The following is a 72,089-nucleotide window of genomic DNA, read 5'->3' as shown; positions in this document are numbered from 1 at the left end:
CACTCTGTCTGTAGAAAATGCAACTGGACATTCGTAGCGCTAAGTGGGTAATAGTGGAAAAAAGAATATGTTCAAATATAAACTACACAGAAGCATTGTATGAAACTTCTTTCTGTTCTGTGCATTCAACTAACAGAGTTGAACCTTACTTTTGATTGAGCCTTTCTGAAACACTCTTTCTGTAGAAACTGCAATTGGACATTCTGAGCGCTAAGAGGCTTATATTGTAAAAAATAATATCTTCAAATAAAAACTACACAGAAGCATTGTGTGAAACTTATTTCTGATATGTTCATTAAGCTAACAGAGTTAAACCATACTTTTGATTGCGCAGTTCTGAACACTCTTTCGGTAGAAAATGCAAGTGGACATTCGGAGCACTAAGAGGGTAATAGTGGAAAAAGGAATATATTCAAATATAAACTACACAGTAGCATTCTGAGAAAATTCTTTCTGTTCTGTGCATTCAACTAACAGAGTTGAACCTTACTTTTGATTGAGCCGTTCTGAAACACTCTTTCTGTAGAAACTGCAATTGGACATGCTAAGCGCTAAGAGGCCTAAATTGGGAAAAAGCATATCTTCAAATAAAAACTACACAGATGCATTCTGTGAAACTTATTTCTGATCTGTAAATTCAGTTAACAGAGATAAAACATATTTTTGATTGAGCAGTTATGAAACACTCTTTTTGTAGAAAATGCAAGTGGAGATTCAGAGCGCTAAGAGGGTAATAGTGGAAAAAGGAATGTCTCCAAATATAAACTACACAGAATCATTCGGTGAAACTTCTTTCTGATCTGTGCATTCAGCTAACAGAGTTAAACCATACTTTTGATTGAGCAGATCTGAACACTCTTTCTGTAGAAAATGCAACTGGACATTTGGAGCGCTAAGAGCGTAGTAGTGGAAAAAGTAATATATTCAAATATAAACCACACAGAAGCATTCTGTGAAACTTCTTTCTGATCTGAGCATTCAGCTAACAGAGTTAAACCATACTTTTGATTGAGCAGTTTTGAAACACTCTGTCTGTAGAAAATGCAACTCGTCATTCGTAGCGCTAAGTGGGTAATAGTGGAAAAAAGAATATGTTCAAATATAAACTACACAGAAGCATTGTATGAAACTACTTTCTGTTCTGTGCATTCAACTAACAGAGTTGAACCTTACTTTTGATTGAGCCGTTCTGAAACACTCTTTCTGTAGAAACGGCAATTGGACATTCTGAGCGCTAAGAGGCCTATATTGGGAAAAAGAATGTCTACAAATAAAAACTACACAGAAGAATTGTGTGAAAGTTCTTTCTGTTCTGTTTGTTCAACTAAAAGAGTTGAACCTTAGTTTTGATTGAGCCGTTCTTAAACACTCTTTCTGTAGAAATTGCAAGTGGAGATTCGGAGCACTAAGAGGGTAATAGTGGAAAAAGGAATGTCTCCAAATATAAACTACACAGAATCATTCTGTGAAACTTCTTTCTGATCTGTGCTTTCAGCTAACATAGTTAAACCATACTTTTGATTGAGCAGATCTGAACACTCTTTCTGTAGAAAATGCAACTGGACATTTGGAGCGCTAAGAGAGTAGTAGTGGAAAAAGGAATATATTCAAATATAAACTACACAGAAGCATTCTGTGAAACTTCTTTCTGATCTGAGTATTCAGCTAACAGAGTTAAACCATACTTTTGATTGAGCAGTTTTGAAACAGTCTGTCTGTAGAAAATGCAATTGGACATTCGTAGCGCTAAGTGGGTAATAGTGGAAAAAAGAATATGTTCAAATATAAACTACACAGAAACATTGTATGAAACTTCTTCCTGTTCTGTGCATTCAACTAACAGAGTTGTACCTTACTTTTGATTGAGCCTTTCTGAAACACTCTTTCTGTAGAAACTGCAATTGGACATTCTGAGCGCTAAGAGGCCTATATTGGGAAAAATAATAACTTCAAATAAAAACTACACAGAAGCATTGTGTGAAACTTATTCCTGATATGTTCATTAAGCTAACAGAGTTAAACCATACTTTTGATTGCGCAGTTCCGAACACTCTTTCTGTAGAAAATGCAAGTGGACATTCGGAGCGCTAAGAGGGTAATAGTGGAAAAAGGAATATATTCAAATATAAACTACACAGTAGCATTCTGAGAAAATTCTTTCTGTTCTGTGCATTCAACTAACAGAGTTGAACCTTACTTTTGATTGAGCCGTTCTGAAACACTCTTTCTGTAGAAACTGTAATTGGACATGCTAAGCGCTAAGAGGCCTACATTGGGAAAAAGAATATCTTCAAATAAAAACTACACAGATGCATTCTGTGAAACTTATTTCTGATCTGTAAATTCAGTTAACAGAGATAAAACATATTTTTGATTGAGCAGTTATGAAACACTCTTTTTGTAGAAAATGCAAGTGGAGATTCGGAGCGCTAAGAGGATAATAGTGGAAAAAGGAATGTCTTCAAATATAAACTACACAGAATCATTCGGTGAAACTTCTTTCTGATCTGTGCATTCAGCTAACAGAGTTAAACCATACTTTTGATTGAGCAGATCTGAACACTCTTTCTGTAGAAAATGCAACTGGACATTTGGAGCGCTAAGAGCGTAGTAGTGGAAAAAGGAATATATTCAAATATAAACTACACAGAAGCATTCTGTGAAACTACTTTCTGATCTGAGCACTCAGCTAACAGAGTTAAACCATACTTTTGATTGAGCAGTTTTGAAACACTCTGTCTGTAGAAAATGCAACTGGACATTCGTAGCGCTAAGTGGGTAATAGTGGAAAAAGAATATGTTCAAATATAAACTACACAGAAGCATTCTGTGAAACTTCTTTCTGTCCTGTGCATTCAACTAAAAGAGTTGAACCTTAGTTTTGATTGAGCCGTTCTGAAACACTCTTTCTGTAGAAAATGCAAGTGGAGATTCAGAGCGCTAAGAGGGTAATAGTGGAAAAAGGAATGTCTCCTAATATAAACTACACAGAATCATTCTGTGAAACTTCTTTCTGATCTGTGCATTCAGCTAACAGAGTTAAACCATACTTTTGATTGAGCAGATCTGAACACTCTTTCTGTAGAAAATGCAACTGGACATTTGGAGCGCTAATAGAGTAGTAGTGGAAAAAGGAATATATTCAAATATAAACTACACAGAAGCATTCTGTGAAACTTCTTTCTGATCTGAGCATTCAGCTAACAGATTTAAACCATACTTTTGATTGAGCAGTTTTGAAACACTCTGTCTGTAGAAAATGCAACTGGACATTCGTAGCGCTAAGTGGGTAATAGTGGAAAAAAGAATATGTTCAAATATAAACTACACAGAAGCATTGTATGAAACTTCTTTCTGTTCTGTGCATTCAACTAACAGAGTTGAACCTTACTTTTGATTGAGCCTTTCTGAAACACTCTTTCTGTAGAAACTGCAATTGGATATTCTGAGCGCTAAGAGGCCTCTATTGGGAAAAATAATATCTTCAAATAAAAACTACACAGAAGCATTGTGTGAAACTTATTTCTGATATGTTCATTAAGCTAACAGAGTTAAACCATACTTTTGATTGCGCAGTTCTGAACACTCTTTCTGTAGAAAATGCAAGTGGACATTCGCAGCGCTAAGAGGGTAATATTGGAAAAAGGAATATATTCAAATATAAACTACACAGTAGCATTCTGTGAAAATTCTCTCTGTTCTGTGCATTCAACTAACAGAGTTGAACCTTACTTTTGATTGAGCCGTTCTGAAACACTCTTTCTGTAGAAACTGCAATTGGACATGGTAAGCGCTAAGAGGCCTACATTGGGAAAAAGAATATCTTCAAATAAAAACTACACAGATGCATTCTGTGAAACTTATTTCTGATCTGTAAATTCAGTTAACAGAGATAAAACATATTTTTGATTGAGCAGTTATGAAACACTCTTTTTGTAGTAAATGCAAGTGGAGATTCGGAGCGCTAAGAGGGTAATAGTGGAAAAAAAGAATGTCTCCAAATATAAACTACACAGAATCATTCGGTGAAACTTCTTTCTGATCTGTGCATTCAGCTAACAGAGTTAAACCATACTTTTGATTGAGCAGATCTGAACACTCTTTCTGCAGTAAATGCAACTGGACATTTGGAGCGCTAAGAGCGTAGTAGTGGAAAAAGGAATATATTCAAATATAAACTACACAGAAGCATTCTGTGAAACTTCTTTCTGATCTGAGCATTCAGCTAACAGAGTTAAACCATACTTTTGATTGAGCAGTTTTGAAACACTCTGTCTGTAGAAAATGCAACTGGACATTCGTAGCGCTAAGTGGGTAATAGTGGAAAAAAGAATATGTTCAAATATAAACTACACAGAAGCATTGTATGAAACTACTTTCTGTTCTGTGCATTCAACTAACAGAGTTGAACCTTACTTTTGATTGAGCCTTTCTGAAACACTCTTTCTGTAGAAACTGCAATTGGACATTCTGAGCGCTAAGAGGCCTATATTGGGAAAAAGAATGTCTACAAATAAAAACTACACAGAAGAATTGTGTGAAACTTCTTTCTGTTCTGTTTGTTCAACTAAAAGAGTTGAACCTTAGTTTTGATTGAGCCGTTCTGAAACACTCTTTCTGTAGAAAATGCAAGTGGAGATTCGGAGCGCTAAGAGGGTAATAGTGGAAAAAGGAATGTCTCCAAATATAAACTACACAGAATCATTCTGTGAAACTTCTTTCTGATCTGTGCATTCAGCTAACAGAGTTAAACCATACTTTTGATTGAGCAGATCTGAACACTCTTTCTGTAGAAAATGCAACTGGACATTTGGAGCGCTAAGAGAGTAGTAGTGGAAAAAGGAATATATTCAAATATAAACTACACAGAAGCATTCTGTGAAACTTCTTTCTGATCTGAGCATTCAGCTAACAGAGTTAAACCATACTTTTGATTGAGCAGTTTTGAAACACTCTGTCTGTAGAAAATGCAACTGGACATTCGTAGCGCTAAGTGGGTAATAGTGGAAAAAAGAATATGTTCAAATATAAACTACACAGAAGCATTGTATGAAACTTCTTTCTGTTCTGTGCATTCAACTAACAGAGTTGAACCTTACTTTTGATTGAGCTTTTCTGAAACACTCTTTCTGTAGAAACTGCAATTGGACATTCTGAGCGCTAAGAGGCCTCTATTGGGAAAAATAATATCTTCAAATAAAAACTACACAGAAGCATTGTGTGAAACTTATTTCTGATATGTTCATTAAGCTAACAGAGTTAAACCATACTTTTGATTGCGCAGTTCTGAACACTCTTTCTGTAGAAAATGCAAGTGGACATTCGGAGCGCTAAGAGGGTAATAGTGGAAAAAGGAATATATTCAAATATAAACTACACAGTAGCATTCTGTGAAAATTCTTTCTGTTCTGTGCATTCAACTAACAGAGTTGAACCTTACTTTTGATTGAGCCGTTCTGAAACACTCTTTCTGTAGAAACTGCAATTGGACATGCTAAGCGCTAAGAGGCCTACATTGGGAAAAACAATATCTTCAAATAAAAACTACACAGATGCATTCTGTGAAACTTATTTCTGAACTGTAAATTCAGTTAACAGAGATAAAACATATTTTTGATTGAGCAGTTATGAAACACTCTTTTTTTAGAAAATGCAAGTGGAGATTCGGAGCGCTAAGAGGGTAATAGTGGAAAAAGGAATGTCTTCAAATATAAACTACCCAGAATCATTCGGTGAAACTTCTTTCTGATCTGTGAATTCAGCTAACAGAGTTAAACCATACTTTTGATTGAGCAGATCTGAACACTCTTTCTGTAGAAAATGCAACTGGACATTTGGAGCGCTAAGAGCGTAGTAGTGGAAAAAGGAATATATTCAAATATAAACTACACAGATGCATTCTGTGAAACTTCTTTCTGATCTGAGCATTCAGCTAACAGAGTTAAACCATACTTTTGATTGAGCAGTTTTGAAACACTCTGTCTGTAGAAAATGCAACTGGACATTCGTAGCGCTAAGTGGGTAATAGTGGAAAAAAGAATATGTTCAAATATAAACTACACAGAAGTATTGTATGAAACTTCTTTCTGTTCTGTGCATTCAACTAACAGAGTTGAACCTCACTTTTGATTGAGCCGTTCTGAAACACTCTTTCTGTAGAAACTGCAATTGGACATTCTGAGCGCTAAGAGGCCTATATTGGGAAAAAGAATGTCTACAAATAAAAACTACACAGAAGAATTGTGTGGAACTTCTTTCTGTTCTGTTTGTTCAACTAAAAGAGTTGAACCTTAGTTTTGATTGAGCCGTTCTGAAACACTCTTTCTGGAGAAAATGCAAGTGGAGATTCGGAGCGCTAAGAGGGTAATAGTGGAAAAAGGAATGTCTCCAAATATAAACTACACAGAATCATTCTGTGAAACTTCTTTCTGATCTGTGCATTCAGCTAACAGAGTTAAACCATACTTTTGATTGAGCAGATCTGAACACTCTTTCTGTAGAAAATGCAACTGGACATTTGGAGCGCTAAGAGAGTAGTAGTGGAAAAAGGAATATATTCAAATATAAACTACACAGAAGCATTCTGTGAAACTTCTTTCTGATCTGAGCATTCAGCTAACAGAGTTAAACCATACTTTTGATTGAGCAGTTTTGAAACACTCTGTCTGTAGAAAATGCAACTGGACATTCGTAGCGCTAAGTGGGTAATAGTGGAAAAAAGAATATGTTCAAATATAAACTACACAGAAGCATTGTATGAAACTTCTTTCTGTTCTGTGCTTTCAACTAACAGAGTTGAACCTTACTTTTGATTGAGCCTTTCTGAAACACTCTTTCTGTAGAAACTGCAATTGGACATTCTGAGCGCTAAGAGGGTAATAGTGGAAAAAGGAATGTCTCCAAATATAAACTACACAGAATCATTCTGTGAAACTTCTTTCTGATCTGTGCATTCAGCTAACAGAGTTAAACCATACTTTTGATTGCGCAGTTCTGAACACTCTTTCTGTAGAAAACGCAAGTGGACATTCGGAGCGCTAAGAGGGTAATAGTGGAAAAAGGAATATATTCAAATATAAACTACACAGTAGCATTCTGTGAAAATCCTTTCTGTTCTGTGCATTCAACTAAGAGAGTTGAACCTTACTTTTGATTGAGCCGCTCTGAAACACTCTTTCTTTAGAAACTGCAATTGGACATGCTAAGCGCTAAGAGGCCTACATTGGGAAAAAGAATATCTTCAAATAAAAACTACACAGATGCATTCCGTGAAACTTATTTCTCATCTGTAAATTCAGTTAACAGAGATAAAACATATTTTTGATTGAGCAGTTATGAAACTCTCTTTTTGTAGAAAATGCAAGTGGAGATTCGGAGCGCTAAGAGGGTAATAGTGGAAAAAGGAATGTCTTCAAATATAAACTACACAGAATCATTCGGTGAAACTTCTTTCTGATCTCTGCATTCAGCTAACAGAGTTAAACCATACATTTGATTGAGCAGATCTGAACACTCTTTCTGTAGAAAATGCAACTGGACATTTGGAGCGCTAAGAGCGTAGTAGTGGAAAAAGGAATATATTCAAATATAAACTACACAGAAGCATACTGTGAAACTTCTTTCTGATCTGAGCATTCGGCTAACAGAGTTAAACCATACTTTTGATTGAGCAGTTTTGAAACACTCTGTCTGTAGAAAATGCAACTGGACATTCGTAGCGCTAAGTGGGTAATAGTGGAAAAAAGAATATGTTCAAATATAAACTACACAGAAGCATTGTATGAAACTTCTTTCTGTTCTGTGCATTCAACTAACAGAGTTGAACCTTACTTTTGATTGAGCCTTTCTGAAACACTCTTTCGGTAGAAACTGCAATTGGACATTCTGAGCGCTAAGAGGCCTATTTTGGGAAAAATAATATCTTCAAATAAAAACTACACAGAACCGTTGTGTGAAACTTATTTCTGATATGTTCATTAAGCTAACAGAGTTAAACCATACTTTTGATTGCGCAGTTCTGAACACTCTTTCTGTAGAAAATGCAAGTGGACATTCGGAGCGCTAAGAGGGTAATAGTGGAAAAAGGAATATATTCAAATATAAACTACACAGTAGCATTCTGTGAAAATACTTTCTGTTCTGTGCATTGAACTAACAGAGTTGAAACTTACTTTTGATTGAGCCGTTCTGAAACACTCTTTCTGTAGAAACTGCAATTGGACATGCTAAGCGCTAAGAGGCCTACATTGGGAAAAAGAATATCTTCAAATAAAAACTACACAGATGCATTCTGTGAAACTTATTTCTGATCTGTAAATTCAGTTAACAGAGATAAAACATATTTTTGATTGAGCAGTTATGAAACACTCTTTTTGTAGAAAATGCAAGTGGAGATTCGGAGCGCTAAGAGGGTAATAGTGGAAAAAGGAATGTCTTCAAATATAAACTACCCAGAATCATTCGGTGAAACTTCTTTCTGATCTGTGAATTCAGCTAACAGAGTTAAACCATACTTTTGATTGAGCAGATCTGAACACTCTTTCTGTAGAAAATGCAACTGGACATTTGGAGCGCTAAGAGCGTAGTAGTGGAAAAAGGAATATATTCAAATATAAACTACACAGAAGCATTCTGTGAAACTTCTTTCTGATCTGAGCATTCAGCTAACAGAGTTAAACCATACTTTTGATTGAGCAGTTTTGAAACACTCTGTCTGTAGAAAATGCAACTGGACATTCGTAGCGCTAAGTGGGTAATAGTGGAAAAAAGAATATGTTCAAATATAAACTACACAGAAGTATTGTATGAAACTTCTTTCTGTTCTGTGCATTCAACTAACAGAGTTGAACCTCACTTTTGATTGAGCCGTTCTGAAACACTCTTTCTGTAGAAACTGCAATTGGACATTCTGAGCGCTAAGAGGCCTATATTGGGAAAAAGAATGTCTACAAATAAAAACTACACAGAAGAATTGTGTGAAACTTCTTTCTGTTCTGTTTGTTCAACTAAAAGAGTTGAACCTTAGTTTTGATTGAACCGTTCTGAAACACTCTTTCTGTAGAAAATGCAAGTGGAGATTCGGAGCGCTAAGAGGGTAATAGTGGAAAAAGGAATGTCTCCAAATATAAACTACACAGAATCATTCTGTGAAACTTCTTTCTGATCTGTGCATTCAGCTAACAGAGTTAAACCATACTTTTGATTGAGCAGATCTGAACACTCTTTCTGTAGAAAATGCAACTGGACATTTGGAGCGCTAAGAGAGTAGTAGTGGAAAAAGGAATATATTCAAATATAAACTACACAGAAGCATTCTGTGAAACTTCTTTCTGATCTGAGCATTCAGCTAACAGAGTTAAACCATACTTTTGATTGAGCAGTTTTGAAACACTCTGTCTGTAGAAAATGCAACTGGACATTCGTAGCGCTAAGTGGGTAATAGTGGAAAAAAGAATATGTTCAAATATAAACTACACAGAAGCATTGTATGAAACTTCTTTCTGTTCTGTGCATTCAACTAACAGAGTTGAACCTTACTTTTGATTGAGCTTTTCTGAAACACTCTTTCTGTAGAAACTGCAATTGGACATTCTGAGCGCTAAGAGGCCTCTATTGGGAAAAATAATATCTTCAAATAAAAACTACACAGAAGCATTGTGTGAAACTTATTTCTGATATGTTCATTAAGCTAACAGAGTTAAACCATACTTTTGATTGCGCAGTTCTGAACACTCTTTCTGTAGAAAATGCAAGTGGACATTCGGAGCGCTAAGAGGGTAATAGTGGAAAAAGGAATATATTCAAATATAAACTACACAGTAGCATTCTGTGAAAATTCTTTCTGTTCTGTGCATTCAACTAACAGAGTTGAACCTTACTTTTGATTGAGCCGTTCTGAAACACTCTTTCTGTAGAAACTGTAATTGGACATGCTAAGCGCTAAGAGGCCTACATTGGGAAAAAGAATATCTTCAAATAAAAACTACACAGATGCATTCTGTGAAACTTATTTCTGAACTGTAAATTCAGTTAACAGAGATAAAACATATTTTTGATTGAGCAGTTATGAAACACTCTTTTTTTAGAAAATGCAAGTGGAGATTCGGAGCGCTAAGAGGGTAATAGTGGAAAAAGGAATGTCTTCAAATATAAACTACCCAGAATCATTCGGTGAAACTTCTTTCTGATCTGTGAATTCAGCTAACAGAGTTAAACCATACTTTTGATTGAGCAGATCTGAACACTCTTTCTGTAGAAAATGCAACTGGACATTTGGAGCGCTAAGAGCGTAGTAGTGGAAAAAGGAATATATTCAAATATAAACTACACAGATGCATTCTGTGAAACTTCTTTCTGATCTGAGCATTCAGCTAACAGAGTTAAACCATACTTTTGATTGAGCAGTTTTGAAACACTCTGTCTGTAGAAAATGCAACTGGACATTCGTAGCGCTAAGTGGGTAATAGTGGAAAAAAGAATATGTTCAAATATAAACTACACAGAAGTATTGTATGAAACTTCTTTCTGTTCTGTGCATTCAACTAACAGAGTTGAACCTCACTTTTGATTGAGCCGTTCTGAAACACTCTTTCTGTAGAAACTGCAATTGGACATTCTGAGCGCTAAGAGGCCTATATTGGGAAAAAGAATGTCTACAAATAAAAACTACACAGAAGAATTGTGTGGAACTTCTTTCTGTTCTGTTTGTTCAACTAAAAGAGTTGAACCTTAGTTTTGATTGAGCCGTTCTGAAACACTCTTTCTGGAGAAAATGCAAGTGGAGATTCGGAGCGCTAAGAGGGTAATAGTGGAAAAAGGAATGTCTCCAAATATAAACTACACAGAATCATTCTGTGAAACTTCTTTCTGATCTGTGCATTCAGCTAACAGAGTTAAACCATACTTTTGATTGAGCAGATCTGAACACTCTTTCTGTAGAAAATGCAACTGGACATTTGGAGCGCTAAGAGAGTAGTAGTGGAAAAAGGAATATATTCAAATATAAACTACACAGAAGCATTCTGTGAAACTTCTTTCTGATCTGAGCATTCAGCTAACAGAGTTAAACCATACTTTTGATTGAGCAGTTTTGAAACACTCTGTCTGTAGAAAATGCAACTGGACATTCGTAGCGCTAAGTGGGTAATAGTGGAAAAAAGAATATGTTCAAATATAAACTACACAGAAGCATTGTATGAAACTTCTTTCTGTTCTGTGCTTTCAACTAACAGAGTTGAACCTTACTTTTGATTGAGCCTTTCTGAAACACTCTTTCTGTAGAAACTGCAATTGGACATTCTGAGCGCTAAGAGGGTAATAGTGGAAAAAGGAATGTCTCCAAATATAAACTACACAGAATCATTCTGTGAAACTTCTTTCTGATCTGTGCATTCAGCTAACAGAGTTAAACCATACTTTTGATTGCGCAGTTCTGAACACTCTTTCTGTAGAAAACGCAAGTGGACATTCGGAGCGCTAAGAGGGTAATAGTGGAAAAAGGAATATATTCAAATATAAACTACACAGTAGCATTCTGTGAAAATCCTTTCTGTTCTGTGCATTCAACTAAGAGAGTTGAACCTTACTTTTGATTGAGCCGCTCTGAAACACTCTTTCTTTAGAAACTGCAATTGGACATGCTAAGCGCTAAGAGGCCTACATTGGGAAAAAGAATATCTTCAAATAAAAACTACACAGATGCATTCCGTGAAACTTATTTCTCATCTGTAAATTCAGTTAACAGAGATAAAACATATTTTTGATTGAGCAGTTATGAAACTCTCTTTTTGTAGAAAATGCAAGTGGAGATTCGGAGCGCTAAGAGGGTAATAGTGGAAAAAGGAATGTCTTCAAATATAAACTACACAGAATCATTCGGTGAAACTTCTTTCTGATCTCTGCATTCAGCTAACAGAGTTAAACCATACATTTGATTGAGCAGATCTGAACACTCTTTCTGTAGAAAATGCAACTGGACATTTGGAGCGCTAAGAGCGTAGTAGTGGAAAAAGGAATATATTCAAATATAAACTACACAGAAGCATACTGTGAAACTTCTTTCTGATCTGAGCATTCGGCTAACAGAGTTAAACCATACTTTTGATTGAGCAGTTTTGAAACACTCTGTCTGTAGAAAATGCAACTGGACATTCGTAGCGCTAAGTGGGTAATAGTGGAAAAAAGAATATGTTCAAATATAAACTACACAGAAGCATTGTATGAAACTTCTTTCTGTTCTGTGCATTCAACTAACAGAGTTGAACCTTACTTTTGATTGAGCCTTTCTGAAACACTCTTTCGGTAGAAACTGCAATTGGACATTCTGAGCGCTAAGAGGCCTATTTTGGGAAAAATAATATCTTCAAATAAAAACTACACAGAACCGTTGTGTGAAACTTATTTCTGATATGTTCATTAAGCTAACAGAGTTAAACCATACTTTTGATTGCGCAGTTCTGAACACTCTTTCTGTAGAAAATGCAAGTGGACATTCGGAGCGCTAAGAGGGTAATAGTGGAAAAAGGAATATATTCAAATATAAACTACACAGTAGCATTCTGTGAAAATACTTTCTGTTCTGTGCATTGAACTAACAGAGTTGAAACTTACTTTTGATTGAGCCGTTCTGAAACACTCTTTCTGTAGAAACTGCAATTGGACATGCTAAGCGCTAAGAGGCCTACATTGGGAAAAAGAATATCTTCAAATAAAAACTACACAGATGCATTCTGTGAAACTTATTTCTGATCTGTAAATTCAGTTAACAGAGATAAAACATATTTTTGATTGAGCAGTTATGAAACACTCTTTTTGTAGAAAATGCAAGTGGAGATTCGGAGCGCTAAGAGGGTAATAGTGGAAAAAGGAATGTCTTCAAATATAAACTACCCAGAATCATTCGGTGAAACTTCTTTCTGATCTGTGAATTCAGCTAACAGAGTTAAACCATACTTTTGATTGAGCAGATCTGAACACTCTTTCTGTAGAAAATGCAACTGGACATTTGGAGCGCTAAGAGCGTAGTAGTGGAAAAAGGAATATATTCAAATATAAACTACACAGAAGCATTCTGTGAAACTTCTTTCTGATCTGAGCATTCAGCTAACAGAGTTAAACCATACTTTTGATTGAGCAGTTTTGAAACACTCTGTCTGTAGAAAATGCAACTGGACATTCGTAGCGCTAAGTGGGTAATAGTGGAAAAAAGAATATGTTCAAATATAAACTACACAGAAGTATTGTATGAAACGTCTTTCTGTTCTGTGCATTCAACTAACAGAGTTGAACCTCACTTTTGATTGAGCCGTTCTGAAACACTCTTTCTGTAGAAACTGCAATTGGACATTCTGAGCGCTAAGAGGCCTATATTGGGAAAAAGAATGTCTACAAATAAAAACTACACAGAAGAATTGTGTGAAACTTCTTTCTGTTCTGTTTGTTCAACTAAAAGAGTTGAACCTTAGTTTTGATTGAACCGTTCTGAAACACTCTTTCTGTAGAAAATGCAAGTGGAGATTCGGAGCGCTAAGAGGGTAATAGTGGAAAAAGGAATGTCTCCAAATATAAACTACACAGAATCATTCTGTGAAACTTCTTTCTGATCTCTGCATTCAGCTAACAGAGTTAAACCGTACTTTGATTGAGCAGATCTGAACACTCTTTCTGTAGAAAATGCAACTGGACATATGGAGTGCTCAGAGCGTAGTAGTGGAAAAAGGAATATATTCAAATATAAACTACACAGAAGCATTCTGTGAAACTTCTTTCTGATCTGAGCATTCAGTTAACCGAGTTAAACCATACTTTTGATTGAGCAGTTTTGAAACACTCTGTCTGTAGAAAATGCAACTGGACATTCGTAGCGCTAAGTGGGTAATAGTGGAAAAAAGAATATGTTCAAATATAAACTACACAGAAGCATTGTATGAAACTTCTTTCTGTTCTGTGCATTCAACTAACAGAGTTGAACCTTACTTTGGATTGAGCTGTTCTGAAACACTCTTTCTGTAGAAACTGCAATTGGACATTCTGAGCGCTAAGAGGCCTATATTGGGAAAAATAATATCTTCAAATAAAAACTATACAGAAGCATTGTGTGAAACTTATTTCTGATATGTTCATTAAGCTAACAGAGTTAAACCATACTTTGATTGCGCAGTTCTGAACACTCTTTCTGTAGAAAATGCAAGTGGACATTCGGAGCGCTAAGAGGGTAAGAGTGGAAAAAGGAATATATTCAAATATAAACTACACAGTAGCATTCTGTGAAAATTCTTTCTGTTCTGTGCATTCAACTAACAGAGTTGAACCTTACTTTTGATTGAGCCGTTCTGAAACACTCTTTCCGTAGAAACTGCAATTGGACATGCTAAGCGCTAAGAGGCCTACATTGGGAAACAGAATATCTTCAAATAAAAACTACACAGATGCATTCTGTGAAACTTATTTCTGATCTGTAAATTCAGTTAACAGAGATAAAACATATTTTTGATTGAGCAGTTATGAAACACTCTTTTTGTAGAAAATGCAAGTGGAGATTCGGAGCGCTAAGAGGGTAATAGTGGAAAAAGGAATGTCTTCAAATATAAACTACCCAGAATCATTCGGTGAAACTTCTTTCTGATCTGTGAATTCAGCTAACAGAGTTAAACCATACTTTTGATTGAGCAGATCTGAACACTCTTTCTGTAGAAAATGCAACTGGACATTTGGAGCGCTAAGAGCGTAGTAGTGGAAAAAGAATATATTCAAATATAAACTACACAGAAGCATTCTGTGAAACTTCTTTCTGATCTGAGCATTCAGCTAACAGAGTTAAACCATACATTTGATTGAGCAGTTTTGAAACACTCTGTCTGTAGAATATGCAACTGGACATTCGTAGCGCTAAGTGGGTAATAGTGGAAAAAAGAATATGTTCAAATATAAACTACACAGAATTATTGTATGAAACTACTTTCTGTTCTGTGCATTCAACTAACAGAGTTGAACCTCACTTTTGATTGAGCCGTTCTGAAACACTCTTTCTGTAGAAACTGCAATTGGACATTCTGAGCGCTAAGAGGCCTATATTGGGAAAAAGAATGTCTACAAATAAAAACTACACAGAAGAATTGTGTGAAACTTCTTTCTGTTCTGTTTGTTCAACTAAAAGAGTTGAACCTTAGTTTTGATTGAGCCGTTCTGAAACACTCTTTCTGTAGAAAATGCAAGTGGAGATTCGGAGCGCTAAGAGGGTAATAGTGGAAAAAGGAATGTCTCCAAATATAAACTACACAGAATCATTCTGTGAAACTTCTTTCTGATCTGTGCATTCAGCTAACAGAGTTAAACCGTACTTTTGATTGAGCAGATCTGAACACTCTTTCTGTAGAAAATGCAACTGGACATTTGGAGTGCTCAGAGCGTAGTAGTGGAAAAAGGAATATATTCAAATATAAACTACACAGAAGCATTCTGTGAAACATCTTTCTGATCTGAGCATTCAGTTAACAGAGTTAAACCATACTTTTGATTGAGCAGTTTTGAAACACTCTGTCTGTAGAAAATGCAACTGGACATTCGTAGCGCTAAGTGGGTAATAGTGGAAAAAAGAATATGTTCAAATATAAACTACACAGAAGCATTGTATGAAACTTCTTTCTGTTCTGTGCATTCAACTATAAGAGTTGAACCTTACTTTGGATTGAGCCGTTCTGAAACACTCTTTCTGTAGAAACTGCAATTGGACATTCTGAGCGCCAAGAGGCCTATATTGGGAAAAATAATATCTTCAAATAAAAACTACACAGAAGCATTGTGTGAAACTTATTTCTGATATGTTCATTAAGCTAACAGAGTTAAACCATACTTTGATTGCGCAGTTCTGAACACTCTTTCTGTAGAAAATGCAAGTGGACATTCGGAGCGCTAAGAGGGTAATAGTGGAAAAAGGAATATATTCAAATATAAACTACACAGTAGCATTCTGTGAAAATTCTTTCTGTTCTGTGCATTCAACTAACAGAGTTGAACCTTACTTTTGATTGAGCCGTTCTGAAGCACTCTTTCTGTAGAAACTGCAATTGGACATGCTAAGCGCTAAGAGGCCTACATTGGGAAAAAAATATCTTCAAATAAAAACTACACAGATGCATTCTGTGAAACTTATTTCTGATCTGTAAATTCAGTTAACAGAGATAAAACATATTTTTGATTGAGCAGTTATGAAACACTCTTTTTGTAGAAAATGCAAGTGGAGATTCGGAGCGCTAAGAGGGTAATAGTGGAAAAAGGAATGTCTTCAAATATAAACTACACAGAATCATTCGGTGAAACTTCTTTCTGATCTGTGCATTCAGCTAACGCAGTTAAACCATACTTTTGATTGAGCAGATCTGAACACTCTTTCTGTAGAAAATGCAACTGGACATTTGGAGCGCTAAGAGCGTAGTAGTGGAAAAAGGAATATATTCAAATATAAACTACACAGAAGCATTCTGTGAAACTTCTTTCTGATCTGAGCATTCAGCTAACAGAGTTAAACCATACTTTTGATTGAGCAGTTTTGAAACACTCTGTCTGTAGAAAATGCAACTGGACATTCGTAGCGCTAAGTGGGTAATAGTGGAAAAAAGAATATGTTCAAATATAAACTACACAGAAATATTGTATGAAACTACTTTCTGTTCTGTGCATTCAACTAACAGAGTTGAACCTTACTTTTGATTGAGCCGTTCTGAAACACTCTTTCTGTAGAAACTGCAATTGGACATTCTGAGCGCTAAGAGGGTAATAGTGGAAAAAGGAATGTCTCCAAATATAAACTACACAGAATCATTCTGTGAAACTTCTTTCTGATCTGTGCATTCAGCTAACAGAGTTAAACCATACTTTTGATTGCGCAGTTCTGAACACTCTTTCTGTACAAAACGCAAGTGGACATTCGTAGCGCTAAGAGGGTAATAGTGGAAAAAGGAATATATTCAAATATAAACTACACAGTAGCATTCTGTGAAAATCCTTTCTGTTCTGTGCATTCAACTAAGAGAGTTGAACCTTACTTTTGATTGAGCCGCTCTGAAACACTCTTTCTTTAGAAACTGCAATTGGACATGCTAAGCGCTAAGAGGCCTACATTGGGAAAAAGAATATCTTCAAATAAAAACTACACAGATGCATTCCGTGAAACTTATTTCTGATCTGTAAATTCAGTTAACAGAGATAAAACATCTTTTTGATTGAGCAGTTATGAAACACTCTTTTTGTAGAAAATGCAAGTGGAGATTCGGAGCGCTAAGAGGGTAATAGTGGAAAAAGGAATGTCTTCAAATATAAACTACACAGAATCATTCGGTGAAACTTCTTTCTGATCTGTGCATTCAGCTAACAGAGTTAAACCATACATTTGATTGAGCAGATCTGAACACTCTTTCTGTAGAAAATGCAACTGGACATTTGGAGCGCTAAGAGCGTAGTAGTGGAAAAAGGAATATATTCAAATATAAACTACACAGAAGCATACTGTGAAACTTCTTTCTGATCTGAGCATTCGGCTAACAGAGTTAAACCATACTTTTGATTGAGCAGTTTTGAAACACTCTGTCTGTAGAAAATGCAACTGGACATTCGTAGCGCTAAGTGGGTAATAGTGGAAAAAAGAATATGTTCAAATATAAACTACACAGAAGCATTGTATGAAACTTCTTTCTGTTCTGTGCATTCAACTAACAGAGTTGAACCTTACTTTTGATTGAGCCTTTCTGAAACACTCTTTCTGTAGAAACTGCAATTGGACATTCTGAGCGCTAAGAGGCCTATTTTGGGAAAAATAATATCTTCAAATAAAAACTACACAGAACCGTTGTGTGAAACTTATTTCTGATATGTTCATTAAGCTAACAGAGTTAAACCATACTTTTGATTGCGCAGTTCTGAACACTCTTTCTGTAGAAAATGCAAGTGGACATTCGGAGCGCTAAGAGGCTAATAGTGGAAAAAGGAATATATTCAAATATAAACTACACAGTAGCATTCTGTGAAAATACTTTCTGTTCTGTGCATTCAACTAACAGAGTTGAACCTTACTTTTGATTGAGCCGTTCTGAAACACTCTTTCTGTAGAAACTGCAATTGGACATGCTAAGCGCTAAGAGGCCTACATTGGGAAAAAGAATATCTTCAAATAAAAACTACACAGATGCATTCTGTGAAACTTATTTCTGATCTGTAAATTCAGTTAACAGAGATAAAACATATTTTTGATTGAGCAGTTATGAAACACTGTTTTTGTAGAAAATGCAAGTGGAGATTCGGAGCGCTAAGAGGGTAATAGTGGAAAAAGGAATGTCTTCAAATATAAACTACCCAGAATCATTCGGTGAAACTTCTTTCTGATCTGTGAATTCAGCTAACAGAGTTAAACCATACTTTTGATTGAGCAGATCTGAACACTCTTTCTGTAGAAAATGCAACTGGACATTTGGAGCGCTAAGAGCGTAGTAGTGGAAAAAGGAATATATTCAAATATAAACTACACAGAAGCATTCTGTGAAACTTCTTTCTGATCTGAGCATTCAGCTAACAGAGTTAAACCATACTTTTGATTGAGCAGTTTTGAAACACTCTGTCTGTAGAAAATGCAACTGGACATTCGTAGCGCTAAGTGGGTAATAGTGGAAAAAAGAATATGTTCAAATATAAACTACACAGAAGTATTGTATGAAACTTCTTTCTGTTCTGTGCATTCAACTAACAGAGTTGAACCTCACATTTGATTGAGCCGTTCTGAAACACTCTTTCTGTAGAAACTGCAATTGGACATTCTGAGCGCTAAGAGGCCTATATTGGGAAAAAGAATGTCTACAAATAAAAACTACACAGAAGAATTGTGTGAAACTTCTTTCTGTTCTGTTTGTTCAACTAAAAGAGTTGAACCTTAGTTTTGATTGAGCCGTTCTGAAACACTCTTTCTGTAGAAAATGCAAGTGGAGATTCGGAGCGCTAAGAGGGTAATAGTGGAAAAAGGAATGTCTCCAAATGTAAACTACACAGAATCATTCTGTGAAACTTCTTTCTGATCTGTGCATTCAGCTAACAGAGTTAAACCGTACTTTTGATTGAGCAGATCTGAACACTCTTTCTGTAGAAAATGCAACTGGACATTTGGAGTGCTCAGAGCGTAGTAGTGGAAAAAGGAATATATTCAAATATAAACTACACAGAAGCATTCTGTGAAACTTCTTTCTGATCTGAGCATTCAGTTAACCGAGTTAAACCATACTTTTGATTGAGCAGTTTTGAAACACTCTGTCTGTAGAAAATGCAACTGGACATTCGTAGCGCTAAGTGGGTAATAGTGGAAAAAAGAATATGTTCAAATATAAACTACACAGAAGCATTGTATGAAACTTCTTTCTGTTCTGTGCATTCAACAAACAGAGTTGAACCTTACTTTGGATTGAGCTGTTCTGAAACACTCTTTCTGTAGAAACTGCAATTGGACATTCTGAGCGCTAAGAGGCCTATATTGGGAAAAATAATATCTTCAAATAAAAACTATACAGAAGCATTGTGTGAAACTTATTTCTGATATGTTCATTAAGCTAACAGAGTTAAACCATACTTTGATTGCGCAGTTCTGAACACTCTTTCTGTAGAAAATGCAAGTGGACATTCGGAGCGCTAAGAGGGTAAGAGTGGAAAAAGGATTATATTCAAATATAAACTACACAGTAGCATTCTGTGAAAATTTTTTCTGTTCTGTGCATTCAACTAACAGAGTTGAACCTTACTTTTGATTGAGCCGTTCTGAAACACTCTTTCTGTAGAAACTGCAATTGGACATGCTAAGCGCTAAGAGGCCTACATTGGGAAAAAGAATATCTTCAAATAAAAACTACACAGATGCATTCTGTGAAACTTATTTCTGATCTGTAAATTCAGTTAACAGAGATAAAACATATTTTTGATTGAGCAGTTATGAAACACTCTTTTTGTAGAAAATGCAAGTGGAGATTCGGAGCGCTAAAAGGGTAATAGTGGAAAAAGGAATGTCTTCAAATATAAACTACCCAGAATCATTCGGTGAAACTTCTTTCTGATCTGTGAATTCAGCTAACAGAGTTAAACCATACTTTTGATTGAGCAGATCTGAACACTCTTTCTGTAGAAAATGCAACTGGACATTTGGAGCGCTAAGAGCGTAGTAGTGGAAAAAGAATATATTCAAATATAAACTACACAGAAGCATTCTGTGAAACTTCTTTCTGATCTGAGCATTCAGCTAACAGAGTTAAACCATACATTTGATTGAGCAGTTTTGAAACACTCTGTCTGTAGAAAATGCAACTGGACATTCGTAGCGCTAAGTGGGTAATAGTGGAAAAAAGAATATGTTCAAATATAAACTACACAGAATTATTGTATGAAACTTCTTTCTGTTCTGTGCATTCAACTAACAGAGTTGAACCTCACTTTTGATTGAGCCGTTCTGAAACCCTCTTTCTGTAGAAACTGCAATTGGACATTCTGAGCGCTAAGAGGCCTATATTGGGAAAAAGAATGTCTACAAATAAAAACTACACAGAAGAATTGTGTGAAACTTCTTTCTGTTCTGTTTGTTCAACTAAAAGAGTTGAACCTTAGTTTTGATTGAGCCGTTCTGAAACACTCTTTCTGTAGAAAATGCAAGTGGAGATTCGGAGCGCTAAGAGGGTAATAGTGGAAAAGGGAATGTCTCCAAATATAAACTACACAGAATCATTCTGTGAAACTTCTTTCTGATCTGTGCATTCAGCTAACAGAATTAAACCGTACTTTTGATTGAGCAGATCTGAACACTCTTTCTGTAGAAAATGCAACTGGACATTTGGAGTGCTCAGAGCGTAGTAGTGGAAAAAGGAATATATTCAAATATAAACTACACAGAAGCATTCTGTGAAACTTCTTTCTGATCTGAGCATTCAGTTAACAGAGTTCAACCATACTTTTGATTGAGCAGTTTTGAAACACTCTGTCTGTAGAAAATGCAACTGGACATTCGTAGCGCTAAGTGGGTAATAGTGGAAAAAAGAATATGTTCAAATATAAACTACACAGAAGCATTGTATGAAACTTCTTTCTGTTCTGTGCATTCAACTAAAAGAGTTGAACCTTACTTTGGATTGAGCCGTACTGAAACACTCTTTCTGTAGAAACTGCAATTGGACATTCTGAGCGCCAAGAGGCCTATATTGGGAAAAATAATATCTTCAAATAAAAACTACACAGAAGCATTGTGTGAAACTTATTTCTGATATGTTCATTAAGCTAACAGAGTTAAACCATACTTTGATTGCGCAGTTCTGAACACTCTTTCTGTAGAAAATGCAAGTGGACATTCGGAGCGCTAAGAGGGTAATAGTGGAAAAAGGAATATATTCAAATATAAACTACACAGTAGCATTCTGTGAAAATTCTTTCTGTTCTGTGCATTCAACTAACAGAGTTGAACCTTACTTTTGATTGAGCCGTTCTGAAACACTCTTTCTGTAGAAACTGCAATTGGACATGCTAAGCGCTAAGAGGCCTACATTGGGAAAAAAATATCTTCAAATAAAAACTACACAGATGCATTCTGTGAAACTTATTTCTGATCTGTAAATTCAGTTAACAGAGATAAAACATATTTTTGATTGAGCAGTTATGAAACACTCTTTTTGTAGAAAATGCAAGTGGAGATTCGGAGCGCTAAGAGGGTAATAGTGGAAAAAGGAATGTCTTCAAATATAAACTACACAGAATCATTCGGTGAAACTTCTTTCTGATCTGTGCATTCAGCTAACACAGTTAAACCATACTTTTGATTGAGCAGATCTGAACACTCTTTCTGTAGAAAATGCAACTGGACATTTGGAGCGCTAAGAGCGTAGTAGTGGAAAAAGGAATATATTCAAATATAAACTACACAGAAGCATTCTGTGAAACTTCTTTCTGATCTGAGCATTCAGCTAACAGAGTTAAACCATACTTTTGATTGAGCAGTTTTGAAACACTCTGTCTGTAGAAAATGCAACTGGACATTCGTAGCGCTAAGTGGGTAATAGTGGAAAAAAGAATATGTTCAAATATAAACTACACAGAAATATTGTATGAAACTACTTTCTGTTCTGTGCATTCAACTAACAGAGTTGAACCTTACTTTTGATTGAGCCGTTCTGAAACACTCTTTCTGTAGAAACTGCAATTGGACATTCTGAGCGCTAAGAGGCCTATATTGGGAAAAATAATATCTTCAAATAAAAACTACACAGAAGCATTGTGTGAAACTTATTTCTGATATGTTCATTAAGCTAACAGAGTTAAACCATACTTTTGATTGCGCAGTTCTGAACACTCTTTCTGTAGAAAATGCAAGTGGACATTCGTAGCGCTAAGAGGGTAATAGTGGAAAAAGGAATATATTCAAATATAAACTACACAGTAGCATTCTGTGAAAATTCTTTCTGTTCTGTGCATTCAACTAACAGAGTTGAACTTTACTTTTGATTGAGCCGTTCTGAAACACTCTTTCTGTAGAAACTGCAATTGGACATGCTAAGCGCTAAGAGGCCTACATTGGGAAAAAGAATATCTTCAAATATAAACTACACAGATGCATTCTGTGAAACTTATTTCTGAACTGTAAATTCAGTTAACAGAGATTAAACATATTTTTGATTGAGCAGTTATGAAATACTCTTTTTGTAGAAAATGCAAGTGGAGATTCGGAGCGCTAAGAGGGTAATAGTGGAAAAAGGAATGTCTTCAAATATAAACTACCCAGAACCATTCGGTGAAACATCTTTCTGATCTGTGAATTCAGCTAACAGAGTTAAACCATACTTTTGATTGAGCAGATCTGAACACTCTTTCTGTAGAAAATGCAACTGGACATTTGGAGCGCTAAGAGCGTAGTAGTGGAAAAAGGAATATATTCAAATATAAACTACACAGAAGCATTCTGTGAAACTTCTTTCTGATCTGAGCATTCAGCTAACAGAGTTAAACCATACTTTTGATTGAGCAGTTTTGAAACACTCTGTCTGTAGAAAATGCAACTGGACATTCGTAGCGCTAAGTGGGTAATAGTGGAAAAAAGAATATGTTCAAATATAAACTACACAGAAGTATTGTATGAAACTTCTTTCTGTTCTGTGCATTCAACTAACAGAGTTGAACCTCACTTTTGATTGAGCCGTTCTGAAACACTCTTTCTGTAGAAACTGCAATTGGACATTCTGAGCGCTAAGAGGACTATATTGGGAAAAAGAATGTCTACAAATAAAAACTACACAGAAGAATTGTGTGAAACTTCTTTCTGTTCTGTTTGTTCAACTAAAAGAGTTGAACCTTAGTTTTGATTGAGCCGTTCTGAAACACTCTTTCTGTAGAAAATGCAAGTGGAGATTCGGAGCGCTAAGAGGGTAATAGTGGAAAAGGGAATGTCTCCAAATATAAACTACACAGAATCATTCTGTGAAACTTCTTTCTGATCTGTGCATTCAGCTAACAGAGTTAAACCGTACTTTTGATTGAGCAGATCTGAACACTCTTTCTGTAGAAAATGCAACTGGACATTTGGAGTGCTCAGAGCGTAGTAGTGGAAAAAGGAATATATTCATATATAAACTACACAGAAGCATTCTGTGAAACTTCTTTCTGATCTGAGCATTCAGTTAACAGAGTTCAACCATACTTTTGATTGAGCAGTTTTGAAACACTCTGTCTGTAGAAAATGCAACTGGACATTCGTAGCGCTAAGTGGGTAATAGTGGAAAAAAGAATATGTTCAAATATAAACTACACAGAAGCATTGTATGAAACTTCTTTCTGTTCTGTGCATTCAAATAAAAGAGTTGAACCTTACTTTGGATTGAGCCGTACTGAAACACTCTTTCTGTAGAAACTGCAATTGGACATTCTGAGCGCCAAGAGGCCTATATTGGGAAAAATAATATCTTCAAATAAAAACTACACAGAAGCATTGTGTGAAACTTATTTCTGATATGTTCATTAAGCTAACAGAGTTAAACCATACTTTGATTGCGCAGTTCTGAACACTCTTTCTGTAGAAAATGCAAGTGGACATTCGGAGCGCTAAGAGGGTAATAGTGGAAAAAGGAATATATTCAAATATAAACTACACAGTAGCATTCTGTGAAAATTCTTTCTGTTCTGTGCATTCAACTAACAGAGTTGAACCTTACTTTTGATTGAGCCGTTCTGAAACACTCTTTCTGTAGAAACTGCAATTGGACATGCTAAGCGCTAAGAGGCCTACATTGGGAAAAAAATATCTTCAAATAAAAACTACACAGATGCATTCTGTGAAACTTATTTCTGATCTGTAAATTCAGTTAACAGAGATAAAACATATTTTTGATTGAGCAGTTATGAAACACTCTTTTTGTAGAAAATGCAAGTGGAGATTCGGAGCGCTAAGAGGGTAATAGTGGAAAAAGGAATGTCTTCAAATATAAACTACACAGAATCATTCGGTGAAACTTCTTTCTGATCTGTGCATTCAGCTAACACAGTTAAACCATACTTTTGATTGAGCAGATCTGAACACTCTTTCTGTAGAAAATGCAACTGGACATTTGGAGCGCTAAGAGCGTAGTAGTGGAAAAAGGAATATATTCAAATATAAACTACACAGAAGCATTCTGTGAAACTTCTTTCTGATCTGAGCATTCAGCTAACAGAGTTAAACCATACTTTTGATTGAGCAGTTTTGAAACACTCTGTCTGTAGAAAATGCAACTGGACATTCGTAGCGCTAAGTGGGTAATAGTGGAAAAAAGAATATGTTCAAATATAAACTACACAGAAATATTGTATGAAACTACTTTCTGTTCTGTGCATTCAACTAACAGAGTTGAACCTTACTTTTGATTGAGCCGTTCTGAAACACTCTTTCTGTAGAAACTGCAATTGGACATTCTGAGCGCTAAGAGGCCTATATTGGGAAAAATAATATCTTCAAATAAAAACTACACAGAAGCATTGTGTGAAACTTATTTCTGATATGTTCATTAAGCTAACAGAATTAAACCATACTTTTGATTGCGCAGTTCTGAACACTCTTTCTGTAGAAAATGCAAGTGGACATTCGTAGCGCTAAGAGGGTAATAGTGGAAAAAGTAATATATTCAAATATAAACTACACAGTAGCATTCTGTGAAAATTCTTTCTGTTCTGTGCATTCAACTAACAGAGTTGAACTTTACTTTTGATTGAGCCGTTCTGAAACACTCTTTCTGTAGAAACTGCAATTGGACATGCTAAGCGCTAAGAGGCCTACATTGGGAAAAAGAATATCTTCAAATATAAACTACACAGATGCATTCTGTGAAACTTATTTCTGAACTGTAAATTCAGTTAACAGAGATTAAACATATTTTTGATTGAGCAGTTATGAAACACTCTTTTTGTAGAAAATGCAAGTGGAGATTCGGAGCGCTAAGAGGGTAATAGTGGAAAAAGGAATGTCTTCAAATATAAACTACCCAGAACCATTCGGTGAAACATCTTTCTGATCTGTGAATTCAGCTAACAGAGTTAAACCATACTTTTGATTGAGCAGATCTGAACACTCTTTCTGTAGAAAATGCAACTGGACATTTGGAGCGCTAAGAGCGTAGTAGTGGAAAAAGGAATATATTCAAATATAAACTACACAGAAGCATTCTGTGAAACTTCTTTCTGATCTGAGCATTCAGCTAACAGAGTTAAACCATACTTTTGATTGAGCAGTTTTGAAACACTCTGTCTGTAGAAAATGCAACTGGACATTCGTAGCGCTAAGTGGGTAATAGTGGAAAAAAGAATATGTTCAAATATAAACTACACAGAAGTATTGTATGAAACTTCTTTCTGTTCTGTGCATTCAACTAACAGAGTTGAACCTCACTTTTGATTGAGCCGTTCTGAAACACTCTTTCTGTAGAAACTGCAATTGGACATTCTGAGCGCTAAGAGGACTATATTGGGAAAAAGAATGTCTACAAATAAAAACTACACAGAAGAATTGTGTGAAACTTCTTTCTGTTCTGCTTGTTCAACTAAAAGAGTTGAACCTTAGTTTTGATTGAGCCGTTCTGAAACACTCTTTCTGTAGAAAATGCAAGTGGAGATTCGGAGCGCTAAGAGGGTAATAGTGGAAAAAGGAATGTCTCCAAATATAAACTACACAGAATCATTCTGTGAAACTTCTTTCTGATCTGTGCATTCAGCTAACAGAGTTAAACCATACTTTTGATTGAGCAGATCTGAACACACTTTCTGTAGAAAATGCAACTGGACATTTGGAGCGCTAAGAGAGTAGTAGTGGAAAAAGGAATATATTCAAATATAAACTACACAGAAGCATTCTGTGAAACTTCTTTCTGATCTGAGCATTCAGCTAACAGAGTTAAACCATACTTTTGATTGAGCAGTTTTGAAACACTCTGTCTGTAGAAAATGCAACTGGACATTCGTAGCGCTAAGTGGGTAATAGTGGAAAAAAGAATATGTTCAAATATAAACTACACAGAAGCATTGTATGAAACTTCTTTCTGTTCTGTGCATTCAACTAAAAGAGTTGAACCTTACTTTGGATTGAGCCGTTCTGAAACACTCTTTCTGTAGAAACTGCAATTGGACATTCTGAGCGCCAAGAGGCCTATATTGGGAAAAATAATATCTTCAAATAAAAACTACACAGAAGCATTGTGTGAAACTTATATCTGATATGTTCATTAAGCTAACAGAGTTAAACCATACTTTGATTGCGCAGTTCTGAACACTCTTTCTGTAGAAAATGCAAGTGGACATTCGGAGCGCTAAGAGGGTAATAGTGGAAAAAGGAATATATTCAAATATAAACTACACAGTAGCATTCTGTGAAAATTCTTTCTGTTCTGTGCATTCAACTAACAGAGTTGAACCTTACTTTTGATTGAGCCGTTCTGAAACACTCTTTCTGTAGAAACTGCAATTGGACATGCTAAGCGCTAAGAGGCCTACATTGGGAAAAAAATATCTTCAAATAAAAACTACACAGATGCATTCTGTGAAACTTATTTCTGATCTGTAAATTCAGTTAACAGAGATAAAACATATTTTTGATTGAGCAGTTATGAAACACTCTTTTTGTAGAAAATGCAAGTGGAGATTCGGAGCGCGAAGAGGGTAATAGTGGAAAAAGGAATGTCTTCAAATATAAACTACACAGAATCATTCGGTGAAACTTCTTTCTGATCTGTGCATTCAGCTAACACAGTTAAACCATACTTTTGATTGAGCAGATCTGAACACTCTTTCTGTAGAAAATGCAACTGGACATTTGGAGCGCTAAGAGCGTAGTAGTGGAAAAAGGAATATATTCAAATATAAACTACACAGAAGCATTCTGTGAAACTTCTTTCTGATCTGAGCATTCAGCTAACAGAGTTAAACCATACTTTTGATTGAGCAGTTTTGAAACACTCTGTCTGTAGAAAATGCAACTGGACATTCGTAGCGCTAAGTGGGTAATAGTGGAAAAAAGAATATGTTCAAATATAAACTACACAGAAATATTGTATGAAACTACTTTCTGTTCTGTGCATTCAACTAACAGAGTTGAACCTTACTTTTGATTGAGCCGTTCTGAAACACTCTTTCTGTAGAAACTGCAATTGGACATTCTGAGCGCTAAGAGGCCTATATTGGGAAAAATAATATCTTCAAATAAAAACTACACAGAAGCATTGTGTGAAACTTATTTCTGATATGTTCATTAAGCTAACAGAGTTAAACCATACTTTTGATTGCGCAGTTCTGAACACTCTTTCTGTAGAAAATGCAAGTGGACATTCGTAGCGCTAAGAGGGTAATAGTGGAAAAAGGAATATATTCAAATATAAACTACACAGTAGCATTCTGTGAAAATTCTTTCTGTTCTGTGCATTCAACTAACAGAGTTGAACTTTACTTTTGATTGAGCCGCTCTGAAACACTCTTTCTGTAGAAACTGCAATTGGACATGCTAAGCGCTAAGAGGCCTACATTGGGAAAAAGAATATCTTCAAATATAAACTACACAGATGCATTCTGTGAAACTTATTTCTGATCTGTAAATTCAGTTAACAGAGATAAAACATATTTTTGATTGAGCAGTTATGAAACACTCTTTTTGTAGAAAATGCAAGTGGAGATTCGGAGCGCTAAGAGGGTAATAGTGGAAAAAGGAATGTCTTCAAATATAAACTACCCAGAACCATTCGGTGAAACTTCTTTCTGATCTGTGAATTCAGCTAACAGAGTTAAACCATACTTTTGATTGAGCAGATCTGAACACTCTTTCTGTAGAAAATGCAACTGGACATTTGGAGCGCTAAGAGCGTAGTAGTGGAAAAAGGAATATATTCAAATATAAACTACACAGAAGCATTCTGTGAAACTTCTTTCTGATCTGAGCATTCAGCTAACAGAGTTAAACCATACTTTTGATTGAGCAGTTTTGAAACACTCTGTCTGTAGAAAATGCAACTGGACATTCGTAGCGCTAAGTGGGTAATAGTGGAAAAAAGAATATGTTCAAATATAAACTACACAGAAGTATTGTATGAAACTTCTTTCTGTTCTGTGCATTCAACTAACAGAGTTGAACCTCACTTTTGATTGAGCCGTTCTGAAACACTCTTTCTGTAGAAACTGCAATTGGACATTCTGAGTGCTAAGAGGCCTATATTGGGAAAAAGAATGTCTACAAATAAAAACTACACAGAAGAATTGTGTGAAACTTCTTTCTGTTCTGTTTGTTCAACTAAAAGAGTTGAACCTTAGTTTTGATTGAGCCGTTCTGAAACACTCTTTCTGTAGAAAATGCAAGTGGAGATTCGGAGCGATAAGAGGGTAATAGTGGAAAAAGGAATGTCTCCAAATATAAACTACACAGAATCATTCTGTGAAACTTCTTTCTGATCTGTGCATTCAGCTAACAGAGTTAAACCATACTTTTGATTGAGCAGATCTGAACACACTTTCTGTAGAAAATGCAACTGGACATTTGGAGCGCTAAGAGAGTAGTAGTGGAAAAAGGAATATATTCAAATATAAACTACACAGAAGCATTCTGTGAAACTTCTTTCTGATCTGAGCATTCAGCTAACAGAGTTAAACCATACTTTTGATTGAGCAGTTTTGAAACACTCTGTCTATAGAAAATGCAACTGGACATTCGTAGCGCTAAGTGGGTAATAGTGGAAAAAAGAATATGTTCAAATATAAACTACACAGAAGCATTGTATGAAACTTCTTTCTGTTCTGTGCATTCAACTAACAGAGTTGAACCTTACTTTTGATTGAGCCTTTCTGAAACACTCTTTCTGTAGAAACTGCAATTGGACATTCTGAGCGCTAAGAGGCCTCTATTGGGAAAAATAATATCTTCAAATAAAAACTACACAGAAGCATTGTGTGAAACTTATTTCTGATATGTTCATTAAGCTAACAGAGTTAAACCATACTTTTGATTGCGCAGTTCTGAACACTCTTTCTGTAGAAAATGCAAGTGGACATTCGGAGCGCTAAGAGGGTAATAGTGGAAAAAGGAATATATTCAAATATAAACTACACAGTAGCATTCTGTGAAAATACTTTCTGTTCTGTGCATTCAACTAACAGAGTTGAACCTTACTTTTGATTGAGCCGTTCTGAAACACTCTTTCTGTAGAAACTGTAATTGGACATGCTAAGCGCTAAGAGGCCTACATTGGGAAAAAGAATATCTTCAAATAAAAACTACACAGATGCATTCTGTGAAACTTATTTCTGATCTGTAAATTCAGTTAACAGAGATAAAACATATTTTTGATTGAGCAGTTATGAAACACTCTTTTTGTAGAAAATGCAAGTGGAGATTCGGAGCGCTAAGAGGATAATAGTGGAAAAAGGAATGTCTTCAAATATAAACTACACAGAATCATTCGGTGAAACTTCTTTCTGATCTGTGCATTCAGCTAATAGAGTTAAACCATACTTTTGATTGAGCAGATCTGAACACTCTTTCTGTAGAAAATGCAACTGGACATTTTGAGCGCTAAGAGCGTAGTAGTGGAAAAAGGAATATATTCAAATATAAACTACACAGAAGCATTCTGTGAAACTACTTTCTGATCTGAGCATTCAGCTAACAGAGTTAAACCATACTTTTGATTGAGCAGTTTTGAAACACTGTGTCTGTAGAAAATGCAACTGGACATTCGTAGCGCTAAGTGGGTAATAGTGGAAAAAGAATATGTTCAAATATAAACTACACAGAAGCATTCTGTGAAACTACTTTCTGTCCTGTGCATTCAACAAAAAGAGTTGAACCTTAGTTTTGATTGAGCCGTTCTGAAACACTCTTTCTGTAGAAAATGCAAGTGGAGATTCAGAGCGCTAAGAGGGTAATAGTGGAAAAAGGAATGTCTCCTAATATAAACTACACAGAATCATTCTGTGAAACTTCTTTCTGATCTGTGCATTCAGCTAACAGAGTTAAACCATACTTTTGATTGAGCAGATCTGAACACTCTTTCTGTAGAAAATGCAACTGGACATTTGGAGCGCTAATAGAGTAGTAGTGGAAAAAGGAATATATTCAAATATAAACTACACAGAAGCATTCTGTGAAACTTCTTTCTGATCTGAGCATTCAGCTAACAGATTTAAACCATACTTTTGATTGAGCAGTTTTGAAACACTCTGTCTGTAGAAAATGCAACTGGACATTCGTAGCGCTAAGTGGGTAATAGTGGAAAAAAGAATATGTTCAAATATAAACTACACAGAAGCATTGTATGAAACTTCTTTCTGTTCTGTGCATTCAACTAACAGAGTTGAACCTTACTTTTGATTGAGCCTTTCTGAAACACTCTTTCTGTAGAAACTGCAATTGGATATTCTGAGCGCTAAGAGGCCTCTATTGGGAAAAATAATATCTTCAAATAAAAACTACACAGAAGCATTGTGTGAAACTTATTTCTGATATGTTCATTAAGCTAACAGAGTTAAACCATACTTTTGATTGCGCAGTTCTGAACACTCTTTCTGTAGAAAATGCAAGTGGACATTCGCAGCGCTAAGAGGGTAATATTGGAAAAAGGAATATATTCAAATATAAACTACACAGTAGCATTCTGTGAAAATTCTTTCTGATCTGAGCATTCAGCTAACAGAGTTAAACCATACTTTTGATTGAGCAGTTTTGAAACACTCTGTCTGTAGAAAATGCAACTGGACATTCGTAGCGCTAAGTGGGTAATAGTGGAAAAAAGTATATGTTCAAATATAAACTACACAGAAGCATTGTATGAAACTTCTTTCTGTTCTGTGCATTCAACTAACAGAGTTGAACCTTACTTTTGATTGAGCTTTTCTGAAACACTCTTTCTGTAGAAACTGCAATTGGACATTCTGAGCGCTAAGAGGCCTCTATTGGGAAAAATAATATCTTCAAATAAAAACTACACAGAAGCATTGTGTGAAACTTATTTCTGATATGTTCATTAAGCTAACAGAGTTAAACCATACTTTTGATTGCGCAGTTCTGAACACTCTTTCTGTAGAAAATGCAAGTGGACATTCGGAGCGCTAAGAGGGTAATAGTGGAAAAAGGAATATATTCAAATATAAACTACACAGTAGCATTCTGTGAAAATACTTTCTGTTCTGTGCATTCAACTAACAGAGTTGAACCTTACTTTTGATTGAGCCGTTCTGAAACACTCTTTCTGTAGAAACTGCAATTGGACATGCTAAGCGCTAAGAGGCCTACATTGGGAAAAAGAATATCTTCAAATAAAAACTACACAGATGCATTCTGTGAAACTTATTTCTGAACTGTAAATTCAGTTAACAGAGATTAAACATATTTTTGATTGAGCAGTTATGAAACACTCTTTTTGTAGAAAATGCAAGTGGAGATTCGGAGCGCTAAGAGGGTAATAGTGGAAAAAGGAATGTCTTCAAATATAAACTACCCAGAACCATTCGGTGAAACATCTTTCTGATCTGTGAATTCAGCTAACAGAGTTAAACCATACTTTTGATTGAGCAGATCTGAACACTCTTTCTGTAGAAAATGCAACTGGACATTTGGAGCGCTAAGAGCGTAGTAGTGGAAAAAGGAATATATTCAAATATAAACTACACAGAAGCATTCTGTGAAACTTCTTTCTGATCTGAGCATTCAGCTAACAGAGTTAAACCATACTTTTGATTGAGCAGTTTTGAAACACTCTGTCTGTAGAAAATGCAACTGGACATTCGTAGCGCTAAGTGGGTAATAGTGGAAAAAAGAATATGTTCAAATATAAACTACACAGAAGTATTGTATGAAACTTCTTTCTGTTCTGTGCATTCAACTAACAGAGTTGAACCTCACTTTTGATTGAGCCGTTCTGAAACACTCTTTCTGTAGAAACTGCAATTGGACATTCTGAGCGCTAAGAGGACTATATTGGGAAAAAGAATGTCTACAAATAAAAACTACACAGAAGAATTGTGTGAAACTTCTTTCTGTTCTGTTTGTTCAACTAAAAGAGTTGAACCTTAGTTTTGATTGAGCCGTTCTGAAACACTCTTTCTGTAGAAAATGCAAGTGGAGATTCGGAGCGCTAAGAGGGTAATAGTGGAAAAGGGAATGTCTCCAAATATAAACTACACAGAATCATTCTGTGAAACTTCTTTCTGATCTGTGCATTCAGCTAACAGAGTTAAACCGTACTTTTGATTGAGCAGATCTGAACACTCTTTCTGTAGAAAATGCAACTGGACATTTGGAGTGCTCAGAGCGTAGTAGTGGAAAAAGGAATATATTCATATATAAACTACACAGAAGCATTCTGTGAAACTTCTTTCTGATCTGAGCATTCAGTTAACAGAGTTCAACCATACTTTTGATTGAGCAGTTTTGAAACACTCTGTCTGTAGAAAATGCAACTGGACATTCGTAGCGCTAAGTGGGTAATAGTGGAAAAAAGAATATGTTCAAATATAAACTACACAGAAGCATTGTATGAAACTTCTTTCTGTTCTGTGCATTCAAATAAAAGAGTTGAACCTTACTTTGGATTGAGCCGTACTGAAACACTCTTTCTGTAGAAACTGCAATTGGACATTCTGAGCGCCAAGAGGCCTATATTGGGAAAAATAATATCTTCAAATAAAAACTACACAGAAGCATTGTGTGAAACTTATTTCTGATATGTTCATTAAGCTAACAGAGTTAAACCATACTTTGATTGCGCAGTTCTGAACACTCTTTCTGTAGAAAATGCAAGTGGACATTCGGAGCGCTAAGAGGGTAATAGTGGAAAAAGGAATATATTCAAATATAAACTACACAGTAGCATTCTGTGAAAATTCTTTCTGTTCTGTGCATTCAACTAACAGAGTTGAACCTTACTTTTGATTGAGCCGTTCTGAAACACTCTTTCTGTAGAAACTGCAATTGGACATGCTAAGCGCTAAGAGGCCTACATTGGGAAAAAAATATCTTCAAATAAAAACTACACAGATGCATTCTGTGAAACTTATTTCTGATCTGTAAATTCAGTTAACAGAGATAAAACATATTTTTGATTGAGCAGTTATGAAACACTCTTTTTGTAGAAAATGCAAGTGGAGATTCGGAGCGCTAAGAGGGTAATAGTGGAAAAAGGAATGTCTTCAAATATAAACTACACAGAATCATTCGGTGAAACTTCTTTCTGATCTGTGCATTCAGCTAACACAGTTAAACCATACTTTTGATTGAGCAGATCTGAACACTCTTTCTGTAGAAAATGCAACTGGACATTTGGAGCGCTAAGAGCGTAGTAGTGGAAAAAGGAATATATTCAAATATAAACTACACAGAAGCATTCTGTGAAACTTCTTTCTGATCTGAGCATTCAGCTAACAGAGTTAAACCATACTTTTGATTGAGCAGTTTTGAAACACTCTGTCTGTAGAAAATGCAACTGGACATTCGTAGCGCTAAGTGGGTAATAGTGGAAAAAAGAATATGTTCAAATATAAACTACACAGAAATATTGTATGAAACTACTTTCTGTTCTGTGCATTCAACTAACAGAGTTGAACCTTACTTTTGATTGAGCCGTTCTGAAACACTCTTTCTGTAGAAACTGCAATTGGACATTCTGAGCGCTAAGAGGCCTATATTGGGAAAAATAATATCTTCAAATAAAAACTACACAGAAGCATTGTGTGAAACTTATTTCTGATATGTTCATTAAGCTAACAGAGTTAAACCATACTTTTGATTGCGCAGTTCTGAACACTCTTTCTGTAGAAAATGCAAGTGGACATTCGTAGCGCTAAGAGGGTAATAGTGGAAAAAGTAATATATTCAAATATAAACTACACAGTAGCATTCTGTGAAAATTCTTTCTGTTCTGTGCATTCAACTAACAGAGTTGAACTTTACTTTTGATTGAGCCGTTCTGAAACACTCTTTCTGTAGAAACTGCAATTGGACATGCTAAGCGCTAAGAGGCCTACATTGGGAAAAAGAATATCTTCAAATATAAACTACACAGATGCATTCTGTGAAACTTATTTCTGAACTGTAAATTCAGTTAACAGAGATTAAACATATTTTTGATTGAGCAGTTATGAAACACTCTTTTTGTAGAAAATGCAAGTGGAGATTCGGAGCGCTAAGAGGGTAATAGTGGAAAAAGGAATGTCTTCAAATATAAACTACCCAGAACCATTCGGTGAAACATCTTTCTGATCTGTGAATTCAGCTAACAGAGTTAAACCATACTTTTGATTGAGCAGATCTGAACACTCTTTCTGTAGAAAATGCAACTGGACATTTGGAGCGCTAAGAGCGTAGTAGTGGAAAAAGGAATATATTCAAATATAAACTACACAGAAGCATTCTGTGAAACTTCTTTCTGATCTGAGCATTCAGCTAACAGAGTTAAACCATACTTTTGATTGAGCAGTTTTGAAACACTCTGTCTGTAGAAAATGCAACTGGACATTCGTAGCGCTAAGTGGGTAATAGTGGAAAAAAGAATATGTTCAAATATAAACTACACAGAAGTATTGTATGAAACTTCTTTCTGTTCTGTGCATTCAACTAACAGAGTTGAACCTCACTTTTGATTGAGCCGTTCTGAAACACTCTTTCTGTAGAAACTGCAATTGGACATTCTGAGCGCTAAGAGGACTATATTGGGAAAAAGAATGTCTACAAATAAAAACTACACAGAAGAATTGTGTGAAACTTCTTTCTGTTCTGTTTGTTCAACTAAAAGAGTTGAACCTTAGTTTTGATTGAGCCGTTCTGAAACACTCTTTCTGTAGAAAATGCAAGTGGAGATTCGGAGCGCTAAGAGGGTAATAGTGGAAAAAGGAATGTCTCCAAATATAAACTACACAGAATCATTCTGTGAAACTTCTTTCTGATCTGTGCATTCAGCTAACAGAGTTAAACCATACTTTTGATTGAGCAGATCTGAACACACTTTCTGTAGAAAATGCAACTGGACATTTGGAGCGCTAAGAGAGTAGTAGTGGAAAAAGGAATATATTCAAATATAAACTACACAGAAGCATTCTGTGAAACTTCTTTCTGATCTGAGCATTCAGCTAACAGAGTTAAACCATACTTTTGATTGAGCAGTTTTGAAACACTCTGTCTGTAGAAAATGCAACTGGACATTCGTAGCGCTAAGTGGGTAATAGTGGAAAAAAGAATATGTTCAAATATAAACTACACAGAAGCATTGTATGAAACTTCTTTCTGTTCTGTGCATTCAACTAAAAGAGTTGAACCTTACTTTGGATTGAGCCGTTCTGAAACACTCTTTCTGTAGAAACTGCAATTGGACATTCTGAGCGCCAAGAGGCCTATATTGGGAAAAATAATATCTTCAAATAAAAACTACACAGAAGCATTGTGTGAAACTTATATCTGATATGTTCATTAAGCTAACAGAGTTAAACCATACTTTGATTGCGCAGTTCTGAACACTCTTTCTGTAGAAAATGCAAGTGGACATTCGGAGCGCTAAGAGGGTAATAGTGGAAAAAGGAATATATTCAAATATAAACTACACAGTAGCATTCTGTGAAAATTCTTTCTGTTCTGTGCATTCAACTAACAGAGTTGAACCTTACTTTTGATTGAGCCGTTCTGAAACACTCTTTCTGTAGAAACTGCAATTGGACATGCTAAGCGCTAAGAGGCCTACATTGGGAAAAAAATATCTTCAAATAAAAACTACACAGATGCATTCTGTGAAACTTATTTCTGATCTGTAAATTCAGTTAACAGAGATAAAACATATTTTTGATTGAGCAGTTATGAAACACTCTTTTTGTAGAAAATGCAAGTGGAGATTCGGAGCGCGAAGAGGGTAATAGTGGAAAAAGGAATGTCTTCAAATATAAACTACACAGAATCATTCGGTGAAACTTCTTTCTGATCTGTGCATTCAGCTAACACAGTTAAACCATACTTTTGATTGAGCAGATCTGAACACTCTTTCTGTAGAAAATGCAACTGGACATTTGGAGCGCTGAGAGCGTAGTAGTGGAAAAAGGAATATATTCAAATATAAACTACACAGAAGCATTCTGTGAAACTTCTTTCTGATCTGAGCATTCAGCTAACAGAGTTAAACCATACTTTTGATTGAGCAGTTTTGAAACACTCTGTCTGTAGAAAATGCAACTGGACATTCGTAGCGCTAAGTGGGTAATAGTGGAAAAAAGAATATGTTCAAATATAAACTACACAGAAATATTGTATGAAACTACTTTCTGTTCTGTGCATTCAACTAACAGAGTTGAACCTTACTTTTGATTGAGCCGTTCTGAAACACTCTTTCTGTAGAAACTGCAATTGGACATTCTGAGCGCTAAGAGGCCTATATTGGGAAAAATAATATCTTCAAATAAAAACTACACAGAAGCATTGTGTGAAACTTATTTCTGATATGTTCATTAAGCTAACAGAGTTAAACCATACTTTTGATTGCGCAGTTCTGAACACTCTTTCTGTAGAAAATGCAAGTGGACATTCGTAGCGCTAAGAGGGTAATAGTGGAAAAAGGAATATATTCAAATATAAACTACACAGTAGCATTCTGTGAAAATTCTTTCTGTTCTGTGCATTCAACTAACAGAGTTGAACTTTACTTTTGATTGAGCCGCTCTGAAACACTCTTTCTGTAGAAACTGCAATTGGACATGCTAAGCGCTAAGAGGCCTACATTGGGAAAAAGAATATCTTCAAATATAAACTACACAGATGCATTCTGTGAAACTTATTTCTGATCTGTAAATTCAGTTAACAGAGATAAAACATATTTTTGATTGAGCAGTTATGAAACACTCTTTTTGTAGAAAATGCAAGTGGAGATTCGGAGCGCTAAGAGGGTAATAGTGGAAAAAGGAATGTCTTCAAATATAAACTACCCAGAACCATTCGGTGAAACTTCTTTCTGATCTGTGAATTCAGCTAACAGAGTTAAACCATACTTTTGATTGAGCAGATCTGAACACTCTTTCTGTAGAAAATGCAACTGGACATTTGGAGCGCTAAGAGCGTAGTAGTGGAAAAAGGAATATATTCAAATATAAACTACACAGAAGCATTCTGTGAAACTTCTTTCTGATCTGAGCATTCAGCTAACAGAGTTAAACCATACTTTTGATTGAGCAGTTTTGAAACACTCTGTCTGTAGAAAATGCAACTGGACATTCGTAGCGCTAAGTGGGTAATAGTGGAAAAAAGAATATGTTCAAATATAAACTACACAGAAGTATTGTATGAAACTTCTTTCTGTTCTGTGCATTCAACTAACAGAGTTGAACCTCACTTTTGATTGAGCCGTTCTGAAACACTCTTTCTGTAGAAACTGCAATTGGACATTCTGAGTGCTAAGAGGCCTATATTGGGAAAAAGAATGTCTACAAATAAAAACTACACAGAAGAATTGTGTGAAACTTCTTTCTGTTCTGTTTGTTCAACTAAAAGAGTTGAACCTTAGTTTTGATTGAGCCGTTCTGAAACACTCTTTCTGTAGAAAATGCAAGTGGAGATTCGGAGCGATAAGAGGGTAATAGTGGAAAAAGGAATGTCTCCAAATATAAACTACACAGAATCATTCTGTGAAACTTCTTTCTGATCTGTGCATTCAGCTAACAGAGTTAAACCATACTTTTGATTGAGCAGATCTGAACACACTTTCTGTAGAAAATGCAACTGGACATTTGGAGCGCTAAGAGAGTAGTAGTGGAAAAAGGAATATATTCAAATATAAACTACACAGAAGCATTCTGTGAAACTTCTTTCTGATCTGAGCATTCAGCTAACAGAGTTAAACCATACTTTTGATTGAGCAGTTTTGAAACACTCTGTCTATAGAAAATGCAACTGGACATTCGTAGCGCTAAGTGGGTAATAGTGGAAAAAAGAATATGTTCAAATATAAACTACACAGAAGCATTGTATGAAACTTCTTTCTGTTCTGTGCATTCAACTAACAGAGTTGAACCTTACATTTGATTGAGCCTTTCTGAAACACTCTTTCTGTAGAAACTGCAATTGGACATTCTGAGCGCTAAGAGGCCTCTATTGGGAAAAATAATATCTTCAAATAAAAACTACACAGAAGCATTGTGTGAAACTTATTTCTGATATGTTCATTAAGCTAACAGAGTTAAACCATACTTTTGATTGCGCAGTTCTGAACACTCTTTCTGTAGAAAATGCAAGTGGACATTCGGAGCGCTAAGAGGGTAATAGTGGAAAAAGGAATATATTCAAATATAAACTACACAGTAGCATTCTGTGAAAATACTTTCTGTTCTGTGCATTCAACTAACAGAGTTGAACCTTACTTTTGATTGAGCCGTTCTGAAACACTCTTTCTGTAGAAACTGTAATTGGACATGCTAAGCGCTAAGAGGCCTACATTGGGAAAAAGAATATCTTCAAATAAAAACTACACAGATGCATTCTGTGAAACTTATTTCTGATCTGTAAATTCAGTTAACAGAGATAAAACATATTTTTGATTGAGCAGTTATGAAACACTCTTTTTGTAGAAAATGCAAGTGGAGATTCGGAGCGCTAAGAGGATAATAGTGGAAAAAGGAATGTCTTCAAATATAAACTACACAGAATCATTCGGTGAAACTTCTTTCTGATCTGTGCATTCAGCTAATAGAGTTAAACCATACTTTTGATTGAGCAGATCTGAACACTCTTTCTGTAGAAAATGCAACTGGACATTTTGAGCGCTAAGAGCGTAGTAGTGGAAAAAGGAATATATTCAAATATAAACTACACAGAAGCATTCTGTGAAACTACTTTCTGATCTGAGCATTCAGCTAACAGAGTTAAACCATACTTTTGATTGAGCAGTTTTGAAACACTGTGTCTGTAGAAAATGCAACTGGACATTCGTAGCGCTAAGTGGGTAATAGTGGAAAAAGAATATGTTCAAATATAAACTACACAGAAGCATTCTGTGAAACTACTTTCTGTCCTGTGCATTCAACAAAAAGAGTTGAACCTTAGTTTTGATTGAGCCGTTCTGAAACACTCTTTCTGTAGAAAATGCAAGTGGAGATTCAGAGCGCTAAGAGGGTAATAGTGGAAAAAGGAATGTCTCCTAATATAAACTACACAGAATCATTCTGTGAAACTTCTTTCTGATCTGTGCATTCAGCTAACAGAGTTAAACCATACTTTTGATTGAGCAGATCTGAACACTCTTTCTGTAGAAAATGCAACTGGACATTTGGAGCGCTAATAGAGTAGTAGTGGAAAAAGGAATATATTCAAATATAAACTACACAGAAGCATTCTGTGAAACTTCTTTCTGATCTGAGCATTCAGCTAACAGATTTAAACCATACTTTTGATTGAGCAGTTTTGAAACACTCTGTCTGTAGAAAATGCAACTGGACATTCGTAGCGCTAAGTGGGTAATAGTGGAAAAAAGAATATGTTCAAATATAAACTACACAGAAGCATTGTATGAAACTTCTTTCTGTTCTGTGCATTCAACTAACAGAGTTGAACCTTACTTTTGATTGAGCCTTTCTGAAACACTCTTTCTGTAGAAACTGCAATTGGATATTCTGAGCGCTAAGAGGCCTCTATTGGGAAAAATAATATCTTCAAATAAAAACTACACAGAAGCATTGTGTGAAACTTATTTCTGATATGTTCATTAAGCTAACAGAGTTAAACCATACTTTTGATTGCGCAGTTCTGAACACTCTTTCTGTAGAAAATGCAAGTGGACATTCGCAGCGCTAAGAGGGTAATATTGGAAAAAGGAATATATTCAAATATAAACTACACAGTAGCATTCTGTGAAAATTCTTTCTGATCTGAGCATTCAGCTAACAGAGTTAAACCATACTTTTGATTGAGCAGTTTTGAAACACTCTGTCTGTAGAAAATGCAACTGGACATTCGTAGCGCTAAGTGGGTAATAGTGGAAAAAAGAATATGTTCAAATATAAACTACACAGAAGCATTGTATGAAACTTCTTTCTGTTCTGTGCATTCAACTAACAGAGTTGAACCTTACTTTTGATTGAGCTTTTCTGAAACACTCTTTCTGTAGAAACTGCAATTGGACATTCTGAGCGCTAAGAGGCCTCTATTGGGAAAAATAATATCTTCAAATAAAAACTACACAGAAGCATTGTGTGAAACTTATTTCTGATATGTTCATTAAGCTAACAGAGTTAAACCATACTTTTGATTGCGCAGTTCTGAACACTCTTTCTGTAGAAAATGCAAGTGGACATTCGGAGCGCTAAGAGGGTAATAGTGGAAAAAGGAATATATTCAAATATAAACTACACAGTAGCATTCTGTGAAAATACTTTCTGTTCTGTGCATTCAACTAACAGAGTTGAACCTTACTTTTGATTGAGCCGTTCTGAAACACTCTTTCTGTAGAAACTGCAATTGGACATGCTAAGCGCTAAGAGGCCTACATTGGGAAAAAGAATATCTTCAAATAAAAACTACACAGATGCATTCTGTGAAACTTATTTCTGAACTGTAAATTCAGTTAACAGAGATAAAACATATTTTTGATTGAGCAGTTATGAAACACTCTTTTTTTAGAAAATGCAAGTGGAGATTCGGAGCGCTAAGAGGGTAATAGTGGAAAAAGGAATGTCTTCAAATATAAACTACCCAGAATCATTCGGTGAAACTTCTTTCTGATCTGTGAATTCAGCTAACAGAGTTAAACCATACTTTTGATTGAGCAGATCTGAACACTCTTTCTGTAGAAAATGCAACTGGACATTTGGAGCGCTAAGAGCGTAGTAGTGGAAAAAGGAATATATTCAAATATAAACTACACAGAAGCATTCTGTGAAACTTCTTTCTGATCTGAGCATTCAGCTAACAGAGTTAAACCATACTTTTGATTGAGCAGTTTTGAAACACTCTGTCTGTAGAAAATGCAACTGGACATTCGTAGCGCTAAGTGGGTAATAGTGGAAAAAAGAATATGTTCAAATATAAACTACACAGAAGTATTGTATGAAACTTCTTTCTGTTCTGTGCATTCAACTAACAGAGTTGAACCTCACTTTTGATTGAGCCGTTCTGAAACACTCTTTCTGTAGAAACTGCAATTGGACATTCTGAGCGCTAAGAGGCCTATATTGGGAAAAAGAATGTCTACAAATAAAAACTACACAGAAGAATTGTGTGGAACTTCTTTCTGTTCTGTTTGTTCAACTAAAAGAGTTGAACCTTAGTTTTGATTGAGCCGTTCTGAAACACTCTTTCTGGAGAAAATGCAAGTGGAGATTCGGAGCGCTAAGAGGGTAATAGTGGAAAAAGGAATGTCTCCAAATATAAACTACACAGAATCATTCTGTGAAACTTCTTTCTGATCTGTGCATTCAGCTAACAGAGTTAAACCATACTTTTGATTGAGCAGATCTGAACACTCTTTCTGTAGAAAATGCAACTGGACATTTGGAGCGCTAAGAGAGTAGTAGTGGAAAAAGGAATATATTCAAATATAAACTACACAGAAGCATTCTGTGAAACTTCTTTCTGATCTGAGCATTCAGCTAACAGAGTTAAACCATACTTTTGATTGAGCAGTTTTGAAACACTCTGTCTGTAGAAAATGCAACTGGACATTCGTAGCGCTAAGTGGGTAATAGTGGAAAAAAGAATATGTTCAAATATAAACTACACAGAAGCATTGTATGAAACTTCTTTCTGTTCTGTGCATTCAACTAACAGAGTTGAACCTTACTTTTGATTGAGCCTTTCTGAAACACTCTTTCTGTAGAAACTGCAATTGGACATTCTGAGCGCTAAGAGGGTAATAGTGGAAAAAGGAATGTCTCCAAATATAAACTACACAGAATTATTCTGCGAAACTTCTTTCTGATCTGTGCATTCAGCTAACAGAGTTAAACCATACTTTTCATTGCGCAGTTCTGAACACTCTTTCTGTAGAAAACGCAAGTGGACATTCGGAGCGCTAAGAGGGTAATAGTGGAAAAAGGAATATATTCAAATATAAACTACACAGTAGCATTCTGTGAAAATCCTTTCTGTTCTGTGCATTCAACTAAGAGAGTTGAACCTTACTTTTGATTGAGCCGTTCTGAAACACTCTTTCTTTAGAAACTGCAATTGGACATGCTAAGCGCTAAGAGGCCTACATTGGGAAAAAGAATATCTTCAAATAAAAACTACACAGATGCATTCCGTGAAACTTATTTCTGATCTGTAAATTCAGTTAACAGAGATAAAACATATTTTTGATTGAGCAGTTATGAAACACTCTTTTTGTAGAAAATGCAAGTGGAGATTCGGAGCGCTAAGAGGGTAATAGTGGAAAAAGGAATGTCTTCAAATATAAACTACACAGAATCATTCGGTGAAACTTCTTTCTGATCTCTGCATTCAGCTAACAGAGTTAAACCATACATTTGATTGAGCAGATCTGAACACTCTTTCTGTAGAAAATGCAACTGGACATTTGGAGCGCTAAGAGCGTAGTAGTGGAAAAAGGAATATATTCAAATATAAACTACACAGAAGCATACTGTGAAACTTCTTTCTGATCTGAGCATTCGGCTAACAGAGTTAAACCATACTTTTGATTGAGCAGTTTTGAAACACTCTGTCTGTAGAAAATGCAACTGGACATTCGTAGCGCTAAGTGGGTAATAGTGGAAAAAAGAATATGTTCAAATATAAACTACACAGAAGCATTGTATGAAACTTCTTTCTGTTCTGTGCATTCAACTAACAGAGTTGAACCTTACTTTTGATTGAGCCTTTCTGAAACACTCTTTCGGTACAAACTGCAATTGGACATTCTGAGCGCTAAGAGGCCTATTTTGGGAAAAATAATATCTTCAAATAAAAACTACACAGAACCGTTGTGTGAAACTTATTTCTGATATGTTCATTAAGCTAACAGAGTTAAACCATACTTTTGATTGCGCAGTTCTGAACACTCTTTCTGTAGAAAATGCAAGTGGACATTCGGAGCGCTAAGAGGGTAATAGTGGAAAAAGGAATATATTCAAATATAAACTACACAGTAGCATTCTGTGAAAATACTTTCTGTTCTGTGCATTCAACTAACAGAGTTGAACCTTACTTTTGATTGAGCCGTTCTGAAACACTCTATCTGTAGAAACTGCAATTGGACATGCTAAGCGCTAAGAGGCCTACATTGGGAAAAAGAATATCTTCAAATAAAAACTACACAGATGCATTCTGTGAAACTTATTTCTGATCTGTAAATTCAGTTAACAGAGATAAAACATATTTTTGATTGAGCAGTTATGAAACACTCTTTTTGTAGAAAATGCAAGTGGAGATTCGGAGCGCTAAGAGGGTAATAGTGGAAAAAGGAATGTCTTCAAATATAAACTACCCAGAATCATTCGGTGAAACGTCTTTCTGATCTGTGAATTCAGCTAACAGAGTTAAACCATACTTTTGATTGAGCAGATCTGAACACTCTTTCTGTAGAAAATGCAACTGGACATTTGGAGCGCTAAGAGCGTAGTAGTGGAAAAAGGAATATATTCAAATATAAACTACACAGAAGCATTCTGTGAAACTTCTTTCTGATCTGAGCATTCAGCTAACAGAGTTAAACCATACTTTTGATTGAGCAGTTTTGAAACACTCTGTCTGTAGAAAATGCAACTGGACATTCGTAGCGCTAAGTGGGTAATAGTGGAAAAAAGAATATGTTCAAATATAAACTACACAGAAGTATTGTATGAAACTTCTTTCTGTTCTGTGCATTCAACTAACAGAGTTGAACCTCACTTTTGATTGAGCCGTTCTGAAACACTCTTTCTGTAGAAACTGCAATTGGACATTCTGAGCGCTAAGAGGCCTATATTGGGAAAAAGAATGTCTACAAATAAAAACTACACAGAAGAATTGTGTGAAACTTCTTTCTGTTCTGTTTGTTCAACTAAAAGAGTTGAACCTTAGTTTTGATTGAACCGTTCTGAAACACTCTTTCTGTAGAAAATGCAAGTGGAGATTCGGAGCGCTAAGAGGGTAATAGTGGAAAAAGGAATGTCTCCAAATATAAACTACACAGAATCATTCTGTGAAACTTCTTTCTGATCTGTGCATTCAGCTAACAGAGTTAAACCGTACTTTTGATTGAGCAGATCTGAACACTCTTTCTGTAGAAAATGCAACTGGACATTTGGAGTGCTCAGAGCGTAGTAGTGGAAAAAGGAATATATTCAAATATAAACTACACAGAAGCATTCTGTGAAACTTCTTTCTGATCTGAGCATTCAGTTAACCGAGTTAAACCATACTTTTGATTGAGCAGTTTTGAAACACTCTGTCTGTAGAAAATGCAACTGGACATTCGTAGCGCTAAGTGGGTAATAGTGGAAAAAAGAATATGTTCAAATATAAACTACACAGAAGCATTGTATGAAACTTCTTTCTGTTCTGTGCATTCAACTAACAGAGTTGAACCTTACTTTGGATTGAGCTGTTCTGAAACACTCTTTCTGTAGAAACTGCAATTGGACATTCTGAGCGCTAAGAGGCCTATATTGGGAAAAATAATATCTTCAAATAAAAACTATACAGAAGCATTGTGTGAAACTTATTTCTGATATGTTCATTAAGCTAACAGAGTTAAACCATACTTTGATTGCGCAGTTCTGAACACTCTTTCTGTAGAAAATGCAAGTGGACATTCGGAGCGCTAAGAGGGTAAGAGTGGAAAAAGGAATATATTCAAATATAAACTACACAGTAGCATTCTGTGAAAATTCTTTCTGTTCTGTGCATTCAACTAACAGAGTTGAACCTTACTTTTGATTGAGCCGTTCTGAAACACTCTTTCTGTAGAAACTGCAATTGGACATGCTAAGCGCTAAGAGGCCTACATTGGGAAAAAGAATATCTTCAAATAAAAACTACACAGATGCATTCTGTGAAACTTATTTCTGAACTGTAAATTCAGTTAACAGAGATAAAACATATTTTTGATTGAGCAGTTATGAAACACTCTTTTTTTAGAAAATGCAAGTGGAGATTCGGAGCGCTAAGAGGGTAATAGTGGAAAAAGGAATGTCTTCAAATATAAACTACCCAGAATCATTCGGTGAAACTTCTTTCTGATCTGTGAATTCAGCTAACAGAGTTAAACCATACTTTTGATTGAGCAGATCTGAACACTCTTTCTGTAGAAAATGCAACTGGACATTTGGAGCGCTAAGAGCGTAGTAGTGGAAAAAGGAATATATTCAAATATAAACTACACAGAAGCATTCTGTGAAACTTCTTTCTGATCTGAGCATTCAGCTAACAGAGTTAAACCATACTTTTGATTGAGCAGTTTTGAAACACTCTGTCTGTAGAAAATGCAACTGGACATTCGTAGCGCTAAGTGGGTAATAGTGGAAAAAAGAATATGTTCAAATATAAACTACACAGAAGTATTGTATGAAACTTCTTTCTGTTCTGTGCATTCAACTAACAGAGTTGAACCTCACTTTTGATTGAGCCGTTCTGAAACACTCTTTCTGTAGAAACTGCAATTGGACATTCTGAGCGCTAAGAGGCCTATATTGGGAAAAAGAATGTCTACAAATAAAAACTACACAGAAGAATTGTGTGGAACTTCTTTCTGTTCTGTTTGTTCAACTAAAAGAGTTGAACCTTAGTTTTGATTGAGCCGTTCTGAAACACTCTTTCTGGAGAATATGCAAGTGGAGATTCGGAGCGCTAAGAGGGTAATAGTGGAAAAAGGAATGTCTCCAAATATAAACTACACAGAATCATTCTGTGAAACTTCTTTCTGATCTGTGCATTCAGCTAACAGAGTTAAACCATACTTTTGATTGAGCAGATCTGAACACTCTTTCTGTAGAAAATGCAACTGGACATTTGGAGCGCTAAGAGAGTAGTAGTGGAAAAAGGAATATATTCAAATATAAACTACACAGAAGCATTCTGTGAAACTTCTTTCTGATCTGAGCATTCAGCTAACAGAGTTAAACCATACTTTTGATTGAGCAGTTTTGAAACACTCTGTCTGTAGAAAATGCAACTGGACATTCGTAGCGCTAAGTGGGTAATAGTGGAAAAAAGAATATGTTCAAATATAAACTACACAGAAGCATTGTATGAAACTTCTTTCTGTTCTGTGCATTCAACTAACAGAGTTGAACCTTACTTTTGATTGAGCCTTTCTGAAACACTCTTTCTGTAGAAACTGCAATTGGACATTCTGAGCGCTAAGAGGGTAATAGTGGAAAAAGGAATGTCTCCAAATATAAACTACACAGAATCATTCTGTGAAACTTCTTTCTGATCTGTGCATTCAGCTAACAGAGTTAAACCATACTTTTGATTGCGCAGTTCTGAACACTCTTTCTGTAGAAAACGCAAGTGGACATTCGGAGCGCTAAGAGGGTAATAGTGGAAAAAGGAATATATTCAAATATAAACTACACAGTAGCATTCTGTGAAAATGCTTTCTGTTCTGTGCATTCAACTAAGAGAGTTGAACCTTACTTTTGATTGAGCCGCTCTGAAACACTCTTTCTTTAGAAACTGCAATTGGACATGCTAAGCGCTAAGAGGCCTACATTGGGAAAAAGAATATCTTCAAATAAAAACTACACAGATGCATTCCGTGAAACTTATTTCTGATCTGTAAATTCAGTTAACAGAGATAAAACATATTTTTGATTGAGCAGTTATGAAACACTCTTTTTGTAGAAAATGCAAGTGGAGATTCGGAGCGCTAAGAGGGTAATAGTGGAAAAAGGAATGTCTTCAAATATAAACTACACAGAATCATTCGGTGAAACTTCTTTCTGATCTCTGCATTCAGCTAACAGAGTTAAACCATACATTTGATTGAGCAGATCTGAACACTCTTTCTGTAGAAAATGCAACTGGACATTTGGAGCGCTAAGAGCGTAGTAGTGGAAAAAGGAATATATTCAAATATAAACTACACAGAAGCATACTGTGAAACTTCTTTCTGATCTGAGCATTCGGCTAACAGAGTTAAACCATACTTTTGATTGAGCAGTTTTGAAACACTCTGTCTGTAGAAAATGCAACTGGACATTCGTAGCGCTAAGTGGGTAATAGTGGAAAAAAGAATATGTTCAAATATAAACTACACAGAAGCATTGTATGAAACTTCTTTCTGTTCTGTGCATTCAACTAACAGAGTTGAACCTTACTTTTGATTGAGCCTTTCTGAAACACTCTTTCGGTAGAAACTGCAATTGGACATTCTGAGCGCTAAGAGGCCTATTTTGGGAAAAATAATATCTTCAAATAAAAACTACACAGAACCGTTGTGTGAAACTTATTTCTGATATGTTCATTAAGCTAACAGAGTTAAACCATACTTTTGATTGCGCAGTTCTGAACACTCTTTCTGTAGAAAATGCAAGTGGACATTCGGAGCGCTAAGAGGGTAATAGTGGAAAAAGGAATATATTCAAATATAAACTACACAGTAGCATTCTGTGAAAATACTTTCTGTTCTGTGCATTCAACTAACAGAGTTGAACCTTACTTTTGATTGAGCCGTTCTGAAACACTCTTTCTGTAGAAACTGCAATTGGACATGCTAAGCGCTAAGAGGCCTACATTGGGAAAAAGAATATCTTCAAATAAAAACTACACAGATGCATTCTGTGAAACTTATTTCTGATCTGTAAATTCAGTTAACAGAGATAAAACATATTTTTGATTGAGCAGTTATGAAACACTCTTTTTGTAGAAAATGCAAGTGGAGATTCGGAGCGCTAAGAGGGTAATAGTGGAAAAAGGAATGTCTTCAAATATAAACTACCCAGAATCATTCGGTGAAACGTCTTTCTGATCTGTGAATTCAGCTAACAGAGTTAAACCATACTTTTGATTGAGCAGATCTGAACACTCTTTCTGTAGAAAATGCAACTGGACATTTGGAGCGCTAAGAGCGTAGTAGTGGAAAAAGGAATATATTCAAATATAAACTACACAGAAGCATTCTGTGAAACTTCTTTCTGATCTGAGCATTCAGCTAACAGAGTTAAACCATACTTTTGATTGAGCAGTTTTGAAACACTCTGTCTGTAGAAAATGCAACTGGACATTCGTAGCGCTAAGTGGGTAATAGTGGAAAAAAGAATATGTTCAAATATAAACTACACAGAAGTATTGTATGAAACTTCTTTCTGTTCTGTGCATTCAACTAACAGAGTTGAACCTCACTTTTGATTGAGCCGTTCTGAAACACTCTTTCTGTAGAAACTGCAATTGGACATTCTGAGCGCTAAGAGGCCTATATTGGGAAAAAGAATGTCTACAAATAAAAACTACACAGAAGAATTGTGTGAAACTTCTTTCTGTTCTGTTTGTTCAACTAAAAGAGTTGAACCTTAGTTTTGATTGAACCGTTCTGAAACACTCTTTCTGTAGAAAATGCAAGTGGAGATTCGGAGCGCTAAGATGGTAATAGTGGAAAAAGGAATGTCTCCAAATATAAACTACACAGAATCATTCTGTGAAACTTCTTTCTGATCTGTGCATTCAGCTAACAGAGTTAAACCGTACTTTTGATTGAGCAGATCTGAACACTCTTTCTGTAGAAAATGCAACTGGACATTTGGAGTGCTCAGATCGTAGTAGTGGAAAAAGGAATATATTCAAATATAAACTACACAGAAGCATTCTGTGAAACTTCTTTCTGATCTGAGCATTCAGTTAACCGAGTTAAACCATACTTTTGATTGAGCAGTTTTGAAACACTCTGTCTGTAGAAAATGCAACTGGACATTCGTAGCGCTAAGTGGGTAATAGTGGAAAAAATAATATGTTCAAATATAAACTACACAGAAGCATTGTATGAAACTTCTTTCTGTTCTGTGCATTCAACTAACAGAGTTGAACCTTACTTTGGATTGAGCTGTTCTGAAACACTCTTTCTGTAGAAACTGCAATTGGACATTCTGAGCGCTAAGAGGCCTATATTGGGAAAAATAATATCTTCAAATAAAAACTATACAGAAGCATTGTGTGAAACTTATTTCTGATATGTTCATTAAGCTAACAGAGTTAAACCATACTTTGATTGCGCAGTTCTGAACACTCTTTCTGTAGAAAATGCAAGTGGACATTCGGAGCGCTAAGAGGGTAAGAGTGGAAAAAGGAATATATTCAAATATAAACTACACAGTAGCATTCTGTGAAAATTCTTTCTGTTCTGTGCATTCAACTAACAGAGTTGAACCTTACTTTTGATTGAGCCGTTCTGAAACACTCTTTCTGTAGAAACTGCAATTGGACATGCTAAGCGCTAAGAGGCCTACATTGGGAAAAAGAATATCTTCAAATAAAAACTACACAGATGCATTCTGTGAAACTTATTTCTGAACTGTAAATTCAGTTAACAGAGATAAAACATATTTTTGATTGAGCAGTTATGAAACACTCTTTTTTTAGAAAATGCAAGTGGAGATTCGGAGCGCTAAGAGGGTAATAGTGGAAAAAGGAATGTCTTCAAATATAAACTACCCAGAATCATTCGGTGAAACTTCTTTCTGATCTGTGAATTCAGCTAACAGAGTTAAACCATACTTTTGATTGAGCAGATCTGAACACTCTTTCTGTAGAAAATGCAACTGGACATTTGGAGCGCTAAGAGCGTAGTAGTGGAAAAAGGAATATATTCAAATATAAACTACACAGAAGCATTCTGTGAAACTTCTTTCTGATCTGAGCATTCAGCTAACAGAGTTAAACCATACTTTTGATTGAGCAGTTTTGAAACACTCTGTCTGTAGAAAATGCAACTGGACATTCGTAGCGCTAAGTGGGTAATAGTGGAAAAAAGAATATGTTCAAATATAAACTACACAGAAGTATTGTATGAAACTTCTTTCTGTTCTGTGCATTCAACTAACAGAGTTGAACCTCACTTTTGATTGAGCCGTTCTGAAACACTCTTTCTGTAGAAACTGCAATTGGACATTCTGAGCGCTAAGAGGCCTATATTGGGAAAAAGAATGTCTACAAATAAAAACTACACAGAAGAATTGTGTGGAACTTCTTTCTGTTCTGTTTGTTCAACTAAAAGAGTTGAACCTTAGTTTTGATTGAGCCGTTCTGAAACACTCTTTCTGGAGAATATGCAAGTGGAGATTCGGAGCGCTAAGAGGGTAATAGTGGAAAAAGGAATGTCTCCAAATATAAACTACACAGAATCATTCTGTGAAACTTCTTTCTGATCTGTGCATTCAGCTAACAGAGTTAAACCATACTTTTGATTGAGCAGATCTGAACACTCTTTCTGTAGAAAATGCAACTGGACATTTGGAGCGCTAAGAGAGTAGTAGTGGAAAAAGGAATATATTCAAATATAAACTACACAGAAGCATTCTGTGAAACTTCTTTCTGATCTGAGCATTCAGCTAACAGAGTTAAACCATACTTTTGATTGAGCAGTTTTGAAACACTCTGTCTGTAGAAAATGCAACTGGACATTCGCAGCGCTAAGTGGGTAATAGTGGAAAAAAGAATATGTTCAAATATAAACTACACAGAAGCATTGTATGAAACTTCTTTCTGTTCTGTGCATTCAACTAACAGAGTTGAACCTTACTTTTGATTGAGCCTTTCTGAAACACTCTTTCTGTAGAAACTGCAATTGGACATTCTGAGCGCTAAGAGGGTAATAGTGGAAAAAGGAATGTCTCCAAATATAAACTACACAGAATCATTCTGTGAAACTTCTTTCTGATCTGTGCATTCAGCTAACAGAGTTAAACCATACTTTTGATTGCGCAGTTCTGAACACTCTTTCTGTAGAAAACGCAAGTGGACATTCGGAGCGCTAAGAGGGTAATAGTGGAAAAAGGAATATATTCAAATATAAACTACACAGTAGCATTCTGTGAAAATGCTTTCTGTTCTGTGCATTCAACTAAGAGAGTTGAACCTTACTTTTGATTGAGCCGCTCTGAAACACTCTTTCTTTAGAAACTGCAATTGGACATGCTAAGCGCTAAGAGGCCTACATTGGGAAAAAGAATATCTTCAAATAAAAACTACACAGATGCATTCCGTGAAACTTATTTCTGATCTGTAAATTCAGTTAACAGAGATAAAACATATTTTTGATTGAGCAGTTATGAAACACTCTTTTTGTAGAAAATGCAAGTGGAGATTCGGAGCGCTAAGAGGGTAATAGTGGAAAAAGGAATGTCTTCAAATATAAACTACACAGAATCATTCGGTGAAACTTCTTTCTGATCTCTGCATTCAGCTAACAGAGTTAAACCATACATTTGATTGAGCAGATCTGAACACTCTTTCTGTAGAAAATGCAACTGGACATTTGGAGCGCTAAGAGCGTAGTAGTGGAAAAAGGAATATATTCAAATATAAACTACACAGAAGCATACTGTGAAACTTCTTTCTGATCTGAGCATTCGGCTAACAGAGTTAAACCATACTTTTGATTGAGCAGTTTTGAAACACTCTGTCTGTAGAAAATGCAACTGGACATTCGTAGCGCTAAGTGGGTAATAGTGGAAAAAAGAATATGTTCAAATATAAACTACACAGAAGCATTGTATGAAACTTCTTTCTGTTCTGTGCATTCAACTAACAGAGTTGAACCTTACTTTTGATTGAGCCTTTCTGAAACACTCTTTCGGTAGAAACTGCAATTGGACATTCTGAGCGCTAAGAGGCCTATTTTGGGAAAAATAATATCTTCAAATAAAAACTACACAGAACCGTTGTGTGAAACTTATTTCTGATATGTTCATTAAGCTAACAGAGTTAAACCATACTTTTGATTGCGCAGTTCTGAACACTCTTTCTGTAGAAAATGCAAGTGGACATTCGGAGCGCTAAGAGGGTAATAGTGGAAAAAGGAATATATTCAAATATAAACTACACAGTAGCATTCTGTGAAAATACTTTCTGTTCTGTGCATTCAACTAACAGAGTTGAACCTTACTTTTGATTGAGCCGTTCTGAAACACTCTTTCTGTAGAAACTGCAATTGGACATGCTAAGCGCTAAGAGGCCTACATTGGGAAAAAGAATATCTTCAAATAAAAACTACACAGATGCATTCTGTGAAACTTATTTCTGATCTGTAAATTCAGTTAACAGAGATAAAACATATTTTTGATTGAGCAGTTATGAAACACTCTTTTTGTAGAAAATGCAAGTGGAGATTCGGAGCGCTAAGAGGGTAATAGTGGAAAAAGGAATGTCTTCAAATATAAACTACCCAGAATCATTCGGTGAAACGTCTTTCTGATCTGTGAATTCAGCTAACAGAGTTAAACCATACTTTTGATTGAGCAGATCTGAACACCCTTTCTGTAGAAAATGCAACTGGACATTTGGAGCGCTAAGAGCGTAGTAGTGGAAAAAGGAATATATTCAAATATAAACTACACAGAAGCATTCTGTGAAACTTCTTTCTGATCTGAGCATTCAGCTAACAGAGTTAAACCATACTTTTGATTGAGCAGTTTTGAAACACTCTGTCTGTAGAAAATGCAACTGGACATTCGTAGCGCTAAGTGGGTAATAGTGGAAAAAAGAATATGTTCAAATATAAACTACACAGAAGTATTGTATGAAACTTCTTTCTGTTCTGTGCATTCAACTAACAGAGTTGAACCTCACTTTTGATTGAGCCGTTCTGAAACACTCTTTCTGTAGAAACTGCAATTGGACATTCTGAGCGCTAAGAGGCCTATATTGGGAAAAAGAATGTCTACAAATAAAAACTACACAGAAGAATTGTGTGAAACTTCTTTCTGTTCTGTTTGTTCAACTAAAAGAGTTGAACCTTAGTTTTGATTGAACCGTTCTGAAACACTCTTTCTGTAGAAAATGCAAGTGGAGATTCGGAGCGCTAAGATGGTAATAGTGGAAAAAGGAATGTCTCCAAATATAAACTACACAGAATCATTCTGTGAAACTTCTTTCTGATCTGTGCATTCAGCTAACAGAGTTAAACCGTACTTTTGATTGAGCAGATCTGAACACTCTTTCTGTAGAAAATGCAACTGGACATTTGGAGTGCTCAGATCGTAGTAGTGGAAAAAGGAATATATTCAAATATAAACTACACAGAAGCATTCTGTGAAACTTCTTTCTGATCTGAGCATTCAGTTAACCGAGTTAAACCATACTTTTGATTGAGCAGTTTTGAAACACTCTGTCTGTAGAAAATGCAACTGGACATTCGTAGCGCTAAGTGGGTAATAGTGGAAAAAATAATATGTTCAAATATAAACTACACAGAAGCATTGTATGAAACTTCTTTCTGTTCTGTGCATTCAACTAACAGAGTTGAACCTTACTTTGGATTGAGCTGTTCTGAAACACTCTTTCTGTAGAAACTGCAATTGGACATTCTGAGCGCTAAGAGGCCTATATTGGGAAAAATAATATCTTCAAATAAAAACTATACAGAAGCATTGTGTGAAACTTATTTCTGATATGTTCATTAAGCTAACAGAGTTAAACCATACTTTGATTGCGCAGTTCTGAACACTCTTTCTGTAGAAAATGCAAGTGGACATTCGGAGCGCTAAGAGGGTAAGAGTGGAAAAAGGAATATATTCAAATATAAACTACACAGTAGCATTCTGTGAAAATTCTTTCTGTTCTGTGCATTCAACTAACAGAGTTGAACCTTACTTTTGATTGAGCCGTTCTGAAACACTCTTTCTGTAGAAACTGCAATTGGACATGCTAAGCGCTAAGAGGCCTACATTGGGAAAAAGAATATCTTCAAATAAAAACTACACAGATGCATTCTGTGAAACTTATTTCTGAACTGTAAATTCAGTTAACAGAGATAAAACATATTTTTGATTGAGCAGTTATGAAACACTCTTTTTTTAGAAAATGCAAGTGGAGATTCGGAGCGCTAAGAGGGTAATAGTGGAAAAAGGAATGTCTTCAAATATAAACTACCCAGAATCATTCGGTGAAACTTCTTTCTGATCTGTGAATTCAGCTAACAGAGTTAAACCATACTTTTGATTGAGCAGATCTGAACACTCTTTCTGTAGAAAATGCAACTGGACATTTGGAGCGCTAAGAGCGTAGTAGTGGAAAAAGGAATATATTCAAATATAAACTACACAGAAGCATTCTGTGAAACTTCTTTCTGATCTGAGCATTCAGCTAACAGAGTTAAACCATACTTTTGATTGAGCAGTTTTGAAACACTCTGTCTGTAGAAAATGCAACTGGACATTCGTAGCGCTAAGTGGGTAATAGTGGAAAAAAGAATATGTTCAAATATAAACTACACAGAAGTATTGTATGAAACTTCTTTCTGTTCTGTGCATTCAACTAACAGAGTTGAACCTCACTTTTGATTGAGCCGTTCTGAAACACTCTTTCTGTAGAAACTGCAATTGGACATTCTGAGCGCTAAGAGGCCTATATTGGGAAAAAGAATGTCTACAAATAAAAACTACACAGAAGAATTGTGTGGAACTTCTTTCTGTTCTGTTTGTTCAACTAAAAGAGTTGAACCTTAGTTTTGATTGAGCCGTTCTGAAACACTCTTTCTGGAGAAAATGCAAGTGGAGATTCGGAGCGCTAAGAGGGTAATAGTGGAAAAAGGAATGTCTCCAAATATAAACTACACAGAATCATTCTGTGAAACTTCTTTCTGATCTGTGCATTCAGCTAACAGAGTTAAACCATACTTTTGATTGAGCAGATCTGAACACTCTTTCTGTAGAAAATGCAACTGGACATTTGGAGCGCTAAGAGAGTAGTAGTGGAAAAAGGAATATATTCAAATATAAACTACACAGAAGCATTCTGTGAAACTTCTTTCTGATCTGAGCATTCAGCTAACAGAGTTAAACCATACTTTTGATTGAGCAGTTTTGAAACACTCTGTCTGTAGAAAATGCAACTGGACATTCGTAGCGCTAAGTGGGTAATAGTGGAAAAAAGAATATGTTCAAATATAAACTACACAGAAGCATTGTATGAAACTTCTTTCTGTTCTGTGCATTCAACTAACAGAGTTGAACCTTACTTTTGATTGAGCCTTTCTGAAACACTCTTTCTGTAGAAACTGCAATTGGACATTCTGAGCGCTAAGAGGGTAATAGTGGAAAAAGGAATGTCTCCAAATATAAACTACACAGAATCATTCTGTGAAACTTCTTTCTGATCTGTGCATTCAGCTAACAGAGTTAAACCATACTTTTCATTGCGCAGTTCTGAACACTCTTTCTGTAGAAAACGCAAGTGGACATTCGGAGCGCTAAGAGGGTAATAGTGGAAAAAGGAATATATTCAAATATAAACTACACAGTAGCATTCTGTGAAAATCCTTTCTGTTCTGTGCATTCAACTAAGAGAGTTGAACCTTACTTTTGATTGAGCCGCTCTGAAACACTCTTTCTTTAGAAACTGCAATTGGACATGCTAAGCGCTAAGAGGCCTACATTGGGAAAAAGAATATCTTCAAATAAAAACTACACAGATGCATTCCGTGAAACTTATTTCTGATCTGTAAATTCAGTTAACAGAGATAAAACATATTTTTGATTGAGCAGTTATGAAACACTCTTTTTGTAGGAAATGCAAGTGGAGATTCGGAGCGCTAAGAGGGTAATAGTGGAAAAAGGAATGTCTTCAAATATAAACTACACAGAATCATTCGGTGAAACTTCTTTCTGATCTCTGCATTCAGCTAACAGAGTTAAACCATACATTTGATTGAGCAGATCTGAACACTCTTTCTGTAGAAAATGCAACTGGACATTTGGAGCGCTAAGAGCGTAGTAGTGGAAAAAGGAATATATTCAAATATAAACTACACAGAAGCATACTGTGAAACTTCTTTCTGATCTGAGCATTCGGCTAACAGAGTTAAACCATACTTTTGATTGAGCAGTTTTGAAACACTCTGTCTGTAGAAAATGCAACTGGACATTCGTAGCGCTAAGTGGGTAATAGTGGAAAAAAGAATATGTTCAAATATAAACTACACAGAAGCATTGTATGAAACTTCTTTCTGTTCTGTGCATTCAACTAAAAGAGTTGAACCTTACTTTGGATTGAGCCGTTCTGAAACACTCTTTCTGTAGAAACTGCAATTGGACATTCTGAGCGCCAAGAGGCCTATATTGGGAAAAATAATATCTTCAAATAAAAACTACACAGAAGCATTGTGTGAAACTTATTTCTGATATGTTCATTAAGCTAACAGAGTTAAACCATACTTTGATTGCGCAGTTCTGAACACTCTTTCTGTAGAAAATGCAAGTGGACATTCGGAGCGCTAAGAGGGTAATAGTGGAAAAAGGAATATATTCAAATATAAACTACACAGTAGCATTCTGTGAAAATTCTTTCTGTTCTGTGCATTCAACTAACAGAGTTGAACCTTACTTTTGATTGAGCCGTTCTGAAGCACTCTTTCTGTAGAAACTGCAATTGGACATGCTAAGCGCTAAGAGGCCTACATTGGGAAAAAAATATCTTCAAATAAAAACTACACAGATGCATTCTGTGAAACTTATTTCTGATCTGTAAATTCAGTTAACAGAGATAAAACATATTTTTGATTGAGCAGTTATGAAACACTCTTTTTGTAGAAAATGCAAGTGGAGATTCGGAGCGCTAAGAGGGTAATAGTGGAAAAAGGAATGTCTTCAAATATAAACTACACAGAATCATTCGGTGAAACTTCTTTCTGATCTGTGCATTCAGCTAACGCAGTTAAACCATACTTTTGATTGAGCAGATCTGAACACTCTTTCTGTAGAAAATGCAACTGGACATTTGGAGCGCTAAGAGCGTAGTAGTGGAAAAAGGAATATATTCAAATATAAACTACACAGAAGCATTCTGTGAAACTTCTTTCTGATCTGAGCATTCAGCTAACAGAGTTAAACCATACTTTTGATTGAGCAGTTTTGAAACACTCTGTCTGTAGAAAATGCAACTGGACATTCGTAGCGCTAAGTGGGTAATAGTGGAAAAAAGAATATGTTCAAATATAAACTACACAGAAATATTGTATGAAACTACTTTCTGTTCTGTGCATTCAACTAACAGAGTTGAACCTTACTTTTGATTGAGCCGTTCTGAAACACTCTTTCTGTAGAAACTGCAATTGGACATTCTGAGCGCTAAGAGGCCTATATTGGGAAAAATAATATCTTCAAATAAAAACTACACAGAAGCATTGTGTGAAACTTATTTCTGATATGTTCATTAAGCTAACAGAGTTAAACCATACTTTTGATTGCGCAGTTCTGAACACTCTTTCTGTAGAAAATGCAAGTGGACATTCGTAGCGCTAAGAGGGTAATAGTGGAAAAAGGAATATATTCAAATATAAACTACACAGTAGCATTCTGTGAAAATTCTTTCTGTTCTGTGCATTCAACTAACAGAGTTGAACCTTACTTTTGATTGAGCCGTTCTGAAACACTCTTTCTGTAGAAACTGCAATTGGACATGCTAAGCGCTAAGAGGCCTACATTGGGAAAAAGAATATCTTCAAATATAAACTACACAGATGCATTCTGTGAAACTTATTTCTGATCTGTAAATTCAGTTAACAGAGATAAAACATATTTTTGATTGAGCAGTTATGAAACACTCTTTTTGTAGAAAATGCAAGTGGAGATTCGGAGCGCTAAGAGGGTAATAGTGGAAAAAGGAATGTCTTCAAATATAAACTACCCAGAACCATTCGGTGAAACTTCTTTCTGATCTGTGAATTCAGCTAACAGAGTTAAACCATACTTTTGATTGAGCAGATCTGAACACTCTTTCTGTAGAAAATGCAACTGGACATTTGGAGCGCTAAGAGCGTAGTAGTGGAAAAAGGAATATATTCAAATATAAACTACACAGAAGCATTCTGTGAAACTTCTTTCTGATCTGAGCATTCAGCTAACAGAGTTAAACCATACTTTTGATTGAGCAGTTTTGAAACACTCTGTCTGTAGAAAATGCAACTGGACATTCGTAGCGCTAAGTGGGTAATAGTGGAAAAAAGAATATGTTCAAATATAAACTACACAGAAGTATTGTATGAAACTTCTTTCTGTTCTGTGCATTCAACTAACAGAGTTGAACCTCACTTTTGATTGAGCCGTTCTGAAACACTCTTTCTGTAGAAACTGCAATTGGACATTCTGAGCGCTAAGAGGCCTATATTGGGAAAAAGAATGTCTACAAATAAAAACTACACAGAAGAATTGTGTGAAACATCTTTCTGTTCTGTTTGTTCAACTAAAAGAGTTGAACCTTAGTTTTGATTGAGCCGTTCTGAAACACTCTTTCTGTAGAAAATGCAAGTGGAGATTCGGAGCGCTAAGAGGGTAATAGTGGAAAAAGGAATGTCTCCAAATATAAACTACACAGAATCATTCTGTGAAACTTCTTTCTGATCTGTACATTCAGCTAACAGAGTTAAACCATACTTTTGATTGAGCAGATCTGAACACACTTTCTGTAGAAAATGCAACTGGACATTTGGAGCGCTAAGAGATTAGTAGTGGAAAAAGGAATATATTCAAATATAAACTACACAGAAGCATTCTGTGAAACTTCTTTCTGATCTGAGCATTCAGCTAACAGAGTTAAACCATACTTTTGATTGAGCAGTTTTGAAACACTCTGTCTATAGAAAATGCAACTGGACATTCGTAGCGCTAAGTGGGTAATAGTGGAAAAAAGAATATGTTCAAATATAAACTACACAGAAGCATTGTATGAAACTTCTTTCTGTTCTGTGCATTCAACTAACAGAGTTGAACCTTACTTTTGATTGAGCCTTTCTGAAACACTCTTTCTGTAGAAACTGCAATTGGACATTCTGAGCGCTAAGAGGGTAATAGTGGAAAAAGGAATGTCTCCAAATATAAACTACACAGAATCATTCTGTGAAACTTCTTTCTGATCTGTGCATTCAGCTAACAGAGTTAAACCATACTTTTGATTGCGCAGTTCTGAACACTCTTTCTGTACAAAACGCAAGTGGACATTCGTAGCGCTAAGAGGGTAATAGTGGAAAAAGGAATATATTCAAATATAAACTACACAGTAGCATTCTGTGAAAATCCTTTCTGTTCTGTGCATTCAACTAAGAGAGTTGAACCTTACTTTTGATTGAGCCGCTCTGAAACACTCTTTCTTTAGAAACTGCAATTGGACATGCTAAGCGCTAAGAGGCCTACATTGGGAAAAAGAATATCTTCAAATAAAAACTACACAGATGCATTCCGTGAAACTTATTTCTGATCTGTAAATTCAGTTAACAGAGATAAAACATCTTTTTGATTGAGCAGTTATGAAACACGCTTTTTGTAGAAAATGCAAGTGGAGATTCGGAGCGCTAAGAGGGTAATAGTGGAAAAAGGAATGTCTTCAAATATAAACTACACAGAATCATTCGGTGAAACTTCTTTCTGATCTGTGCATTCAGCTAACAGAGTTAAACCATACATTTGATTGAGCAGATCTGAACACTCTTTCTGTAGAAAATGCAACTGGACATTTGGAGCGCTAAGAGCGTAGTAGTGGAAAAAGGAATATATTCAAATATAAACTACACAGAAGCATACTGTGAAACTTCTTTCTGATCTGAGCATTCGGCTAACAGAGTTAAACCATACTTTTGATTGAGCAGTTTTGAAACACTCTGTCTGTAGAAAATGCAACTGGACATTCGTAGCGCTAAGTGGGTAATAGTGGAAAAAAGAATATGTTCAAATATAAACTACACAGAAGCATTGTATGAAACTTCTTTCTGTTCTGTGCATTCAACTAACAGAGTTGAACCTTACTTTTGATTGAGCCTTTCTGAAACACTCTTTCTGTAGAAACTGCAATTGGACATTCTGAGCGCTAAGAGGCCTATTTTGGGAAAAATAATATCTTCAAATAAAAACTACACAGAACCGTTGTGTGAAACTTATTTCTGATATGTTCATTAAGCTAACAGAGTTAAACCATACTTTTGATTGCGCAGTTCTGAACACTCTTTCTGTAGAAAATGCAAGTGGACATTCGGAGCGCTAAGAGGGTAAGAGTGGAAAAAGGATTATATTCAAATATAAACTACACAGTAGCATTCTGTGAAAATTTTTTCTGTTCTGTGCATTCAACTAACAGAGTTGAACCTTACTTTTGATTGAGCCGTTCTGAAACACTCTTTCTGTAGAAACTGCAATTGGACATGCTAAGCGCTAAGAGGCCTACATTGGGAAAAAGAATATCTTCAAATAAAAACTACACAGATGCATTCTGTGAAACTTATTTCTGATCTGTAAATTCAGTTAACAGAGATAAAACATATTTTTGATTGAGCAGTTATGAAACACTCTTTTTGTAGAAAATGCAAGTGGAGATTCGGAGCGCTAAGAGGGTAATAGTGGAAAAAGGAATGTCTTCAAATATAAACTACCCAGAATCATTCGGTGAAACTTCTTTCTGATCTGTGAATTCAGCTAACAGAGTTAAACCATACTTTTGATTGAGCAGATCTGAACACTCTTTCTGTAGAAAATGCAACTGGACATTTGGAGCGCTAAGAGCGTAGTAGTGGAAAAAGAATATATTCAAATATAAACTACACAGAAGCATTCTGTGAAACTTCTTTCTGATCTGAGCATTCAGCTAACAGAGTTAAACCATACATTTGATTGAGCAGTTTTGAAACACTCTGTCTGTAGAAAATGCAACTGGACATTCGTAGCGCTAAGTGGGTAATAGTGGAAAAAAGAATATGTTCAAATATAAACTACACAGAATTATTGTATGAAACTTCTTTCTGTTCTGTGCATTCAACTAACAGAGTTGAACCTCACTTTTGATTGAGCCGTTCTGAAACACTCTTTCTGTAGAAACTGCAATTGGACATTCTGAGCGCTAAGAGGCCTATATTGGGAAAAAGAATGTCTACAAATAAAAACTACACAGAAGAATTGTGTGAAACTTCTTTCTGTTCTGTTTGTTCAACTAAAAGAGTTGAACCTTAGTTTTGATTGAGCCGTTCTGAAACACTCTTTCTGTAGAAAATGCAAGTGGAGATTCGGAGCGCTAAGAGGGTAACAGTGGAAAAAGGAATGTCTCCAAATATAAACTACACAGAATCATTCTGTGAAACTTCTTTCTGATCTGTGCATTCAGCTAACAGAGTTAAACCGTACTTTTGATAGAGCAGATCTGAACACTCTTTCTGTAGAAAATGCAACTGGACATTTGGAGTGCTCAGAGCGTAGTAGTGGAAAAAGGAATATATTCAAATATAAACTACACAGAAGCATTCTGTGAAACATCTTTCTGATCTGAGCATTCAGTTAACAGAGTTAAACCATACTTTTGATTGAGCAGTTTTGAAACACTCTGTCTGTAGAAAATGCAACTGGACATTCGTAGCGCTAAGTGGGTAATAGTGGAAAAAAGAATATGTTCAAATATAAACTACACAGAAGCATTGTATGAAACTTCTTTCTGTTCTGTGCATTCAACTAAAAGAGTTGAACCTTACTTTGGATTGAGCCGTTCTGAAACACTCTTTCTGTAGAAACTGCAATTGGACATTCTGAGCGCCAAGAGGCCTATATTGGGAAAAATAATATCTTCAAATAAAAACTACACAGAAGCATTGTGTGAAACTTATTTCTGATATGTTCATTAAGCTAACAGAGTTAAACCATACTTTGATTGCGCAGTTCTGAACACTCTTTCTGTAGAAAATGCAAGTGGACATTCGGAGCGCTAAGAGGGTAATAGTGGAAAAAGGAATATATTCAAATATAAACTACACAGTAGCATTCTGTGAAAATTCTTTCTGTTCTGTGCATTCAACTAACAGAGTTGAACCTTACTTTTGATTGAGCCGTTCTGAAGCACTCTTTCTGTAGAAACTGCAATTGGACATGCTAAGCGCTAAGAGGCCTACATTGGGAAAAAAATATCTTCAAATAAAAACTACACAGATGCATTCTGTGAAACTTATTTCTGATCTGTAAATTCAGTTAACAGAGATAAAACATATTTTTGATTGAGCAGTTATGAAACACTCTTTTTGTAGAAAATGCAAGTGGAGATTCGGAGCGCTAAGAGGGTAATAGTGGAAAAAGGAATGTCTTCAAATATAAACTACACAGAATCATTCGGTGAAACTTCTTTCTGATCTGTGCATTCAGCTAACGCAGTTAAACCATACTTTTGATTGAGCAGATCTGAACACTCTTTCTGTAGAAAATGCAACTGGACATTTGGAGCGCTAAGAGCGTAGTAGTGGAAAAAGGAATATATTCAAATATAAACTACACAGAAGCATTCTGTGAAACTTCTTTCTGATCTGAGCATTCAGCTAACAGAGTTAAACCATACTTTTGATTGAGCAGTTTTGAAACACTCTGTCTGTAGAAAATGCAACTGGACATTCGTAGCGCTAAGTGGGTAATAGTGGAAAAAAGAATATGTTCAAATATAAACTACACAGAAATATTGTATGAAACTACTTTCTGTTCTGTGCATTCAACTAACAGAGTTGAACCTTACTTTTGATTGAGCCGTTCTGAAACACTCTTTCTGTAGAAACTGCAATTGGACATTCTGAGCGCTAAGAGGCCTATATTGGGAAAAATAATATCTTCAAATAAAAACTACACAGAAGCATTGTGTGAAACTTATTTCTGATATGTTCATTAAGCTAACAGAGTTAAACCATACTTTTGATTGCGCAGTTCTGAACACTCTTTCTGTAGAAAATGCAAGTGGACATTCGTAGCGCTAAGAGGGTAATAGTGGAAAAAGGAATATATTCAAATATAAACTACACAGTAGCATTCTGTGAAAATTCTTTCTGTTCTGTGCATTCAACTAACAGAGTTGAACCTTACTTTTGATTGAGCCGTTCTGAAACACTCTTTCTGTAGAAACTGCAATTGGACATGCTAAGCGCTAAGAGGCCTACATTGGGAAAAAGAATATCTTCAAATATAAACTACACAGATGCATTCTGTGAAACTTATTTCTGATCTGTAAATTCAGTTAACAGAGATAAAACATATTTTTGATTGAGCAGTTATGAAACACTCTTTTTGTAGAAAATGCAAGTGGAGATTCGGAGCGCTAAGAGGGTAATAGTGGAAAAAGGAATGTCTTCAAATATAAACTACCCAGAACCATTCGGTGAAACTTCTTTCTGATCTGTGAATTCAGCTAACAGAGTTAAACCATACTTTTGATTGAGCAGATCTGAACACTCTTTCTGTAGAAAATGCAACTGGACATTTGGAGCGCTAAGAGCGTAGTAGTGGAAAAAGGAATATATTCAAATATAAACTACACAGAAGCATTCTGTGAAACTTCTTTCTGATCTGAGCATTCAGCTAACAGAGTTAAACCATACTTTTGATTGAGCAGTTTTGAAACACTCTGTCTGTAGAAAATGCAACTGGACATTCGTAGCGCTAAGTGGGTAATAGTGGAAAAAAGAATATGTTCAAATATAAACTACACAGAAGTATTGTATGAAACTTCTTTCTGTTCTGTGCATTCAACTAACAGAGTTGAACCTCACTTTTGATTGAGCCGTTCTGAAACACTCTTTCTGTAGAAACTGCAATTGGACATTCTGAGCGCTAAGAGGCCTATATTGGGAAAAAGAATGTCTACAAATAAAAACTACACAGAAGAATTGTGTGAAACTTCTTTCTGTTCTGTTTGTTCAACTAAAAGAGTTGAACCTTAGTTTTGATTGAGCCGTTCTGAAACACTCTTTCTGTAGAAAATGCAAGTGGAGATTCGGAGCGCTAAGAGGGTAATAGTGGAAAAAGGAATGTCTCCAAATATAAACTACACAGAATCATTCTGTGAAACTTCTTTCTGATCTGTACATTCAGCTAACAGAGTTAAACCATACTTTTGATTGAGCAGATCTGAACACACTTTCTGTAGAAAATGCAACTGGACATTTGGAGCGCTAAGAGATTAGTAGTGGAAAAAGGAATATATTCAAATATAAACTACACAGAAGCATTCTGTGAAACTTCTTTCTGATCTGAGCATTCAGCTAACAGAGTTAAACCATACTTTTGATTGAGCAGTTTTGAAACACTCTGTCTATAGAAAATGCAACTGGACATTCGTAGCGCTAAGTGGGTAATAGTGGAAAAAAGAATATGTTCAAATATAAACTACACAGAAGCATTGTATGAAACTTCTTTCTGTTCTGTGCATTCAACTAACAGAGTTGAACCTTACTTTTGATTGAGCCTTTCTGAAACACTCTTTCTGTAGAAACTGCAATTGGACATTCTGAGCGCTAAGAGGGTAATAGTGGAAAAAGGAATGTCTCCAAATATAAACTACACAGAATCATTCTGTGAAACTTCTTTCTGATCTGTGCATTCAGCTAACAGAGTTAAACCATACTTTTGATTGCGCAGTTCTGAACACTCTTTCTGTACAAAACGCAAGTGGACATTCGTAGCGCTAAGAGGGTAATAGTGGAAAAAGGAATATATTCAAATATAAACTACACAGTAGCATTCTGTGAAAATCCTTTCTGTTCTGTGCATTCAACTAAGAGAGTTGAACCTTACTTTTGATTGAGCCGCTCTGAAACACTCTTTCTTTAGAAACTGCAATTGGACATGCTAAGCGCTAAGAGGCCTACATTGGGAAAAAGAATATCTTCAAATAAAAACTACACAGATGCATTCCGTGAAACTTATTTCTGATCTGTAAATTCAGTTAACAGAGATAAAACATCTTTTTGATTGAGCAGTTATGAAACACTCTTTTTGTAGAAAATGCAAGTGGAGATTCGGAGCGCTAAGAGGGTAATAGTGGAAAAAGGAATGTCTTCAAATATAAACTACACAGAATCATTCGGTGAAACTTCTTTCTGATCTGTGCATTCAGCTAACAGAGTTAAACCATACATTTGATTGAGCAGATCTGAACACTCTTTCTGTAGAAAATGCAACTGGACATTTGGAGCGCTAAGAGCGTAGTAGTGGAAAAAGGAATATATTCAAATATAAACTACACAGAAGCATACTGTGAAACTTCTTTCTGATCTGAGCATTCGGCTAACAGAGTTAAACCATACTTTTGATTGAGCAGTTTTGAAACACTCTGTCTGTAGAAAATGCAACTGGACATTCGTAGCGCTAAGTGGGTAATAGTGGAAAAAAGAATATGTTCAAATATAAACTACACAGAAGCATTGTATGAAACTTCTTTCTGTTCTGTGCATTCAACTAACAGAGTTGAACCTTACTTTTGATTGAGCCTTTCTGAAACACTCTTTCTGTAGAAACTGCAATTGGACATTCTGAGCGCTAAGAGGCCTATTTTGGGAAAAATAATATCTTCAAATAAAAACTACACAGAACCGTTGTGTGAAACTTATTTCTGATATGTTCATTAAGCTAACAGAGTTAAACCATACTTTTGATTGCGCAGTTCTGAACACTCTTTCTGTAGAAAATGCAAGTGGACATTCGGAGCGCTAAGAGGGTAAGAGTGGAAAAAGGATTATATTCAAATATAAACTACACAGTAGCATTCTGTGAAAATTTTTTCTGTTCTGTGCATTCAACTAACAGAGTTGAACCTTACTTTTGATTGAGCCGTTCTGAAACACTCTTTCTGTAGAAACTGCAATTGGACATGCTAAGCGCTAAGAGGCCTACATTGGGAAAAAGAATATCTTCAAATAAAAACTACACAGATGCATTCTGTGAAACTTATTTCTGATCTGTAAATTCAGTTAACAGAGATAAAACATATTTTTGATTGAGCAGTTATGAAACACTCTTTTTGTAGAAAATGCAAGTGGAGATTCGGAGCGCTAAGAGGGTAATAGTGGAAAAAGGAATGTCTTCAAATATAAACTACCCAGAATCATTCGGTGAAACTTCTTTCTGATCTGTGAATTCAGCTAACAGAGTTAAACCATACTTTTGATTGAGCAGATCTGAACACTCTTTCTGTAGAAAATGCAACTGGACATTTGGAGCGCTAAGAGCGTAGTAGTGGAAAAAGAATATATTCAAATATAAACTACACAGAAGCATTCTGTGAAACTTCTTTCTGATCTGAGCATTCAGCTAACAGAGTTAAACCATACATTTGATTGAGCAGTTTTGAAACACTCTGTCTGTAGAAAATGCAACTGGACATTCGTAGCGCTAAGTGGGTAATAGTGGAAAAAAGAATATGTTCAAATATAAACTACACAGAATTATTGTATGAAACTTCTTTCTGTTCTGTGCATTCAACTAACAGAGTTGAACCTCACTTTTGATTGAGCCGTTCTGAAACACTCTTTCTGTAGAAACTGCAATTGGACATTCTGAGCGCTAAGAGGCCTATATTGGGAAAAAGAATGTCTACAAATAAAAACTACACAGAAGAATTGTGTGAAACTTCTTTCTGTTCTGTTTGTTCAACTAAAAGAGTTGAACCTTAGTTTTGATTGAGCCGTTCTGAAACACTCTTTCTGTAGAAAATGCAAGTGGAGATTCGGAGCGCTAAGAGGGTAATAGTGGAAAAAGGAATGTCTCCAAATATAAACTACACAGAATCATTCTGTGAAACTTCTTTCTGATCTGTGCATTCAGCTAACAGAGTTAAACCGTACTTTTGATTGAGCAGATCTGAACACTCTTTCTGTAGAAAATGCAACTGGACATTTGGAGTGCTCAGAGCGTAGTAGTGGAAAAAGGAATATATTCAAATATAAACTACACAGAAGCATTCTGTGAAACATCTTTCTGATCTGAGCATTCAGTTAACAGAGTTAAACCATACTTTTGATTGAGCAGTTTTGAAACACTCTGTCTGTAGAAAATGCAACTGGACATTCGTAGCGCTAAGTGGGTAATAGTGGAAAAAAGAATATGTTCAAATATAAACTACACAGAAGCATTGTATGAAACTTCTTTCTGTTCTGTGCATTCAACTAAAAGAGTTGAACCTTACTTTGGATTGAGCCGTTCTGAAACACTCTTTCTGTAGAAACTGCAATTGGACATTCTGAGCGCCAAGAGGCCTATATTGGGAAAAATAATATCTTCAAATAAAAACTACACAGAAGCATTGTGTGAAACTTATTTCTGATATGTTCATTAAGCTAACAGAGTTAAACCATACTTTGATTGCGCAGTTCTGAACACTCTTTCTGTAGAAAATGCAAGTGGACATTCGGAGCGCTAAGAGGGTAATAGTGGAAAAAGGAATATATTCAAATATAAACTACACAGTAGCATTCTGTGAAAATTCTTTCTGTTCTGTGCATTCAACTAACAGAGTTGAACCTTACTTTTGATTGAGCCGTTCTGAAGCACTCTTTCTGTAGAAACTGCAATTGGACATGCTAAGCGCTAAGAGGCCTACATTGGGAAAAAAATATCTTCAAATAAAAACTACACAGATGCATTCTGTGAAACTTATTTCTGATCTGTAAATTCAGTTAACAGAGATAAAACATATTTTTGATTGAGCAGTTATGAAACACTCTTTTTGTAGAAAATGCAAGTGGAGATTCGGAGCGCTAAGAGGGTAATAGTGGAAAAAGGAATGTCTTCAAATATAAACTACACAGAATCATTCGGTGAAACTTCTTTCTGATCTGTGCATTCAGCTAACGCAGTTAAACCATACTTTTGATTGAGCAGATCTGAACACTCTTTCTGTAGAAAATGCAACTGGACATTTGGAGCGCTAAGAGCGTAGTAGTGGAAAAAGGAATATATTCAAATATAAACTACACAGAAGCATTCTGTGAAACTTCTTTCTGATCTGAGCATTCAGCTAACAGAGTTAAACCATACTTTTGATTGAGCAGTTTTGAAACACTCTGTCTGTAGAAAATGCAACTGGACATTCGTAGCGCTAAGTGGGTAATAGTGGAAAAAAGAATATGTTCAAATATAAACTACACAGAAATATTGTATGAAACTACTTTCTGTTCTGTGCATTCAACTAACAGAGTTGAACCTTACTTTTGATTGAGCCGTTCTGAAACACTCTTTCTGTAGAAACTGCAATTGGACATTCTGAGCGCTAAGAGGCCTATATTGGGAAAAATAATATCTTCAAATAAAAACTACACAGAAGCATTGTGTGAAACTTATTTCTGATATGTTCATTAAGCTAACAGAGTTAAACCATACTTTTGATTGCGCAGTTCTGAACACTCTTTCTGTAGAAAATGCAAGTGGACATTCGTAGCGCTAAGAGGGTAATAGTGGAAAAAGGAATATATTCAAATATAAACTACACAGTAGCATTCTGTGAAAATTCTTTCTGTTCTGTGCATTCAACTAACAGAGTTGAACCTTACTTTTGATTGAGCCGTTCTGAAACACTCTTTCTGTAGAAACTGCAATTGGACATGCTAAGCGCTAAGAGGCCTACATTGGGAAAAAGAATATCTTCAAATATAAACTACACAGATGCATTCTGTGAAACTTATTTCTGATCTGTAAATTCAGTTAACAGAGATAAAACATATTTTTGATTGAGCAGTTATGAAACACTCTTTTTGTAGAAAATGCAAGTGGAGATTCGGAGCGCTAAGAGGGTAATAGTGGAAAAAGGAATGTCTTCAAATATAAACTACCCAGAACCATTCGGTGAAACTTCTTTCTGATCTGTGAATTCAGCTAACAGAGTTAAACCATACTTTTGATTGAGCAGATCTGAACACTCTTTCTGTAGAAAATGCAACTGGACATTTGGAGCGCTAAGAGCGTAGTAGTGGAAAAAGGAATATATTCAAATATAAACTACACAGAAGCATTCTGTGAAACTTCTTTCTGATCTGAGCATTCAGCTAACAGAGTTAAACCATACTTTTGATTGAGCAGTTTTGAAACACTCTGTCTGTAGAAAATGCAACTGGACATTCGTAGCGCTAAGTGGGTAATAGTGGAAAAAAGAATATGTTCAAATATAAACTACACAGAAGTATTGTATGAAACTTCTTTCTGTTCTGTGCATTCAACTAACAGAGTTGAACCTCACTTTTGATTGAGCCGTTCTGAAACACTCTTTCTGTAGAAACTGCAATTGGACATTCTGAGCGCTAAGAGGCCTATATTGGGAAAAAGAATGTCTACAAATAAAAACTACACAGAAGAATTGTGTGAAACTTCTTTCTGTTCTGTTTGTTCAACTAAAAGAGTTGAACCTTAGTTTTGATTGAGCCGTTCTGAAACACTCTTTCTGTAGAAAATGCAAGTGGAGATTCGGAGCGCTAAGAGGGTAATAGTGGAAAAAGGAATGTCTCCAAATATAAACTACACAGAATCATTCTGTGAAACTTCTTTCTGATCTGTACATTCAGCTAACAGAGTTAAACCATACTTTTGATTGAGCAGATCTGAACACACTTTCTGTAGAAAATGCAACTGGACATTTGGAGCGCTAAGAGATTAGTAGTGGAAAAAGGAATATATTCAAATATAAACTACACAGAAGCATTCTGTGAAACTTCTTTCTGATCTGAGCATTCAGCTAACAGAGTTAAACCATACTTTTGATTGAGCAGTTTTGAAACACTCTGTCTATAGAAAATGCAACTGGACATTCGTAGCGCTAAGTGGGTAATAGTGGAAAAAAGAATATGTTCAAATATAAACTACACAGAAGCATTGTATGAAACTTCTTTCTGTTCTGTGCATTCAACTAACAGAGTTGAACCTTACTTTTGATTGAGCCTTTCTGAAACACTCTTTCTGTAGAAACTGCAATTGGACATTCTGAGCGCTAAGAGGGTAATAGTGGAAAAAGGAATGTCTCCAAATATAAACTACACAGAATCATTCTGTGAAACTTCTTTCTGATCTGTGCATTCAGCTAACAGAGTTAAACCATACTTTTGATTGCGCAGTTCTGAACACTCTTTCTGTACAAAACGCAAGTGGACATTCGTAGCGCTAAGAGGGTAATAGTGGAAAAAGGAATATATTCAAATATAAACTACACAGTAGCATTCTGTGAAAATCCTTTCTGTTCTGTGCATTCAACTAAGAGAGTTGAACCTTACTTTTGATTGAGCCGCTCTGAAACACTCTTTCTTTAGAAACTGCAATTGGACATGCTAAGCGCTAAGAGGCCTACATTGGGAAAAAGAATATCTTCAAATAAAAACTACACAGATGCATTCCGTGAAACTTATTTCTGATCTGTAAATTCAGTTAACAGAGATAAAACATCTTTTTGATTGAGCAGTTATGAAACACTCTTTTTGTAGAAAATGCAAGTGGAGATTCGGAGCGCTAAGAGGGTAATAGTGGAAAAAGGAATGTCTTCAAATATAAACTACACAGAATCATTCGGTGAAACTTCTTTCTGATCTGTGCATTCAGCTAACAGAGTTAAACCATACATTTGATTGAGCAGATCTGAACACTCTTTCTGTAGAAAATGCAACTGGACATTTGGAGCGCTAAGAGCGTAGTAGTGGAAAAAGGAATATATTCAAATATAAACTACACAGAAGCATACTGTGAAACTTCTTTCTGATCTGAGCATTCGGCTAACAGAGTGAAACCATACTTTTGATTGAGCAGTTTTGAAACACTCTGTCTGTAGAAAATGCAACTGGACATTCGTAGCGCTAAGTGGGTAATAGTGGAAAAAAGAATATGTTCAAATATAAACTACACAGAAGCATTGTATGAAACTTCTTTCTGTTCTGTGCATTCAACTAACAGAGTTGAACCTTACTTTTGATTGAGCCTTTCTGAAACACTCTTTCTGTAGAAACTGCAATTGGACATTCTGAGCGCTAAGAGGCCTATTTTGGGAAAAATAATATCTTCAAATAAAAACTACACAGAACCGTTGTGTGAAACTTATTTCTGATATGTTCATTAAGCTAACAGAGTTAAACCATACTTTTGATTGCGCAGTTCTGAACACTCTTTCTGTAGAAAATGCAAGTGGACATTCGGAGCGCTAAGAGGGTAAGAGTGGAAAAAGGATTATATTCAAATATAAACTACACAGTAGCATTCTGTGAAAATTTTTTCTGTTCTGTGCATTCAACTAACAGAGTTGAACCTTACTTTTGATTGAGCCGTTCTGAAACACTCTTTCTGTAGAAACTGCAATTGGACATGCTAAGCGCTAAGAGGCCTACATTGGGAAAAAGAATATCTTCAAATAAAAACTACACAGATGCATTCTGTGAAACTTATTTCTGATCTGTAAATTCAGTTAACAGAGATAAAACATATTTTTGATTGAGCAGTTATGAAACACTCTTTTTGTAGAAAATGCAAGTGGAGATTCGGAGCGCTAAGAGGGTAATAGTGGAAAAAGGAATGTCTTCAAATATAAACTACCCAGAATCATTCGGTGAAACTTCTTTCTGATCTGTGAATTCAGCTAACAGAGTTAAACCATACTTTTGATTGAGCAGATCTGAACACTCTTTCTGTAGAAAATGCAACTGGACATTTGGAGCGCTAAGAGCGTAGTAGTGGAAAAAGAATATATTCAAATATAAACTACACAG

This window comes from Symphalangus syndactylus, chromosome 11 (genome assembly GCF_028878055.3).
Source record: "Symphalangus syndactylus isolate Jambi chromosome 11, NHGRI_mSymSyn1-v2.1_pri, whole genome shotgun sequence".
Lineage (NCBI taxonomy): Eukaryota > Metazoa > Chordata > Mammalia > Primates > Hylobatidae > Symphalangus > Symphalangus syndactylus.
Note: the sequence above shows the minus strand (reverse complement) of the source record.